A 71,347-nucleotide genomic window follows, 5' to 3' on the forward strand; every position below is an offset into this window, starting at 1 on the left:
TCAAAATCTACCTCAACTCATCTCATCATTACAACTTTCTCAAATTTCTATACAAAATATAATAAACAATTCAACTTTTTCAAATCCCAAAACAACTTTCCCAAATTCTAACACAAAATATAATAACTTTTTCAACTTTTATTATATTATTCACAAACCATTTCAACCCATCTCAACTAATCTCTGAATCCAAACCACTCCTTAACAAACTTCCGAAACATCTAATAACGTGTGATATAAAGCAAGCAAAAATAATATCACTCTCAAATAGTTTACATAATCATGTTGATAATTGTGCAGCGTGAAGGGCACAATTAGTTATTAACATACAAGATATTATCGGTGATGATACATTGAAGTGTAAGTAGAGATTACAGAGTAGAAGAGTACTATTAATTCTTTGGTGGAGTGTTGGCAAACTTCCATTGTAAATGATTCGTGTTTATAAAGCTTCTACCACCAGCTACCTCTTCGATAGGCACAGCATCAGATATCTCTTTTAGAGCTTCTCTTGTAAGTTTCACCTTCAAAGAGCCAATATTGTTATCCAGGTTCTTGATCTTGGTTGTCCCTATAAAAGTTCAAGGCCAATGAATAGTGAGGAAAATGCAGGTAATATTGTCTCAACTTGCTTTGATCTTTTAAAAGGTGATATATGCATTAGTATCACAATTCCTGCAGAAATTGCATTAGAACTCCATGGACCATGAGGAGATTTGGCACGTCGGATAATTCATCCAGCAAAACGGTTCAAAAGTGTTCTGGAATCTGAAGCTACTGTGTGTGTGTGTGTGTGTGTGTGTGTGTACTAAATGAATATGATTGGAAACTTATAGCTTAGTATTGTAATCTATTTGAGAAAGAGAAGAAGGTGAAAGTCATTGGACAGAAACTTATAATCTCTTTCATGCTATTCATTCTTGTAACATTTTCCAACACACTCGACGTAAACGAAATCTAATACCATTAGAACATATAACGATGGGTAGAGAGGAGAGGAACTATGAGGGTATTCCTCTATCACAGGTGAGAATAAAGAAAACTACTAGGGTATAACTGTGAATTAAATTTTCTGTTTACAAAATTGATGAAAAGGGTAATGGAGGAGGACTTGGATTTGAATGGCTTAAGAAAGGAAAAGGAAAAAGACACTAGGAAAGGAAACAGTATTAATAGCATTGGACAGAACTTCAGGCATTTGTTTTTCTCTGTCTCTCTTCTCCCACCAAGTTTGTAAGCAAAACATCAAACCAAGCGAATTTTAGATCAGTTTAACTAATTAGGGCTAAAAGGTGAAAGTCACTTACCAGGTATAGGTACAACATCGTCCCCTTGCTCAAGAACCCATGCTAGTGCTAGCTGGGCAGGAGTGCATTCATGTTTTCTAGCCAGGCTTTCTACTCGAGTATAAATGGTCTTGTTCTTATCCAAATTCTCACCTTGGAACCGAGGATGATTGACCTTAAACCAAAAAGAACTGGATTCAGTTGAGAATTTTTATTATTGATGGTAACATTTTTGCCCAAAGGCAAAAGTCCTGAAATCCTCAAGTAAGAGGGTTCTTCAAATAAAGTGCAGAATATTGGTAAATGAATCATAACAACTTGACGATAAGAAAGAAAAAAACAATGCATTTACATGAAAAGTTGTTTGAGGAAGAAATTCTCTTAAGAAAGAAATGTAACTTAAGAAAAATAAGTAATACCAGATAGAATGATGTGCTTCTAAAGGCAACTGAATGGACATTTTTATATGCATAAATTGTGTGTTCAAATCAACTTTGAAGAGTAAAGCACCGCTGAAAGAAGAATATCATACTTGCAAGAAGAATTATGCTGGCAATTATTATTCATTGAAAATTAAAAAATGGAGGGGAAAAATAGTGGGGAAATCGATACCAAGTTGCTATTTGTGGCCACAGTTTCAACAACTCCCTTGCCAGCGAAAAAACCACGACCAAGAGGACTGTATGGAACTATTCCAATTCCAAGTTCCCTGCATGCACAAAAGTATTGTTCTAATTCTGGATAAGATGATTATAATATATTGAAATACAAAATCTACACAAACACACCTTCAATACAAGCAATAATCTCACATGCACACACACACACACACCCCATCAGAAACCAAAGGATACAGAACACATTTAAAATACAAACAATCTAATGTCCAAATCAGAACTTTAACAGACAATAGCTACTGAACAAGTAAGCAGCGCTAGATGGGATTTCTCATATCAAGAATGGATAAACATGTCGTAAGGAATTCTTCAAAGGTTTCTTTCAAGTGAAAGCACACATGAGACAAACTTTTGTAAATACGTGGGCTATAAATTGATCAAACCTGCAAAGTGGAATTATCTCTTCCTCGAGATCACGAGTCCAGAGAGACCACTCCATTTGTACAGCTGTGATTGGATGGATAGCATGTGCCCTCCTTATTGTGTCTGGGCTGGCTTCAGATAGACCAATATACTTGACTTTTCCCTCTTCTACCAGCTTCTTAAGTTCACCAATCTACAAACCAATAAGATACACCCAATGAGTTTTGCCACCTAATGGATTCAGATAGACCAATATACTTGACGGGTTCAATCTGCAAAACAAAAATTAAGAAGCAAAACCACCCATTACAGAGAAAATTCACGTACGGTTTCTTCTATAGGTACTTTTGTGTCTACCCGGTGCTGATAATACAGATCAATATATTCCACATCAAGGCGCTTCAAGCTCGCCTCACAGCATGAGCGAACATATTCCGGACTACCGTCCACATCCATACCAGAAGATAACAACAGTCTTTTGATGCCAAATTTGGTGGCAATTTGAATTTTCTCTCTTGGCAATTGCTTCAAGGCCTGGAGGATATATAATTTTTTCAGTTGATGTCACAAAGTTGTATTGCGTTCCTCAAATGTTAACAATCAATTTGCTAACAACAGAACAACATAAAAAACCACAAATTTATTCTCCGTTTACTACTAAAAAAATCCAACTTCTTGAGAAACTAAAAGTAAAACTTGGTAATAAACACCTTCCCAAGAAGAATTTCATTAGTATGAGGCCCATAAACGTCGGCTGTATCAAAGAAAGTGATTCCCTTACTGAAAGCATGCTTTATTACTGAGATTCCATCCTCATCAGAGAGAGGAGAATTATAGGCTCCAGTCAGGCCCATACATCCAAACCCCAACTTTGAGACCTGGGAATAAATGAACAAAAGAAATAAGAATTACAAAGAAATGAACAACATTTAGTCAAAATTAATGAATTGGAGTGATAAACAGCACCAAAAAATTATTCCAATAAAGAAAACTATTATTTAGAACCTATTCTGCATCTTGAACATTATGAAAGACTAATATCATGATTTCCAGAACTTGTTAGTGACACAAGGATATATATTTTCACTTAAATCGACTAATAAGTCTTTCCATGATTAGAAGTTATTTCTGCAGGTCCAAACTTATATTGAGGCTTGGTGAAGGAAGAGGTGTTCGTTGATTACAGAATAATAACTACTCTTTTAAAGACCGCAACTCCACATGATCTCCTTTGATCAAATGTATTACGAGACTATTACGACTTACAACTTTACCTCAATAGTTTGACAACCTCAATCTGTTTAGCAAAATTTATATCTATACAAAGTCCATAAACACTACTGCTTTTTCATTCCACTAAAACGTCATGGGGGTTTTGTCACAATGCCAAAGTTTATATAGATTACCTCCTACTAAATCATATCTCTTCCCTGAGGTTGATACAATTAAAAGCACCTATAGAAGCTCGGCCATTGCAGGCTCATGATTTGACCATAATTTCATAAAAATAACAAATGAAAATCCTGATCACTGAAAAGTAACTTGGAAACTCCAAAAATCAGTTTTAATTTTCCTTTATCCTTTCCTTCATTCAAAGATAAGGGATTTCACATTCAAACTCATGGTTAATGAGTAAATTCATGTCTTCCAAAAGATAATGGCTAGGGATATAAAACTATCATCAGAACTAAGCCATTCAATGGACATGCACATTTGTAAATCCCATGGAAGTTTAAATTCAATGTATCATACATTCCATATTTGTTTCATCATTCAGACTAATTCTGTTGAAGAAAATGAATTTTAGTGCTGATGGTATAAGGTCAGCTTTCATATATCAGTGAAGAATAAATATAGATAGAAGCCACTGTTGGGAGCAACCATTTTGCACACATGATGTGGCATCATCTAGACCACACATCTCCCAAGTCTAAAATAAAAAAGTAGAGAACTAAAAATAGCCATGTAGTGAGTGCAAAGTGTGCACTGCTACAGTGGCTTCTCTCTAGCATTACTCTTTTTTTTTTTTTTTTTTTTTTTTTTTTTTTTTTTTTTTTTTTTTTGGAAAAGTAAATTTTGCAGCACATGTTTAAGCTGATTTTGGGACCAGAAAGAAATACATGTTTCCCAACTAGTCTCATCATTTCTTGTGTCATAATGTCATTATCTCACCGTATGGGACTATATGCCACTATTTCAATCGATCAATTTGCAATAGAAAAACAAAACGAAACGAAACAAAGCAGAAAGAAGGATTCACATAGTTTTTCATTTGAAACCATTCATATGCCAGTGTCTACACGCATGCATATAGCATTTTCACAATCACAGACCACCTCAACCAAATAAAAACTTGGGAAGTTTGTCCATCAAAGATCATCTCAACCAAATAAAAATGGTCTAAAAACTATTCAATACTGCCAGTTCCAACAAATCAGGAATTCCAACAATCTAATCACAATCTGATAGCAAAATTGTCATCATTGGTCTACAAAGTTCTCAAAAATTTTTGGGACTTTAGAATCTCAAACTATGCAGATTGGTATTCAAAGAAATGCGACTTGAGCAGATGCAAGTTGAACATGCTTGAAAAATAAAATTGAAACGGGTATGCAAGGAATGAAATTGGGAGTTACCTCAAGGCCTTGATTGCCCAGTTTCACCCTTGGAATTTGGACTTCGTTTCCTTGTGCCATCTTTTTAGAAGTAGTGTTTCTGTACTCAAGATTCGATGTCTCAATGCGTCTCAGACGTGCGTGTATATATATAGAGAGAGCAGGAGAAGCGACAGGAGTGAGAGAGAAGCCACTACTCTTATCTGTCCTTTCTTAGTAATAGTAGGAAGTAGGATGTTTTTGTCCTTTTCGTTATAAATTTATGACTTTACAATAGCTTTGTAATACCGTAATAACTTGAAATATCCTTATCCAACCTCCCCTTCGTCATTGCTTAGGTCATGGTGTGTTTGACTGTCGAAACTCGAAACTCGATTCCTTCTCCCCCGTACCGTTCTTTTACGAGAGAAATAATATTTATGGTTTTAAAATTTATGTACTTTTTATTTTTAAAAAAATTAGATACATATAAAAAATTTATTTTTTAATAATAAAGAAATACGCAAAATTTCAACATCCTAAGATTCTATTTAATATAATTAATAATTTGAGTGCATAAAATATATAATTTATTGTGAAATCACTTCAATTATAAAAAATAATATAAAAAATTTAATATTTTTATATATGGACCAATCAATTATTTTTCTTATCCAGATTCCCTTTCGTCATTGCTTATGTGTCTTTGTTCATATTTTTTTCTCTGGGATCATTGCTTATGCCAGCAGGTGATTAGCACGTGGGGAACCGATACCTCGCGAATCTGTGATCACATAAGTGGCTACCACTTTTCAGCCTCTCTTTTCGTCATCGATTATGTCATTACCATCTTTGCATTTTTTGTTTGTTGTTTAATTTTCTGTTTTGCTTAAAAACAATTAGTAATTTGAAAAAGTGCAGTGAAGTCCTCTTTTGCCAAAACTCAGAAAATGAGTCCGACAATGAGGAAATTACTGAAGAGAAATTTTCAGCTTTTTCAAGGAAAATAAAATCTATAGAAAAATGATTTCATCTCATCTCATTTCAACATTATAATTTTTTTTAATTTTTATATAAAATATAATAAATAATTTATTTTTCAAATTCAATAATAATATTCTAATAATATTTTATTTAATTCATTTAAAATTATTTCATTTCATATTATCACATCTCACTATCTAACCGAGCCCGCATCTTGTGAGAACCAAAGACAAGTTTCATCTTCCAAAATTTCTTTCATCTCTTCGTTAGCTCTTATAATTTTCGTGACAAAAAAAAAACATACACTAAAATTATTTATAGATAATAAAAATAAATAAGTTTCACTAAATTTTATTTTTATATTTTCTAGTGCACTCTATCGTGCTTTTAAAAACTGTAAAAAAAAAAACTCTCATTCTAAATATTTTCTTAATATTAGAAATCGAACCATGATTTTTTTTTTTATAAGTAATAATATTATATATATATATATCAATAGGAACAACCAAGTATACTAGATGTATACAAGAAAAATATCTAGCTCATACAAGAAAGCCCCTAATGACCCAAAAACCCATGAAAACCTACCTAAAATACACAAAGCCCGAATTGGAAAACTATCAATACACCTCTCCGACCCCATCCCCTAGATTCCATGAAAATAATCCTCTACCCGAACATCCCACTATGAGAACGTCTTCACAAAGCCCTCCATTTAGCCTTCCCTCGACTTGAGCTAGCTCCCTTAGTATCATAGTTGATTGTCCAAGAAAGATTCTTTAACTCCTTGTTTTTCTTAAACTTAGATTTGGTTTTAATAGTGTGACTCGCCTCGATTGCAGTGAGTAGTGCTTTAAATTGGTCTTTGTATTCTCCATGTTCTCCATATGAAAGTCTCAGGGTTTGTAGAAACCCATTATCTTTATTCAAAATCTAATCTGCTGTTGAACCTGCTATATCGTTAATTGGAAAAAGAGAAACCAGGGGAATGATATTATCCCTAGCCACATTACCCGACTGCACTCCCGACTCTAAACCTTCCCCCACACAAGGCACCAACGACAATTCTAAACCTTCCCCCACACAAGGCACCAATGACAAATCAATAATTCTCTTCTCGCCAAATGGTTGCTTGACATGTATATGACTGTTTTCCCCTCCATCTGTTACCATTACTGGTTCCTCCCCTTCATCAACATTTTGTGTATATGCTCCACCCCTCGATGATCCTTGTCATGCCACTTTGTCTGACCCTATTGCTTCCTCAAGAGGGGAAGCACTACCATTTGTTACCTGTTTGCATCTTCTAAAAGAGGCTCGATTGTTTTTTCCAAAATACTCGAGACCTTGGAGGGACCCCCGTCTTTAACTACAAATGAACCCTGGACAAAATAAAAGAAAAAATAATTATCTTTTAACTACACTACCCTTACAATGCATGCATGCAGTACAAAAGCCATTAAATTCTAAAATATATTTGTTCTAAAAGTAATGCTAGATATAGTCATAAGTTGTGCAAGTGCTGCGCACCCTTAAAAAATAATTTTCATACTTAGACATTGTTTTAAAAGTAATGTGCGACGCTTGCACATTCCATAACTTTAAATATCATTTCTCTTGTTATAAATAGATTCCCTACTTGATTAATTCACTAAAAGTTATATATTGATATTTAGTTATCATTGCTTTTATTGATAAGGCAATTATTATGTTCTAATGTAAAAACATTATGAAAAGTACGATTATATCTTACAAATGCTTTTTGGTTGCATGTAAAAACTACGCAATAAGTAACTGATGATGTTAAAATATTATTCAAACCACTAACCAGTGATTAGTAGGATCGGTATTCAACTTCTCTTACATGCAAGATAAGAACTATTGAAATTCAATAGCTGGTGAAGATCGGGGAACACTCTCATGATTGAATAAATGTTCTTAGAGATGACTCAAATGAAAAAATAAAATAAAATTAGGGATTTATCAACGAGCAATGTTAGATACAGTTCTAGGAAGTGTAAGTCTCTATTATGAATCCCAATAAGTACTGGGTTGGGCCGATAAATAAAAGTGGTTTAGTGGCCCAGGAGCCTTGATAATGTTAGTTAGAATTGACCTGTGGCCTTAGATCATCTTTTAGTATATGAAAGGGAAGAAGGGTTGTGGTTGAGGATCGAGAACATTATTGTAGAAGGCATTTTCATCTTCTTGGAGGATTTGGGGAACCTCAAATATCCCCAAGGCGTAGCTATTGTAGTATTCATTTTTCTTGTATCTTGTTTACACATTTCAACAAACACTTATCGTGCACTCTATTACTCAACCCACGCATAATCATTTCCATTTCTACACCAGCTCATTACAACATAGAGAATGAAGCTTAAGAAATATTACAGGAATTATTTGGGTTCATTACAATTGGTATCTAGAGTCACCGATTCTTCATGGACGGGGTAAGATTCAACAAACAACACAGTTGATGGAAATTTTTTTGGAGAAATTGCTGAGGGTGACAGAAAGGCTCGATTGAATCCAGCAAAATTATGAGAGGATGCAGCAATCTCTCGGGGAGTGCCGAGACCAAGAAGACTTGGCAGCTACGAATTCAACTGAAGAAACACAAAAATTGAAAGTGAATCAGGGAAATAGAATGAAGGATGAAGATGAAATCGTGAAGGAAGAAACAAAAAGGCAATCCAAGTGAAGGAGATAAGGGCAGTGCCCATGGTATCTATCTCAACACCCATTTTTTCCTATTTCATTTCAACAAACTTTCTTTTGCTTGGCACTCCATATTCAACACAGTCACATATCAGAGACCCCACCATCCCCAAAAATACAAGCCTTAGCTGCTCACCGAACCACCTTATGCCAACTCTAGAAATGAAGGGCGAATGGGTTCGCCCCATTACATACCTAGACTCATAGTTTGTTTGGGCCCTGGTCACTAGCAGCCACAACTTTCTCACCACTCACCACGACGGTAGGTTGTTCCAGTGGGGGTCTACTGGTACTAACACCACAGCACCACCCATCTCCAAAGAATTCGTTCTTGAAGAAAGTGTGCTCTTGTACTACAAAGGGCCACATCTAGTTTGGCATCTTCCATGGAAGCCCATCCAAAATGTAGGCGGCTTCTTGACTCCTCTGGTGCAAGCCTTAAGTGTGGGAGCCTTGAGTGACCAAGGGCAACGCGCCGTCATCCAAAATGTATTCGATTGGGGCCGCAGAATATTGGACAACCATTATACAAATGAAGTTCATCTTGAAGTACTTTTTGTGGCTGTTTACAACCATTACAAAAGGATATATGATGCCTCGTTCAATCAAAAGTCAGGTACAGAACCTGGGAATAAAGGAGCTTGGAAGAATCTTCGTGGTGATCACATTCAGATGGATAAAAATATCCTTTTCATTTGTGGTGGAGCAATTGTTGATTCAAAGAAGACCATTTCAGAAAGAAGTCAAGGTTCTTCCATTGGAATTGGAGCTTCCAACAAGGTATATGAGATTCCTTTTACCTAGTATGCAATCTTTGGTGACGAGAAATGGGAAATTTCTATGGGGTTGCAAGTTTTAGTAAATAAGAATCTTGCTCCTCAGCTATTTGATGTTTTGCCCCTTAATATTATTTTTAGGCCTTTTGATAAAGGAAGGAAAAAAATAATGATGGAGGGAATCCCTACCACCATGAAAAAATGTGAGTTCAGGAACTTATTTACACAATTTGGAGAGATCATTATGGGTACTCCTCAGCAGTTAACTATCATCGTTTCTTGTAACATGTGTGATGAATGGTCTGAGAGAGTATTACAACCAGATAATGTCATGTTCTCAATCTTAATTGTGGTGATAAATGATGACGAAGATCCTTACAAGATGGTTAGTGTTGATATTGATGTTGAAGCAAGATGTGGATTAGAAATGGTTGGAACAATGAATTTTACCCTATATGTTTGCACATTAGCTGGGCAGGTTACATCTAAACGTTTGGGTCTAGGGAAAATGGAACTTGGCCTCGGAATTCATGGTGGACCTGGTGCTGTTATGGCCAACATTCAGCTTGTTGAATGGATGTTTGATGGTTTCAATGATGCTAATGGTGTGGAGGGTCTAATTATACTTGAGTATGGATCTTGGAATCCCTTTGCTGCTAGTGGCCCAGCTTGGTCTACGGTCTTGCTAATTCCAGATGCTGCATTTCATCATCAAATATTACATTGAAGATGGTAGTAACTGAGGTTACAAAATTATCATCTCTAAGTCAAGAAAATGTTCCTGTGTGGCATGATATTTTGAATTCAAGTGACCATATAGGATGGCCCCTCAGCTTATATGTGGCACTTAAAACGAAGTTTTCTTGTGAAGGTTATTGGATTGACTGCCCTATTGCACTCACCGCTCTTAAATTAGTTTTACAATTCTGCTCATTGATAGGAAACATTTTTCTTTCTGAAAATGGCAATATACATGAGAGCAAGCTTGATTTTGGAGATCTTTTCTAGAAGCATCAAATAATATGTAGATACCATCAGAAGGCACATGTGTCATGGACAACACTCAGCACGGCATTTTTGTTCTTTATGATTGGTTTACTAATAGGTTATATCTTATATGGTGTAAGAATTCACATTGTTAAAGTCGAAGATGAATCCCAGGAAACAGAAGAGTTGAAGGTTCGAGCAAAAGCTGCAGATGTTGTGAAATCGCAGTTTCTAGCTACTATTTCTCATGAAATTAGAACCCCCATGAATGGCATCCTAGGAATGCTTGCAATGCTTTTAGATACAGAGCTGAGTTCAACTCAAAGGGATAATGCTCAAACTACACAAGCCTGTGGGAAGGCACTTATAGCATTAATTAATGAGGTTGGCAAGTTAGAGCTGGAAGCAGTCCCATTTGACCTCAGATCAATACTAGATGATGCCCTCTCTTTAATTTCTGAGAAACCTAGACACAAAGACATTGAGCTCATCAAACGTGGACATGTACTTGTATAAGATTTTTTTGGGAGTTGGCTTATACACACGAGTATTGGAGTTGGCCATGGGAATGTGAAGCATCAAAATCTTTGGTCGATCCTCTCACTCACCAAGTTAAGCCTTGCAATTCTGGAAGTGCAAGAATGCTAGTGAAAGGCGAAGTTAACATGTTATACATGTGTTCACAATTTTACCGAGCTTCTGAATTTATAATTGGTGCCATAGAATATACAACCTCACTTTATATAAGTTGTTTATTGAAAAGGAACCTTGAGGACAAGGTTTTTTTAAAGGGGGAAATGTGAGACCCGGGATTTTCGCTTCCATTTGTAACTCTTATAGATATTATTTATCTATTGATTTATTTATTTGGGTTATTGGCTAAGTGTTGGAAGAATTCTTTAGGCCACTTTCTATTTTTGTTGGATTGGATCTTGGAGTTCTAAGTTAAAAAGCCCACAAGAGAAAAATAGAAGAAAATGCCAATATGAATTCGGCCTATTAAGGACTTTGGCTTTGGACAGCCCAAGTTTACCCTCTAGGCAAGGAGATGGCACCACTTGGCTTCAAGAATGGGCTTTTGGTCATTTTTGAAAAATCACTTCTCATTTGGAACTTTGGGAAAAGACAAGGATGCCACTTGTCAAGCATGCATTGGATTTCTAGAAGAAAAAGTGGAACAAGCAAGTGAGGATTCGGTTTCTAGGAGAGTTGGCCAAGTGTCATGCATACAAATGAAAGGTGAAAAGTTTTGTCTTGGGAAATGACAAAATCTTGCTTGAGAAAAGAATGACCTACACGCCTATGAGGATTCTAGAAGAATCTTGTGAAGGGCAAGGCAAGGGCAAAGGGGATTTGTGCATTTTGCCACCCACAATGACCAATCACACAATATCTAAGACATTGGAAGAAGGAAGATCTTCTTGGGAAGAGATGAACTTTTCAGCCACCACACACTTACACACTCCTCACATGCCACATATCTCACATGCACATCTCACATCTAGATACATTGAACTTGGATGTAAAAATGGATGAGAAAAATGGGGGACATAGTTTCAGGAACCCCAATAGACTACACAAGCACAACAAAATTTTTGTGAATTCCCAGGAGTTGTGCACTCCACTTATTCTTAGTGAAGAGTTCCAAGAAGATTTTGCATAAGGAAGACAAATGTGAGATTTTCTAAAGTATTTACATTGGAACACTAAGAGATTTTCGGATCCCTAAGCCACACGCCCACCCAAGTTATTTTCTGACATTTTGTCATTTGTCATTCATGCATAAGTAGAGGAAAAAGTTCTAAAAGGGTGTGGAAAAGACAATGCACAAAAATTACCCTTGTACCCCTTGGGTTTCAGCCACCACATGTCATGTTTTAAGTTCTTGAGAAACATAAGGAAATGGGAGAGCTACCTAGGGAACATGCATAGGGGAACATGCATAGGAAGAAGAAGCTTCTTGCTTAGGGAAAAGTAAGGGACATGCATGTAAAAAAGAAAAAACATAGGAGAAAAGGAAAATATACATGGGAAAAAGGAAAAGACACATGAAAAAATAAAAAGGTGCATGAGGAAAAGGACGCAGGGGGAACACGCACCCATATCCTACATGTATTTTTGCCACTTGGCAAGCATGCACAAGTCTACAAGGTTCAAGCCTAGGGTTAGGATTTATCAAATGACAATTTTGTCATAGAGATTCATTGAATCTGGACAATATGAGGGAGCATGCCCAAGGAGCCTCTTAGGATTTCAAATTTTGACAAGATACTACCCCACATGTCACTCATGCAGAGGATCTTTTGGATTTCCCAAGGAGAGACAATGGAGGGGCATTGACAAATGGTGCCCATGCAAGGAAATTCTTAGATTTCCTATGAAAGTAAAAAGGATTTTGATTTTCCAAGGAGCCAAGCCACTTGGCTAGATTATTCTTTTCAAGAATACTTTTGTGCTCCCTATAGCCAAGCCAAGTGTGCCACTTGTCCCACCTACATCAGAAAAGATGCCACTTATCCCACATGCATCAGAAAATGTGCCACTTGTCCTACATGCATCAGAAAAGGCACCACTTGTCCCACATGCACCAACTATGCCACTTGTACAATATGCAATTGCCAAAAATCTAAGGCCATCCACTTGGCAATAAAGCTGAAGCAAGAAAAAATAGAGTTTGGGCTATTTTTAGTATAAAAACACCCATTCAACTTCTGAGTTGAGGTTTTACACGAAATTCTCACCCTCTTCTCTTCTTTTCCTCTCCATTCATGTACACACCCTAAACTCTAGCTACACCACATTCGAATCAAGAGTCTAACACACTAAAATTGTGAAAATCGAGAGTTGTTGGTTAGAACAATGCAAACCGAGCCTCTCTTCAAGATTTTCGACATATTCTTTGTAAGCAAATAAAAGTTGATAAGTATACACTCAACTTGCTCTTGGTTAATACTCATATATATTTATGTAAATCTTTTCATTGTTATGGTTGTTTTGATTGCTATTTCTTTTTTTACTTGTTTGAATATGCTTATATGATCTTGGAACATGAATACAATATGAATGGTATGATTCGGTTTAAGATAAAAATGACAATAATGCCCTTAGCATGTTTTGGTTATAAGGAGAACATTTTTGTTAATTTGTGATACTTGATGTTTCGAGTATACCATGCCTTGGAAGTTTTGGATCTTACACAAATACCATGATTTTATGTTTTGTTTCATTGATTTGATTACTAAGCAATATGTTTGAAGTTTGAAGCATGTTTAAGTGATGTTTGTTCATATTTTTACACTTATATGTTTCGGCCAAGGCACTTTTTCATAGTTCCAAGTATGTGTTTTGATAGTTCATGTGATCTATGTTATCATGCCATGAATTGAACATGTTATGCTCGGTTATGTCTCATGTCATATACATTTGAGAAAAAGTGTTTTCAAAGAAAATGGTTAAAAGTTTTATCACAATCGCAAGTGCTAGATTGAGAGAATGTCCTAGTAGAACTCTTCTGTCCACTATGGAGTGCTTAATAATAGAGTGGTAATCCCTAGATTGACAAAGTATCATTGACTAGCCTTGAATTGATTCTTTTCAAAGAATACCAAAATGAGGAAGCGCCTAATGCTAGTGGGTGCATAAGACATGTAACCCAACAAAATAAGGTCAAGTTAATATGAATCTCTATTTATGATGCGTTCATCACGGTGCAAAAACAGTTAATGGTGTGTTAACTAACAGGAACACGCTGTGCTAAGGGGAACCTTGTTGTGTCCACCCTCTGAATAAGAATAAGTGCTCATAAGATAAGGATCACTTGATGAAAATCTCATGATAAGATAAGGATCACTTGATAAAAATCTCGTGATATGATAAGGATCACTCGATGCAAATCTTGTAATATGTTTTGATAAAACAAGTTCTGATTAAGATCCACATGAAAAAGAAAGTCAAAGAAGTTTTCTGAAAAAGCTAAAGTCTTTGTTACAAGTCAAGTTTTGGACAAGTGCATAAGTCAAGTTTTGGTCAAGTGCATATGTCAAGTACATGTCCATGCACACATTTCGTGATATACCTCTTGTATGCTTGTGTTGACTATTGTATGTTGCGTATTTACTTGCTGAGATTTTTCGAAATCTCACTGTGGTAGTTTCCACTACCATTCCCAATCTGAAATGGTAGAACCTTTAGCAGGATCAGGAGTAGTGAGTCAGGATGATGATGAAGGTTAAGGATGTGCTCAACTCGAAGAAAGAACGGATTTAGTCATGACCCACTTGAAAACAGCTGAGATTAGAAAGATGCTTTAATAATTTATTTGTTAAGGCCTTTATAGAATACTTGTTATGTTAAGTGTATAAAGAGCTTAATACTCCATTGCTAAAAAGTGTGATTTAAGGCTATGAATGAAGAAGTTGGGATATTAGTTTTATTCTGGTACAACATATAAAAGACTTATTTCGCTCCTATTTTTTACATACTACTAGTATACATAGGTGCATTGCATCTTATCTGTCATGTACGAGGGGTATGTAGTCTTATGTTGCATGTCTTGGCGTTTCAGTCAACGTCCAATCCCAAGCAGGGAGCGCCATAGAAAATTTGTTATGAATCCCAGTAAGTGGGTTAGGTCGATAAATAAAAGTGGTTTAGTGGCCCATGGGCTTAGATAATGTTAGTTAGAATTGACCCGTGGCCTTAGATCATCTTCTAGTGTATGAAAGGGAAGGGGGTCGTGGTTGAGGATTGAGACCATTATTGTAAAAGGCATTTTCATCTTCTTGGAGGAATTGGGGAACCTCGAATATCCCCAAGGCATAGCCATTGTAGTATTCATTTCTTTTGTATCTTGTTTACACATTTCAACAGACACTTCTCGTGCACTTTGTTACTCAACCCACGCATAACCATTTCCATTTCTACACCAGCTCGTTACAACACAGAGAAAGAAGCTTAAGAAATATTACATGAATTAACTGGGTTCATTACAATCTCATATACTCTATTTGAAAAAAAAAAAGTAGAGTTCACTATTAAAAAGTTATTTTTTTCATATGAATCTTAGATTTGCCAACTTTTTAAAAATTAATTGCGTGGAATTTGCACATTTTAAAACTGTAAAAATATTTTTCTGTTATCAATTGTTCATGATTGCCTTTGTTGGCTTGTCCCACTAGTTTGCAATTGAGAATCATGTATACTCAATTGCAATTGCCTCGGTCAACCCCAAGCCCTGGGTTCGGTCTTTTGTCGAATCAATATCTCTTGTTGGGTCCTATGCATGACAAGTTCAATCTTATTGCTAAATGCCTTATAGTTTATTTGTGGTAATGTAACTGGTGAGTTCTTCTACCTTAGAGTAGTTGCATTGGGCTAGACAAAAACTTTGTCAAATTTTACTCAAAAATGATCTTTTCCTATTTTAATTGCTCATTTTTTCAAAAACTCCTATATCTCGTTCCATACTCTTTCTATATTCTATTAAAATAATCTCTCTATTCTTTCTTTATCATTTTTTAACTCATTTCTTTTTACATTTTTAACTACTCGACTTTTTTTTTAATCTTTTTTCTTATGTTTTGAACTATTGATCTCTAGCAAAGATTTGTAAGAAAAATTAATTTTTTTTCAGAGATGATATAGGTTCAAATGTTATCCATTCTTAATAATAAGATTCTTTTTCAAAATCCGCCTTCTCCAAAGTGATAAGATTTCATTGAAAATCAAGATCATCTCAACAGTAACATTTTTGAATAATTCCAATGGTCATATTTTCAAATTTTGTCCTTTCGTAAGGTATTTTGTCATTTTCTAACGGTTAAATTTTCAATGGTAATAATTTTTATCATTTTCCTAACAGTCATATTTTCATACGGTAGTATTTTGGTATATAAATAAGAGCACTTGTTCTTTCATTAACATCCACAGTAACAAATCACAAACTTTCACACTCAGCTTCAGATTCACTAAATGATCCCTCAAGCTACAAAAGGCTTGTGGGAAGACTGATTTACCTCACCATAACCAGACCTGACATCACTTATGCAGTAGGCATACTCAGTCAATTTATGGACAGACCAAGTGAGGTGCACATCCAAGCTGCCCATCGAATTTTGAGATATGTGAAAGGGTGAATAGGGCAAGGTGTACTCTTCTCCTCTCAATGTGATCTACACCTCAAGGCCTTCAGTGGCTCAGATTGGGCAGCCTGCCCAGAAACAAGGAGATCCATAATAGGTTTCTGTGTCTTCATTGGTAATTCCTTGGTTAGCTGGAAATCAAAGAAACAAGCAACTGTCTCACATTCTTCTGCAGAAGTAGAATATCGAGCACTAGCTCACACAAGCTATGAGCTAGTATGGTTAATTTCCTTATTAAAAGATTTTAACATTATGCATATCAAGCCTGCCACCCTATACTGTGATAACCAATCTGCTTTGCACATAACCAAGAACTCAGTTTTCCATGAAAGGACCAAACACATCGAGCTAGATTGTCATTTTGTTAGAGAAAAAGTGTTGGCGGTTATCACTCCTTTACATGTTGCTTCAAGGTTTCAACTTGCAGACATTTTCACTAAGGCACTAAGCACTGCAAATTTCCAGTTTCTATTGTCCAAGATGGGCATCTTAAATATCTATGTCCATCTTGAGGGGGAGTCACAAAACTCGAATGTCCTAAGGTCCATGGAGAAGCAATACAACCTTATTACTGCAACAAAAGGCTACTCTGTCAATACTGCAACAGAGGGATATGCAGCTAACAAGCTGCAAAAGTTGGACCAGCAACCAGCATGATAAAGCAAGAGCAACCTGCAGTATGCTTTTGGTGCCAGAATGTTGCTTTACCGTTGATGTACATTTTGTAGAATTGATTGTATACTAGAAATAGAAACTTAGTTGTCTTTTTCCTCTTTCCTTAATCTTTGTGCCCATATGGTTTGTGCAATATATAAAGGGATAGTGTGTAATGTAGAACATCAATTAATGAAAGGAGTCAAACAGTTTTTGGCCTCAGCTGCTCTCTCGATTTTCTTTCTCATTTTCTCTTCTCTCAAGGTGCAATTCTAACAAACTATGAGGGTATAACTGAGAGACAAATATTTCTGTTTACAAAATTGATGAGAAGGGTAATGGAGGACTTGGATTTGAGCGAACATTTATGTTGAGAAAAAAAAATATATATATATCACTAGGTTCTTTGTGGCTTTTCCAACATTACAGCAGGCATCTGATAGAACTTCAGCTAATTATTTTTCATTGTCACTCTGTTTCCACCACATTTTTTAAGGAAAAAAGATCATACAAAGCGAACTTTAGACCAATTTAAACTCGTCAGGGCTAAAATGTGAAATTCACTCACCAGGTATAGGTACAACATCATCCCCTTGTTCGAGAACCCATGCTATTGCTAGCTGGGCAGGATTGCATTCATGCTTTCTAGCAAGGCTTTCTATTGACCTGGCCTTGTTCTTGTCCAAATTCTCCCCTTGGAACCGAGGATGATGGGCCTTCAAAAAAAAAAAAAAGAGATGGATTCAATTAAGTTTGGGAATATTTTTGCTCAAAGGCAAAAGTGTTGGAATCCTCGAGTACTCTGTATTATAGTATGGTTCTTAAAATAAAACACAAAGCATTGCTAAAAGACATGTAACAACTTACAAAAACAGATGAAAGTGATGCATTTACACAAAAAGTTCTTTTAAGGAAGAGATTCTCTAAGAAAAAGAATCAATAACACGTGGAATCAAGTCCTTCTAAAGGCAACTGAATAGGCAGCAGCGTGCAAATGATACCTTGTACTTAATGTTGTGTCTATGGTCAAAAATGAATAATAAGTATTTTAACAAGGAGCGTGCATTGGGGAAAATTTAGAACTTTTTTATACTCACTCTTTTAGAGTGATTTTCTGCTATTGTAATGAAAGGTGGGATTGTTCATGAGTTTCTATCTTCTTTTCAGTTCACTAGAATGTAATTAGGTATCTCACTTTATATACTTCCTGTCTACTTGAGCATTGCCTAGTTTCATTCTATTCAATAAAGATACTTATTTACTTATAAAAAAAAAAACATTTTTAAAAGCTAATAAATGGATGGGAAAATATTGGTGAAATTTATACCAAGCTGCTATCTGTGGCCAAACTTTCCACGACTCCTTTGCCAGCAAAAAAGCCACGACCAAGAGGACTGTATGGAACTATTCCAATTCCAAGTTCCCTGCATGCACAAAACCATCAAGTCATAATTTTGGATAACATAATTAGTAAATACTTGAGCTATAAATTAAACAAACCTGCAAAGTGGAATTATCTCTTCCTCAGTATCATGTGTCTAGAGAGACCACTCCATTTGTAGAGCTGTGATTGGAGGATAGCATGTGCCCTCCTTATTGTGTTAGGGCTGGCTTCAGATAGACCAATATACTTGACTTTTCTCTCTTCTACCAGTTTCTTAAGTTCACCAATCTACAAACCAATAAGAAGTATCTGATCAGTTTTGCCACCTAAGTCCCATCATAATTAGACTGAAATAATGAATTTCAAGAAAAATCGACCATTTCAGATTGAAAAAAAAAAAAGAAAAAAGATAATTAGCAAAGCCGCCCATTACAGGCCTGCATCTAGCTGAAACACTTACAGTTTCTTCAATAGGTACATTTATGTCTACGCGATGCTGATAATACAGATCAATATAGGCCACATCAAGGCGCTTCAAGCTCGCCTCACAGCATGAGCGAACATAATCTGGACTTCCATTCACAATCATATCAGAAATGACTGCTTTTTCGATGCCAAATTTGGTGGCTATTTGGATTTTCTCTCTTTGCAGTTGTTTCAAGGCCTGAAGGATGGACATAAAGTACTTTGATCAGTTAATGTCAGTAAAGTTTTAATGTGTTCCTCAAATGTTAATCAGTTTGCTAACAACAGAACAACATGAAAAACTGCAAATTTAGTTTCCATCAGTAACAATCACCTTCCCAATCAGAATCTCATTGGCATGAGGCCCATAAGCGTCAGCTGTATCAAAGAAAGTAATTCCCTTACTGAAAGCATACTTTGTTATTGAGATTCCATCCTCATCACAGAGAGGAGAATTGTAGGCTCCAGTCAGGCCCATACATCCAAATCCCAACTTTGAGACCTGGGAATATATAAAATAAAAAATAAAAAATAAAAAAATTAGAATTCCAAGAAGCTAATTACAATCTGAAATCAGACTTTTCCTTATCATCATCATAAAAAGAAAAAGACAGAATTGTCCTCAGTCTACAAAGTTTTCGATTATTGGGATCTTAGAATCTCAAACTATGTAGATTGGCGTTGGGCCGAAACCAATTACCGCATGCCAATAAAATTAACCAAAGCCGAGTTCAAAGTCACTCAACAAAATCACAACGTGGCTCAAGTCAAGTCAACTGGTTAGACGTGGACCGAATCACCTAAATACCGTTATTCCCTGTTTGCACTTTTGCATGCTTTTTATATATTCTATTAATATGATTCGTTACATCATTTTTTTAATATAAAATAATTTATTTAAACAATCACATAAGTAAAGTGTGTAAGAAGTATAATAAAGTAATTTTATAAGTATAACTTAATGATATTCGAAGTATGGATGTCCCCGAGCAAACTGAAATTCAGAAAAAAAATAAAAATAAAAATAAAAAAAAGGGAAAAAAAGAGGAGCGATCCGTTTCTAAAATGAGTAATTATATTTTTCAAGCTAATTAATTCTTGTCATTATAAGTCCTATATCACTTGATATGACATGTTTTAAATGATTATCATTTAAATATTTGATAGAAAAAATCACTTGAAATATAACACATAATTGTGCGTGTCTTAAGAGTATTAAAGCTTAAAGATAAGTAATATCATAACTCTTTGATATGGGCAATCCGGCACACTTATTTGATCAACAGAAATGCTCGGATTTGCCATTAAAAAAAAATGCTGCCGCCATATGCTGGAAAAAAAATTTTGAAATGAGATTATAAATTTGAGAAATGATTGTTGCAGTCATAACTGTGTAAGTATCGTGCAATCATTTTAAAAAAAATAAATAAATACGGGATCTACATAAAAAGAAATTAATTTTTTAATAATAAATTTCACTCATTTTCAAAATGACTGCACAACACTTATGCACTTCATGATTATATGTAACATTATTCTATAAATTGGGAGTGATCTCAAGGCCTTGATTGCCCATTTTCACCCTTGGAATTTGGATCACGTTTCCTTCTGCCATCTTTGTATTACTTGCGTATCTCTCCTCAAGATTTAAGATGTCTCAATGTGTCTTGCACTTATATATATACAGAGAACTTAAGAGGGAGAGAGAGAGAGGGGCGGGGGGGAGTAGGACAAGACACAAATAGAGAGAAGCCGCCAGTGACTCTCATTCATTGACCAATCGATTTATAGCCTTGTTTTTAGCTGCATAATATACATATTAAATGGACCTTATTCCTGTGTAATTATAATAAACAAATAGAACGTGTTAGTTTTGAATATTTTAAACCCAAATATAAAACGATATTAATTTTGAAGGTAGATTTTCTACCATCTCTCACCATTAGCAAGTGCGTACATACATTTTTTTAGTATTTTTAGAACGTGTTACATTAATGGCTTATGTATCACTTTTTAACTGTCTTTTATTTATATTATTAATTAATGAGGCCAATTTAATAGTACCATGTCAACTTAATAATAATAACTTTAATTGCTCATTTTCTTTTTATCTTAATATAAGATTGTGTTTTTTTAAGGATAGAAATTTAAAATAGAGGTTGAAGTACTCGTGACGGGAAATCTCATCTTAATTTTATTTTTTTTGTAAAAGAATTTCAAAAATAAAAATGTTTGGGTTACAAAATATAGGATAAGAATAAATTTAGAAATTGATATAACTTCGTATGATACGATATTTCTTTTTTTAGATTAGATTTCACATTTGACATTAAATCATATTAATTTATAAATTTGTTTTGTATAATCTCTTTATACATCGAAAAATTACCTTTTCAAAATTTATTTTGTTTGGTAACAGTCAAAGAATGAGAGCTCGCCACGCCTAAAATATACTTATCCAACCTCCTCTTCGTCATTGCTTAGGTTATTATTAGTTATTTTGGTTCTTGGTGGATTCTACACAGGTCCAAGTACGACTAGGCAGCGCATTCCAAATTCAAGCGTTATTTTATCTTTTTAGAGGTATGTTATTTAATGTGTATGTAAATATATTGCAAGCTAAACTCCTTACGATCGACTGCTCTTAAAATAGCATTGGATGTTGAATGTCATTAAAATTTGTGTGTTTCTTTCTTAATACCAATTGATTTTAGGTAGATTGACAGCCTAATGGTCTGACAGATAGAGAAAGGAAAGTTAGCACAACCCTTTAGGGTGTTTGGCCTTGAATTGATCTGTATTGACTTGGAAAACATGATTGTCCCTAGCACGGTGGCCGGAAGCCCTGCTAGGTCATCATCGATATAAGCAATGTTTGACAACGATGAAAAACCAGTTCATGTCTCATATCATGTGGGAAATGTGGAGGAAGAAGGGTTGATTGTGGTGACTTTGCCTGAGAAGGAATTGGCTGAGCTATGTGAGGACCAACCTGTCCTGCGTAATGCTACCATGTGGGAAAAGATAATCACTAAATATCTCGTTTGTTTTCGCAGATGAGATGAGATAAATTGATATGAAAGTTGAATAAAATATTATTATAATATATTTTTTTTAATATTATTTTTATTTTGAAATTTGAAAAAATTGAATTGTTTATTTTATTTTGTGTGAAAATTTAGAAAAATTATAATAATTAGATGAGATAAGATAAGTTGTAAAAACAAACAAGGCAGTTTTGGCAATATTTGGCCTAAAATAAAACTTAAAAAAAAAAATAGAAGAAAAAATAGTTCGGCATCGTTTGCATTCAAAATCCACCTCAACTCATCTCATCATTACAACTTTCTCAAATTTCTATACAAAATATAATAAACAATTCAACTTTTTCAAATCCCAAAACAACTTTCCCAAATTCTAACACAAAATATAATAACTTTTTCAACTTTTATTATATTATTCACAAACCATTTCAACCCATCTCAACTAATCTCTGAATCCAAACCACTCCTTAACAAACTTCCGAAACATCTAATAACGTGTGATATAAAGCAAGCAAAAATAATATCACTCTCAAATAGTTTACATAATCATGTTGATAATTGTGCAGCGTGAAGGGCACAATTAGTTATTAACATACAAGATATTATCGGTGATGATACATTGAAGTGTAAGTAGAGATTACAGAGTAGAAGAGTACTATTAATTCTTTGGTGGAGTGTTGGCAAACTTCCATTGTAAATGATTCGTGTTTATAAAGCTTCTACCACCAGCTACCTCTTCGATAGGCACAGCATCAGATATCTCTTTTAGAGCTTCTCTTGTAAGTTTCACCTTCAAAGAGCCAATATTGTTATCCAGGTTCTTGATCTTGGTTGTCCCTATAAAAGTTCAAGGCCAATGAATAGTGAGGAAAATGCAGGTAATATTGTCTCAACTTGCTTTGATCTTTTAAAAGGTGATATATGCATTAGTATCACAATTCCTGCAGAAATTGCATTAGAACTCCATGGACCATGAGGAGATTTGGCACGTCGGATAATTCATCCAGCAAAACGGTTCAAAAGGGTTCTGGAATCTGAAGCTACTGTGTGTGTGTGTATGTGTGTGTGTACTAAATGAATATGATTGGAAACTTATAGCTTAGTATTGTAATCTATTTGAGAAAGAGAAGAAGGTGAAAGTCATTGGACAGAAACTTATAATCTCTTTCATGCTATTCATTCTTGTAACATTTTCCAACACACTCGACGTAAACAAAATCTAATACCATTAGAACATATAACGATGGGTAGAGAGGAGAGGAACTATGAGGGTATTCCTCTATCACAGGTTAGAATAAAGAAAACTACTAGGGTATAACTGTGAATTAAATTTTCTGTTTACAAAATTGATGAAAACGGTAAGGACTTGGATTTGAATGGCTTAAGAAAGGAAAAGGAAAAAGACACTAGGAAAGGAAACAGTATTAATAGCATTGGACAGAACTTCAGGCATTTGTTTTTCGCTGTCTCTCTTCTCCCACCAAGTTTGTAAGCAAAACATCAAACCAAGCGAATTTTAGATCAGTTTAACTAATTAGGGCTAAAAGGTGAAAGTCACTTACCAGGTATAGGTACAACATCGTCCCCTTGCTCAAGAACCCATGCTAGTGCCAGCTGGGCAGGAGTGCATTCATGTTTTCTAGCCAGGCTTTCTACTCGAGTATAAATGGTCTTGTTCTTATCCAAATTCTCACCTTGGAACCGAGGATGATTGACCTTAAACCAAAAAGAACTGGATTCAGTTGAGAATTTTTATTATTGATGGTAACATTTTTGCCCAAAGGCAAAAGTCCTGAAGTCCTCAAGTAAGAGGGTTCTTCAAATAAAGTGCAGAATATTGGTAAATGAATCATAACAACTTGACGATAAGAAAAGAAAAAAACAATGCATTTACATGAAAAGTTGTTTGAGGAAGAAATTCTCTTAAGAAAGAAATGTAACTTAAGAAAAATAAGTAATACCAGATAGAATGATGTGCTTCTAAAGGCAACTGAATGGACATTTTTATATGCATAAATTGTGTGTTCAAATCAACTTTGAAGAGTAAAGCACCGCTGAAAGAAGAATATCATACTTGCAAGAAGAATTATGCTGGCAATTATTATTCATTGAAAATTAAAAAATGGAGGGGAAAAATAGTGGGGAAATCGATACCAAGTTGCTATTTGTGGCCACAGTTTCAACAACTCCCTTGCCAGCGAAAAAACCACGACCAAGAGGACTGTATGGAACTATTCCAATTCCAAGTTCCCTGCATGCACAAAAGTATTGTTCTAATTCTGGATAAGATGATTATAATATATTGAAATACAAAATCTACACAAACACACCTTCAATACAAGCAATAATCTCACATGCACACACACACACACACCCCATCAGAAACCAAAGGATACAGAACACATTTAAAATACAAACAATCTAATGTCCAAATCAGAACTTTAACAGACAATAGCTACTGAACAAGTAAGCAGCGCTAGATGGGATTTCTCATATCAAGAATGGATAAACATGTCGGTAAGGAATTCTTCAAAGGTTTCTTTCAAGTGAAAGCACACATGAGACAAACTTTTGTAAATACGTGGGCTATAAATTGATCAAACCTGCAAAGTGGAATTATCTCTTCCTCGAGATCACGAGTCCAGAGAGACCACTCCATTTGTACAGCTGTGATTGGATGGATAGCATGTGCCCTCCTTATTGTGTCTGGGCTGGCTTCAGATAGACCAATATACTTGACTTTTCCCTCTTCTACCAGCTTCTTAAGTTCACCAATCTACAAACCAATAAGATACACCCAATGAGTTTTGCCACCTAATGGATTCAGATAGACCAATATACTTGACGGGTTCAATCTGCAAAACAAAAATTAAGAAGCAAAACCACCCATTACAGAGAAAATTCACGTACGGTTTCTTCTATAGGTACTTTTGTGTCTACCCGGTGCTGATAATACAGATCAATATATTCCACATCAAGGCGCTTCAAGCTCGCCTCACAGCATGAGCGAACATATTCCGGACTACCGTCCACATCCATACCAGAAGATAACAACAGTCTTTTGATGCCAAATTTGGTGGCAATTTGAATTTTCTCTCTTGGCAATTGCTTCAAGGCCTGGAGGATATATAATTTTTTCAGTTGATGTCACAAAGTTGTATTGCGTTCCTCAAATGTTAACAATCAATTTGCTAACAACAGAACAACATAAAAAACCACAAATTTATTCTCCGTTTACTACTAAAAAAATCCAACTTCTTGAGAAACTAAAAGTAAAACTTGGTAATAAACACCTTCCCAAGAAGAATTTCATTAGTATGAGGCCCATAAACGTCGGCTGTATCAAAGAAAGTGATTCCCTTACTGAAAGCATGCTTTATTACTGAGATTCCATCCTCATCAGAGAGAGGAGAATTATAGGCTCCAGTCAGGCCCATACATCCAAACCCCAACTTTGAGACCTGGGAATAAATGAACAAAAGAAATAAGAATTACAAAGAAATGAACAACATTTAGTCAAAATTAATGAATTGGAGTGATAAACAGCACCAAAAAATTATTCCAATAAAGAAAACTATTATTTAGAACCTATTCTGCATCTTGAACATTATGAAAGACTAATATCATGATTTCCAGAACTTGTTAGTGACAGAAGGATATATATTTTCACTTAAATCGACTAATAAGTCTTTCCATGATTAGAAGTTATTTCTGCAGGTCCAAACTTATATTGAGGCTTGGTGAAGGAAGAGGTGTTCGTTGATTACAGAATAATAACTACTCTTTTAAAGACCGCAACTCCACATGATCTCCTTTGATCAAATGTATTACGAGACTATTACGACTTACAACTTTACCTCAATAGTTTGACAACCTCAATCTGTTTAGCAAAATTTATATCTATACAAAGTCCATAAACACTACTGCTTTTTCATTCCACTAAAACGTCATGGGGGTTTTGTCACAATGCCAAAGTTTATATAGATTACCTCCTACTAAATCATATCTCTTCCCTGAGGTTGATACAATTAAAAGCACCTATAGAAGCTCGGCCATTGCAGGCTCATGATTTGACCATAATTTCATAAAAATAACAAATGAAAATCCTGATCACTGAAAAGTAACTTGGAAACTCCAAAAATCAGTTTTAATTTTCCTTTATCCTTTCCTTCATTCAAAGATAAGGGATTTCACATTCAAACTCATGGTTAATGAGTAAATTCATGTCTTCCAAAAGATAATGGCTAGGGATATAAAACTATCATCAGAACTAAGCCATTCAATGGACATGCACATTTGTAAATCCCATGGAAGTTTAAATTCAATGTATCATACATTCCATATTTGTTTCATCATTCAGACTAATTCTGTTGAAGAAAATGAATTTTAGTGCTGATGGTATAAGGTCAGCTTTCATATATCAGTGAAGAATAAATATAGATAGAAGCCACTGTTGGGAGCAACCATTTTGCACACATGATGTAGCATCATCTAGACCACACATCTCCCAAGTCTAAAATAAAAAAGTAGAGAACTAAAAATAGCCATGTAGTGAGTGCAAAGTGTGCACTGCTACAGTGGCTTCTCTCTAGCATTACTCTTTTTTTTTTTTTTTTTTTTTTTTTTTTTTTTTGGAAAAGTAAATTTTGCAGCACATGTTTAAGCTGATTTTGGGACCAGAAAGAAATACATGTTTCCCAACTAGTCTCATCATTTCTTGTGTCATAATGTCATTATCTCACCGTATGGGACTATATGCCACTATTTCAATCGATCAATTTGCAATAGAAAAACAAAACGAAACGAAACAAAGCAGAAAGAAGGATTCACATAGTTTTTCATTTGAAACCATTCATATGCCAGTGTCTACACGCATGCATATAGCATTTTCACAATCACAGACCACCTCAACCAAATAAAAACTTGGGAAGTTTGTCCATCAAAGATCATCTCAACCAAATAAAAATGGTCTAAAAACTATTCAATACTGCCAGTTCCAACAAATCAGGAATTCCAACAATCTAATCACAATCTGATAGCAAAATTGTCATCATTGGTCTACAAAGTTCTCAAAAATTTTTGGGACTTTAGAATCTCAAACTATGCAGTTTGGTATTCAAAGAAATGCGACTTGAGCAGATGCAAGTTGAACATTCTTGAAAAATAAAATTGAAACGGGTATGCAAGGAATGAAATTGGGAGTTACCTCAAGGCCTTGATTGCCCAGTTTCACCCTTGGAATTTGGACTTCGTTTCCTTGTGCCATCTTTTTAGAAGTGGTGTTTCTGTACTCAAGATTCGATGTCTCAATGCGTCTCAGACGTGCGTGTATATATCTAGAGAGAGCAGGAGAAGCGACAGGAGTGAGAGAGAAGCCACTACTCTTATCTGTCCTTTCTTAGTAATAGTAGGAAGTAGGATGTTTTTGTCCTTTTCGTTATAAATTTATAACTTTACAATAGCTTTGTAATACCGTAATAACTTGAAATATCCTTATCCAACCTCCTCTTCGTCATTGCTTAGGTCATGGTGTGTTTGACTGTCGAAACTCGAAACTCGATTCCTTCTCCCCCGTACCGTTCTTTTACGAGATAAATAATATTTATGATTTTAAAATTTATGTACTTTTTATTTTTAAAAAAATTAGATACATATAAAATATTTATTTTTTAATAATAAAGAAATACGCAAAATTTCAACATCCTAAGATTCTATTTAATATAATTAATAATTTGAGTGCATAAAATATATAATTTATTGTGAAATCATTTCAATTATAAAAAATAATATAAAAAATTTAATATTTTTATATATGGACCAATCAATTTTTTTCTTATCCAGATTCCCTTTCGTCATTGCTTATGTGTCTTTGTTTATATTTTTTTCTCTGGGATCATTGCTTATGCCAGCAGGTGATTAGCACGTGGGGAACCGATACCTCGCGAATCTGTGATCACATAAGTGGCTACCACTTTTCAGCCTCTCTTTTCGTCATCGATTATGTCATTACTATCTTTGCATTTTTTTGTTTGTTGTTTAATTTTCTGTTTTGCTTAAAAACAATTAGTAATTTGAAAAAGTGCAGTGAAGTCCTCTTTTGCCAAAACTCAGAAAATGAGTCCGACAATAAGGAAATTACTGAAGAGAAATTTTCAGCTTTTTCAACGAAAATAAAATCTATAAAAAAATGATTTCATCTCATCTCATCTCATCATTATAATTTTTTTAAATTTTTATATAAAATATAATAAGTAATTCATTTTTCAAATTCAATAATAATATTATAATAATATTTTATTTAATTCATTTAAAATTATCTCATTTCATATTATCTCATCTCACTATCTAAACAAATCCGTACCTTGTGAGAACTAAATACAAGTTTCATCTTCCAAAATTTCTTTCATCTCTTCGTTAGCTCTTATAATTTTCGTGACAAAAAAAGAAAATACACTAAAATTATTTATAGATAATAAAAATAAATAAATTTCACAAAATTTTATTTTTATATTTTCCAGTGCACTCTATCGTGCTTTTAAAAACTGTCAAAAAAAAACTCTCATTCTAAATATTTTCTTAATATTAGAAATCGAACCATGATTTTTTCTTTTATAAGTAATAATATTATATATATATATATATATATCAATAGGAACAACCAAGTATACTAGATGTATACAAGAAAAATACCTAGCTCATACAAGAAAGCCCCTAATGACCCAAAAGCCCATGAAAACCTACCTAAAATACACAAAGCCCGAATTGGAAAACTATCAATACACCTCTCCGACCCCATCCCCTAGATTCCGTGAAAATAATCCTCTACCCGAACATCCCACTATGAGAACGTCTTCACAAAACCCTCCCTTTAACCTTCCCTCGACTTGAGCTAGCTCCCTTAGTATCATAGTTGATTGTCCAAGAAAGATTCTTTAACTCCTTGTTTTTCTTAAACTTAGATTTGGTTTTAATAGTGTGACTCGCCTCGATTGCAGTGAGTAGTGCTTTAAATTGGTCTTCATATTCTCCATGTTCTCCATATGAAAGTCTCAGAGTTTGTAGAAACTCATTATCTTTATTCAAAATCTAATTTGTTGTTGAACCCGTTATATCGTTAATTGGAAGAAGAGAAACCAGGGGAATGATATTATCCCTAGCCACATTACCCGACTGCACTCCCGACTCTAAACCTTCCCCCACACAAGGCACCAACGACAATTCTAAATCTTCCCCCACACAAGGCACCAATGACAAATCAATAATTCTCTTCTCGCCAAATGGTTGCTTGACAGGTATATGATTGTTTTCCCCTCCATCTGTTACCATTACAGGTTCCTCCCCTTCATCAACATTTTGTGTATATGCTCCACCCCTCGATGATCCTTGTCATGCCACTTTGTCTGACCCTATTGCTTCCTCAAGAGGGGAAGCACTACCATTTGTTGCTCTATTTGCATCTTCTAAAAGAGGCTCGACTGTTTCTTCCAAAATACTCGAGACCTTGGAGGGACCCCCGTCTTTAACTACAAATGAACCCTGGACAAAATAAAAGAAAAAATAATTATCTTTTAACTACACTACCCTTACAATGCATGCATGCAGTACAAAAGCCATTAAATTCTAAAATATATTTGTTCTAAAAGTAATGCTAAATATAGTCATAAGTTGTGCAAGTGCTTCGCACCCTTAAAAAATAATTTTCATACTTAGACATTGTTTTAAAAGTAATGTGCGACACTTGCGCACTCCATAACTTTAAATATCATTTCTCTTGTTATAAATAGATTCCCTACTTGATTAATTCACTAAAAGTTATATATTGATATTTAGTTATCATTGCTTTTATTGATAAGGCAATTCTTATGTTCTAATGTAAAAAAATTATGAAAAGTACGATTATATCTTACAAATGCTTTTTGGTTGCATGTAAAAACTACGCAATAAGTAACTGATGATGTTAAAATATTATTCAAACCACTAACCAGTGATTAGTAGGATCGGTATTCAACTTCTCTTACATGCAAGATAAGAACTATTGAAATTCTTTAGCTCGTGAAGATCGGGGAACACTCTCATGATTGAATAAATGTTCTTAGAGATGACTCAAATGAAAAAATAAAATAAAATTAGGGATTTATCAACGAGCAATGTTAGATACAGTTCTAGGAAGTGCAAGTCTCTATTATGAATCCCAATAAGTACTGGGTTGGGCCGATAAATAAAAGTGGTTTAGTGGCCCAGGAGCCTAGATAATGTTAGTTAGAATTGACCTGTGGCCTTAGATCATCTTTTAGTATATGAAAGGGAAGAAGGGTTGTGGTTGAGGATTGAGAACATTATTGTAGAAGGCATTTTCATCTTCTTGGAGGATTTGGGGAACCTCAAATATCCCCAAGGCGTAGCCATTGTAGTATTCATTTTTCTTGTATCTTATTTACACATTTCAACAAACACTTATCGTGCACTCTATTACTCAACCCACGCATAATCATTTCCATTTCTACACCAGCTCGTTACAACATAGAGAATGAAGCTTAAGAAATATTACAGGAATTATTTGGGTTCATTACAATTGGTATCTAGAGTCACCGATTCTTCATGGATGGGGTAAGATTCAACAAACAACACAGTTGATGGAAAATTTTTTGGAGAAATTGCTGAGGGTGACAGAAAGGCTCGATGGAATCCAGCAAAATTACGAGAGGATGCAGCAATCTCTCGGGGAGTGCAGAGACCAAGAAGACTTGGCAGCTACGAATTCAACTGAAGAAACACAAAAATCGAAAGTGAATCAAGGAAATAGAATGAAGGATGAAGATGAAATCGTGAAGGAAGAAACAAAAAGGCAATCCAAGTGAAGGAGATAAGGGCAGTGCCCATGGTATCTGTCTCAACACCCATTTTTTCCTATTTCATTTCAACAACCTTTCTTTTGCTTGGCACTCCATATTTAACACAGTCACATATCAGAGACCCCACCATCCCCAAAAATACAAGCCTTAGCTGCTCACCGAACCACCTTATGCCTACTCTGGAAATGAAGGGCGAATGGGTTCGCCCCATTACATACCTAGACTCGTAGTTTGTTCGGGCCCTGGTCACCAGCAGCCACAACTTTCTCACCATTCACCACGACGGCAGGTTGTTCCAGTGGGGGTCTACTGGTACGAACACCACAGGACCACCCATCTCCAAAGAATTCGTGCTTGAAGAAAGGGTGTTCCTGTACTACAAAGGGCCACATCTAGTTTGGCATCTTCCATGGAAGCCCATCCAAAATGTAGGCGGCTTCTTGACTCCTCTGGTGCAAGCCTTAAGTGTGGGAGCCTTGAGTGACCAAGGGCAACGCGCCGTCATCCAAAATGTATTTGATTGGGGCTGCAGAATATTGGACAACCATTATACAAATGAAGTTCATCTTGAGGTACTTTTTGTGGCTGTTTACAACCATTACAAAAGGATATATGATGCCTCGTTCAATCAAAAGTCAGGTGTAGAACCTGGGAATAAAGGAGCTTGAAAGAATCTTCGTGGTGATCACATTCAGATGGATAAAAATATCCTTTTCATTTGTGGTGGAGCAATTGTTGATTCAAAGACGACCATTTCAGAAAGAAGTCAAGGTTCTTCCATTGGAATTGGAGCTTCCAACAAGGTATATGAGATTCTTTTTACCTAGTATGCAATCTTTGGTGAAGAGAAACGGGAAATTTCTATGGGGTTGCAAGTTTTAGTAAATAATAACCTTGCTCCTCAGCTATTTGATGTTTTGCCCCTTAATATTATTTTTAGGCCTTTTGATAAAGGAAGGAAAAAAATAATGATGGAGGGAATCCCTACCACCATGAAAAAATGTGAGTTCAGGAACTTATTTACACAATTTGGAGAGATCATTATGGGTACTCCTCAGTAGTTAACTGTCATCGTTTCTTGTAACATGTGTGATGAATGGTCTGAGAGAGTATTACAACCAGATAATGTCATGTTCTCAATCTTAATTGTGGTGATAAATGATGATGAAGATCCTTACAAGATGGTTAGTGTTGATATTGATGTTGAAGCAAGATGTGGATTAGAAATGGTTGGAACAATGAATTTTACCCTATATGTTTGCACTTTAGCTGGGCTGGTTACATCTAAACGTTTGGGTCTAGGGAAAATGGAACTTGGCCTCGGAATTCATGGTGGACCTGGTGCTGTTATGGCCAACATTCAGCTTGTTGAATGGATGTTTGATGGTTTCAATGATGCTAATGGTGCGGAGGGTCTAATTATACTTGAGTATGGATCTTAGAATCCCTTTGCTGCTAGTGGCCCAGCTTGGTCTACGGTCTTGCTAATTCCAGATGCTGCATCTCATCATCAAATATTACATTGAAGAGGGTAGTAACTGAGGTTACAAAATTGTCATCTCTAAGTCAAGAAAATGTTCCTGTGTGGCATGATGTTTTGAATTCAAGTGACCATATAGGGTGGCCCCTCAGCTTATATGTGGCACTTAAAACGAAGTTTTCTTGTGAAGGTTATTGGATTGACTGCCCTATTGCACTCACCGCTCTTAAATTAGTTTTACAATTCTGCTCATTGATAGGAAACATTTTTCTTTCTGAAAATGGGAATATACATGAGAGCAAGCTTGATTTTGGAGATCTTTTCTAGAAGCATCAAATGATATGTAGATACCATCAAAAGGCACATGTGTCATGGACAACACTCAGCACGGCATTTTTGTTCTTTATGATTGGTTTACTAATAGGTTATATCTTATATGGTGTAGGAATTCACATTTTTAAAGTCGAAGATGAATCCCAGGAAACAGAAGAGTTGAAGGTTCGAGCAAAAGCTGCAGATGTTGTGAAATCGCAGTTTCTAGCTACTATTTCTCATGAAATTAGAACCCCCATGAATGGCATCCTAGGAATGCTTGCACTGCTTTTAGATACAGAGCTGAGTTCAACTCAAAGGGATAATGCTCAAACTACACAAGCCTGTGGGAAGGCACTTATAGCATTAATTAATGAGGTTGGCAAGTTAGAGCTGGAAGCAGTCCCATTTGACCTCAGATCAATACTAGATGATGCTCTCTCTTTAATTTCTGAGAAACCTAGACACAAAGACATTGAGCTCATCGAACGTGGACATGTACTTGTATAAGATTTTTTTGGGAGTTGGCTTATACACACGAGTATTGGAGTTGGCCATGGGGATGTGAAGCATCAAAATCTTTGGTCGATCCTCTCACTCACCAAGTTAAGCCTTGCAATTCTGGAAGTGCAAGAATGCTAGTGAAAGGCGAAGTTAACATGTTATACATGTGTTCACAATTTTACCGAGCTTCTAAATTTATAATTGGTGCCATAGAATATACAACCTCACTTTATATAAGTTGTTTATTGAAAAGGAACCTTGAGGACAAGGTTTTTTTAAAGGGGGAAATGTGAGACCCCGGATTTTCGCTTCCATTTGTAACTCTTATAGATATTATTTATCTATTGATTTATTTATTTGGGTTATTGGCTAAGTGTTGGAAGAATTCTTTAGGCCACTTTCTATTTTTGTTGGATTGGATCTTGGAGTTCTAAGTTAAAAAGCCCACAAGAGAAAAATAGAAGAAAATGCCCATATGAATTTGGCCTATTAAGGACTTTGGCTTTGGACAGCCCAAGTTTACCCTCTAGGCAAGGAGATGGTGCCACTTGGCTTCAAGAATGGGCTTTTGGTCATTTTTGAAAAATCACTTCTCATTTGGAACTTTGGGAAAAGACAAGGATGACACTTGTCAAGCATGCATTGGATTTCTAGAAGAAAAATTGGAACAAGAAAGTGAGGATTCGGTTTCTAGGAGAGTTGGCCAAGTGTCATGCATACAAATGAAAGGTGAAAAGTTTTGTCTTGGGAAATGACAAAATCTTGCTTGAGAAAAGAATGACCTACACGCCTATGAGGATTCTAGAAGAATCTTGTGAAGGGCAAGGCAAGGGCAAAGGGGATTTGTGCATTTTGCCACCCACAATGACCAATCACACAATATCTAAGACATTGGAAGAAGGAAGATCTTCTTGGGAAGAGATGAACTTTTCAGCCACCACACACTTACAAACTCCTCACATGCCACATATCTCACATGCACACCTCACATCTAGATACATTGAACTTGGATGTAAAAATGGATGAGAAAAATGGGGGACATAGTTTCAAGAACCCCAATAGACTACACAAGCACAATAAGATTTTTGTGAATTCCCAGGAGTTGTGCACTCCACTTGTTCTTAGTGAAGAGTTCCAAGAAGATTTTGCATAAGGAAGACAAATGTGAGATTTTCTAAAGTATTTACATTGAAACACTAAGAGATTTTCGGATCCCTAAGCCACACGCCCACCCAAGTTATTTTCTGACATTTTGTCATTTGTCATTCATGCATAAGTGGAGGAAAAAGTTCTAAAAGGGTGTGGAAAAGACAATGCACAAAAATTACCCTTGTACCCCTAGGGTTTCAGCCACCACATCACCACATGTCATGTTTTGAGTTCTTGAGAAACATAAGGAAATGCGAGAGCTACCTAGGGAACATGCATAGGAAGAAGAAGCTTCTTGCTTAGGGAAAAGTAAGGGACATGCATAGAAAAAAGAAAAAACACAAGAGAAAAGGAAAATATACATGGAAAAAAGAAAAAGACACATGAAAAAATAAAAAGGTGCATGAGGAAAAGGACGCAGGGGGAACACGCACCCATATCCTACATGTATTTTTGCCACTTGGCAAGCATGCACAAGTCTGCAAGGTTCAAGCCTAGGGTTAGGATTTATCAAATGACAATTTTGTCATAGAGATTCATTGAATCTGGACAATATGAGGGAGCATGCCCAAGGAGCCTCTTAGGATTTCAAATTTTGACAAGATACCACGCCACATGTCACTCATGTAGAGGATCTTTTGGATTTCCCAAGGAGAGACAATGGAGGGGCATTGACAAATGGTGCCCATGCAAGGAAATTCTTAGATTTCCTATGAAAGTGAAAAGGATTTTGATTTTCCAAGGAGCCAAGCCACTTGGCTAGATTATTCTTTTCAAGAATACTTTTGTGTTCCCTATAGCCAAGCCAAGTGTGTCACTTGTCCCACCTGCATCAGAAAAGATGCCACTTATCCCACATGCATTAGAAAATGTGCCACTTGTCCTACATGCATCAGAAAAGGCACCACTTGTCCCACATGCACCAACTATGCCACTTGTCCTACATGCATCAGAAAAGGCACCACTTGTCCCACATGCACCAACTATGCCACTTGTACAATATGCAATTGCCAAAAATCTAAGGCCATCCACTTGGCAATAAAGCTGAAGCAAGAAAAAAGAGAGTTTGGGCTATTTTTAGTATAAAAACACCCATTCATCTTCTGAGTTGAGGTTTTACACGAAATTCTCACCCTCTTCTCTTCTTTTCCTCTCCATTCATGTACACACCCTAAACTCTAGCTACACCACATTTGAATCAAGAGTCTAACACACTAAAATGGTGAAAATCGAGAGTTGTTGGTTAGAACAATGCAAACCGAGCCTCTCTTCAAGATTTTCGACATACTCTTTGTAAACAAATAAAAGTCGATAAGTATACACTCAACTTGCTCTTGGTTAATACTCATATATATTTATGTAAATCTTTTCATTGTTATGGTTGTTTTGATTGCTATTTCTTTTTTACTTGTTTGAATATGCTTATATGATCTTGGAACATGAATACAATATGAATGGTATGATTCGGTTTAAGATGAAAATGACAATAATGCCCTTAGCATGTTTTGGTTATAAGGAGAACATTTTTGTTAATTTGTGATACTTGATGTTTCGAGTATACCATGTCTTGGAAGTTTTGGATCTTACACAAATACCATGATTTTATGTTTTGTTTCATTGATTTGATTACTAAGTAATATGTTTGAAGTTTGAAGCATGTTTAAGTGATGTTTGTTCATATTTTTACACTTATATGTTTCAGCCAAGGCACTTTTTCATAGTTCCAAGTATGTGTTTTGATAGCTCATGTGATCTATGTTATCATGCCATGAATTGAACATGTTATGCTCGGTTATGTCTCATGTCATATACATTTGAGAAAAAGTGTTTTAAAAGAAAATGGTTAAAAGTTTTATCACAATCGCAAGTGCTAGATTGAGAGAATGTCCTAGTAGAACTCTTCTGTCCACTATGGAGTACTTAATAATAGAGTGGTAATCCCTGATTGACAAAGTATCATTGACTAGCCTTGAATTAATTCTTTTCCAAGAATACCAAAGTGAGGAAGCGCCTAATGCTAGTGGGTGCATAAGACATGTAACCCAATAAAATAAGGTCAAGTTAATATGAATCTCTATTTATGATGTGTTCATCACGGTGAAAAAACAGTTAATGGTGTGTTAACTAACAGGAACACGCTGTGCTAAGAGGAACCTTGTTGTGTCCACCCTCTGAATAAGAATAAGTGCTCATAAGATAAGGATCACTTGATGAAAATCTCATGATAAGATAAGGATCACTTAATAAAAATCTCGTGATATGATAAGGATCACTCGATGCAAATCTTGTAATATGTTTTGATAAAACAAGTTCTGATTAAGATCAACATGAAAAAGAAAGTCAAAGAAGTTTTCTGAAAAAGCTAAAGTCTTTGTTACAAGTCAAGTTTTGGACAAGTGCATAAGTCAAGTTTTGGTCAAGTGCATATGTCAAGTACATGTCCATGCACACATTTCGTGATATACCTCTTGTATGCTTGTGTTGACTATTGTATGTTGCGTATTTACTTGCTGAGATTTTTCGAAATCTCACTGTGGTAATTTCCACTACCATTCCCAATCTGAAATGGTAGAACCTTTAGCAGGATCAGGAGTAGTGAGTCAGGATGATGATGAAGGTTAAGGGTGTGCTCAACTCGAAGAAAGAACGGATTTAGTCATGACCCCCTCGAAAATAGCTGAGATTAGAAAGATACTTTAATGATTTCTTTCTTAAGGACTTTATAGAATACTTGTTATGTTAAGTGTAAATAAAGAGCTTGATACTCCATTGCTAAGCTAAAAAGTGTGATTTAAGGCTATGAATGAAGAAGTCGGGATATTAGTTTTATTTTGGTACAACATATAAAAGACTTATTTCGCTGCTATTTTTTACATAGTACTAGTATACATAGGTGCATTGCATCTTATCTGTCATGTACGAGGGGTATGTAGTCTTATGTTGCATGTCTTGGCGTTTCAGTCACCGTCCAATCCCAAGCAGGGGGCGCCGTATAAAATTTGTTATGAATCCCAGTAAGTGGGCTAGGTCGATAAATAAAAGTGGTTTAGTGGCCCATGGGCTTAGATAATGTTAGTTAGAATTGACCCGTGGCCTTAGATCATCTTCTAGTGTATGAAAGGGAAGGGGGTCATGGTTGAGGATTGGGAACATTATTGTAAAAGGCATTTTCATCTTCTTGGAGGAATTGGGGAACCTCGAATATCCCAAGGCATAGCCATTGTAGTATTCATTTCTTTTGTATCTTGTTTACACATTTCAACAAACACTTCTCGTGCACTTTGTTACTCAACCCACGCATAACCATTTCCATTTCTACACCAGCTCGTTACAACACAGAGAAAGAAGCTTAAGAAATATTACATGAATTAACTGGGTTCATTACAATCTCATATACTCTATTTGAAAAAAAAAAGTAGAGTTCATTATTAAAAAGTTATTTTTTCATATGAATCTTAGATTTGCCAACTTTTTAAAAATTAATTGCGTGGAATTTGCACATTTTAAAACTGTAAAAATATTTTTCTGTTATCAATTGTTCATGATTGCCTTTGTTGGCTTGTCCCACTAGTTTGCAATTGAGAATCCTGTATACTCAATTGCAATTGCCTCGGTCAACCCCAAGCCCTTGGTTCGGTCTTTTGTCGAATCAATATCTCTTGTTGGGTCCTATGCATGGCAATTTCAATCTTATTGCTAAATGCCTTATAGTTTATTTGTGGTAATGTAACTGGTGAGTTCTTCTACCTTGGAGTAGTTGCATTGGGCTAGACAAATACTTTGTCAAATTTTACTCAAAAATTATCTTTTCCTATTTTAATTGCTCATTTTTTCAAAAACTCCTATATCTCGTTCCATACTCTTTCTATATTCTATTAAAATAATCTCTCTATTCTTTCTTTATCATTTTTTAACTCATTTCTTTTTACATTTTTAACTACTTGACTTTTTTTTTAATCTTTTTTCTTATGTTTTGAACTATTGATCTCTAGCAAAGATTTGTAAGAAAAATTAATTTTTTTTCGGAGATGATATAGGTTCAAATGTTATCCATTCTTAATAATAAGATTCTTTTTCAAAATCCGCATTCTCCAAAGTGATAAGATTTCATTGAAAATCAAGATCATCTCAACAGTAACATTTTTGAATAATTCCAATGGTCATATTTTCAAATTTTGTTCTTTCGTAAGGTATTTTGTCATTTTCTAACGGTTAAATTTTCAATGGTAATAATTTTTATCATTTTCCTAATAGTCATATTTTTAGACGGTAGTATTTTGGTGTATAAATAAGAGCACTTGTTCTTTCATTAACATCCACAGTAACTTTCATTTGAGATCAAGAGAAAATTTTCATTCCAGACTCATTCTTCACTTCGCTCTTTCTATGGCTTATTCTTTCATTCTCAAATTGCTTTTTTACCACTTAGACTCTGATGAAGAGTTGGAGGTAGTTCTCAACGAAGATGGAGGATCAACATCTACTCGTGGTGATCCTCGTTAACATCAAAGTACACTAGGCGCCATCATATACATGAATAGGAACGGCTTTTTCGCAACTATTTTGCATAATCATTGGTATATCCCTCTAATATATTTCGAATGAGGTTTCGTATGGGCTGTTCTCTTTTTCTTCATATTCAATATGAGATAAAAGTTTACAAGTCTTACTTTATACAAAGAAGATATAATACTAGAAGACTCGGTTTATTTTTCCTGTAAAATATAATTATTGCACTTAGAATGCTTGCATATGGAGTAACTGTCAATTTCATAGATGAATATATAAAGATTGGAGAAAGCACCACAATGGAGAACTTGTATAAATTTGTGAAAGCGGTCATTTATATTTTTTCTATTGAATGTTGGAGGTCTTCAAATACTAGTGATATTGCTCAATTGCTCTTAGTTGGTGAACAATGTGGATTCCAAAAGATGCTAGGGAGCATTGTTTGCATGCACTAAAAGTGAAAAAATTGTCTGGCTGCGTGAAAATGTGTGTATCGTGCTATTTTTCTCATCTGCATTCTACAACCTTCTAAAACAATTTGCTTGAACGATTTTTTTAACTATACAAATATCTGAATTCCAACATTACAAACTATGTCCTCAAGTCCAACGATTCGAGAAAAAAAATAGTTTTTTTACAAAGATCAATAACAATTGTCACAGAAGATAAATACATACATATTAATTGTCACAAATCTTCACTAATTATCTAAATTACGTTTTTCCATAATCTCCATCTGATGTTAATGGAAATATGCTCATTGTATTTCAGGTAAGGTAATGACATCCAACAACATAATTCACTCATCTCTTTCTAACCACTCCCTTTTGGCGTTCTCCTTAACTTTAAGTCGACAATGTCCTCAATTGGCCTAGAGTCCTTTCATTTGGCTTTCTCCTCTTTACTTCTCACTAGCCTCTCTAACTCAACAACATCATTTTCTATGACATTGTCCCCCTTAGCTTCATTTAGTGATCAAAGTCGGGGATCTTCTCTTTACTTGGTCCTTGGAGCAACGCTCAACTCATTTTGGTTGGTCTTTCAACAAATGCTAACAAAAATAGAAATTGGGTCTTCTCGAGTGATTGGTACATAATCTTCGTTTTTTCAAACTTGCAAAATAGAAACAAACACAAAAAAATATTAGTGTGTATTTAATAGTCCAAAAGCATAAAAAGGATGTATAGACAATAGCATAAAAAGCTAGAAGAACTTTATACCTTGTCTTACTTGATCAAGCAACTTTGATTTAACACTTCCACTTGGGCAAGCTTTACACATAATTTATTGGTTATTTTTTGAATCGTCGACCACCAATGTATAAATGACCCAATTGTACGATCGATTGTAGGTTGCTTATAAACATTGAAATATAAGAGAATTTTCTCCCAAAGTTAGGTATGCTTTTTATTAGTTCCTTGTATTGCATCTAAACTAGTATTTAACCATGTCCAAACAAGTAGTTTATCTTCCTATTGAGTGAAGTTCACACCCATATGTGACTTCTTAGTGTTGAGAACCTCAACTTGGGGTTAGGGTGGAGAGTATTCCACCAATGCTGGGTTATGCTGAGTTTGACACAAGGATGAGTGGTCAATGTTAGGGTCCCCATTGTAGAGGTTTATGAAGAACATATTTTCATGTTCTTGTGAATCCATCTCTATAAATCATAAACAATGAAGTAATTTATACATGTAAAATCAGTCTCAATATCCAAATTATGAACCCCCCATGTTCTCCTGAAACGCTCTCGACTCTCTGTCTCTCTCGGCTCTCTATCTTCATCTCTCGTCTCTAACTCTGTCTCACCCTCTTTTCTTTGTCTCCCATGTTGTCGTCGCAAAAGGCTTTTATGAGTTGCAAAAGTAAATGGTGGTTCTAGATGGTGGTGTGCTTGGAACACTCATTTATGACTTGTTTAAAGATAAATGCATGACTGAAAGTAAATGAAACAAATATTTATGTGGTTTAGTACTGTGGCATACGTCCACTGATCTTGGGTGTAAATTTAAATCAACTATAAAGAAAGATTGATACAAGCTCTTAGTTCGGAATAAGCTCGCTACAATTACTCCCATAAAGTTCTCTCTAGTCAAGATAATCTTAGAACTCTTTGATTCTTTTTTCCCTCTAGAAGTCGATCCTCGCTCCTTATGGAAGCCAATCTGGAACCCCCTCTCTACTGCTGCCTCTCCCTCTTTTAAGTCCCTCCTATTGCTTTATGTCCCTTCCTAACCTTATATACAATCAACACCTCATCTTTGTCAAAACCTCTCAACCTTCCCCTTCCATTCTTGCATAGTGGACTTTAATCTTCCACAAGTCTTCGGCAGTCTAGTTTGGATCTTGAACTACTCTCAATTCATCTCAACTCATCATTACAATTTTTTCAAATTTCAACACAAAATATAATAAACAATTCAACTTTTTCAAATCTCAAAATAATAATAATATTAAAAAATAATATTCCAACAATATTTTATCATCTCAACACAACTCAACTCAACTCACTTCAACATCCAAACACACATAATATCATCATCATTAATGTTATTATTATAACTATAAAAGGTGGGTTAAGTTGCTTTAAGAGGAATCGCAAGAAACTTGTAGTAGACTGGAACCGAAAGAAGGTTTGTATGAGTTGCAAAAGTAATTCATGCTAGTAATATGGTAGGACAATGCTAGGGATCCCCTGGGAGCTCCGCTCCTTTTTTTTTTACATCATTTTTTAACACTTTTAAATATTTTTTAAAAAGAAGAAAATTTACAATATTATTAAACAACACTTTCTTAATAAAAAAAACTAAAAAAAAAAAAAATTAGTACGGGAGCTCCAGCAAGATCCCCGGTGATATCTCTATCATTTTCCAATATGATATGGTGCTATCATTTTGAATTATGCTACTTACAATTCAGTATATAAATATAAACTTACGGTAAGATCTAGTATGATTATATAAAAGTCAAAATATTAATATTTTTGTATGCTAGTTGATATTACATGTTTCCATATTTTATGCTACATTTTGATAAATAGCGGATTATATAAGTGAGTTTTGTACAAATCATTACTCATGTCAAGCACTACATGACGTATATCCACCTACGACAAAGAAAAAAAGCATTTTATAATTAATAAACAAAAGAATATTAAAAAAAAAACAAGTAAAATAAAAGACAAAGGAGGACCGTTGTGTTTTAAAGGGTAGTTGATCTGCCATCCCTCACTATTGGGAGATGTCAGGGACCGTTTTGTTTTGTCTTTTTTTTTAAAAAAACTATTATACTAAAAGGTTTTATCATCTAGTTTTTTAATATTAAAATAAAGAAAAATTCTACTCTCAAGTCAAATATATAGAACATATCTTAAATATATACTTACATGACATAATTTAATTTAAAGAATAAATTTTAAATTTTAAATCATTAAAATAAAATCTTAATATTTAAACAATACGGATGATGATGTTCTCTACACACACCACCGACTTGAGAATAAAATAAATGACTTATTTTTTTTAATTCGAGTTGAAAACCTGTTGGTACTGGCGTGGAATAAGAGACAGATAAAGAGAGGTTCTGCTAATGACATTGACGGAGAGAGTGAAATACGAGTAATTTGATCAATCTTGAAAGTTTACAGAGCACAAGGATCGAACTTAAACAATCCCAAAGACCAACCAGCAAAAATACGCGGCTTTTATATATCCTTGACTTGATTAACCAAATAGGCAGCATTGGCATTAAACTGGGAAAACATTGCAAGAACAAATATCTCACCTTTTAATTTGGCGCCATTGAGCAGAAAGGTTAACCAGATTTCACAGTGTTTCTATGAAATTGACAAACATATTATTCAATGTTAGTGTCTGGAATGTTGAGAATATTTCAGAGTTCAAAGTCCAAATGCATCATCGTTTTGCAAAGCCAATACTTCTCTTTGGTCATCTTTAACAAAACCCCATGCTGGAGTGCTCTTTAGTAGCTGGGCAGCACAATCTTCCAGCATGAATTTCACAAGAAACTCACACCTTATATCACTTAAAATTGTTCTTAAGCTACACTGCTGCATTTTGGTGGCGTATTTGCAAATTTCCACGAACAGCGAATGAAATTATCAGTTATTCTGTCACCTGCCACCTCGTTTATGGGTATTGCATCTGAAATCTCCTTCAAATCTTCTCCTTTGAGCTCCACTCTCAAGCAACCAATATTGTCGTTCAGATTTTTAATCTTCGTTGTTCCTAAGGAAAGCGTAGGCGAGAGGTTAGAAAAGTATTTCAGCTATAATGAATTCATATTATAAGTTGAAGATAAGATCAAACTAATTAGTGCTGGTTATATTACATACTCTATTTACTTGGGACAGTTGCTGTAATCTTAAGACCAAAGGAAGAGAAATAAAAGCAGACACCAGTAAAAAAAACTCAGAAATTGTAAATTCAAGTATATTCAACGACTTTGGAATAATATAAGAACCATGAAAAGACCATAAAGGCATGATTTATGATAGAATAACAACCATACTCTTAGTTCGTAATTTAAAACCCCAGAATGTGATTTTTAACGGGACCACCTCAGCTCAGCTCAGCTCAACTTAGTGTTAATCTCAATTAAAACACAGGGTAGACTATAGATCCTCATCAACAAATTGAGATTGGCCACATTAATTTTTATCTAACGCTATATCCTATCTAAAATCGTACTTTCTGCTCCTACCTAGTTAAAATTTTCCTTTTCATTATTTTTACCAAAGTTATTCAGCCCATCCCTACCACTTTTTGCCCCCACAATTTGAATCGAATCACTCTTTTCCACCAGTACATTCACTCAATTCATTAACATATTGGTTATTAACAGCCTAACAATTTCTATTATTGATATACATGGTCTTACCACAGTCAAACAGAATCTCCATTTTTAACAAGATAGTTTATCTATGGTCACACGATGTACATCTCTATTTCATCTAACCTCGATTCTATTTTATGAAACAGATATCCTTTTCAATCTCTCCATCCTTATCAAGTATGGATTTATGATATTGAAAATACTCACTCTCTGGTATCATTTGACCATCAAATTTTACTATTATTCCATTCATGTTTCTGCTTTTATAGAACTAGCAATGTATATACTCTGTGGTCACCCTAGTTGCCCCTGAACCCTTAGATTTTTTTGATCGGTAAATAAATTTTTATTGATCAAAAGAGAGACAAAAAATGCCCAAGTATACGGGACATATACATGAGCAAGTTTATGTCTAGTTTAGAGATACAAGAAAATAATGAAAAGTCCTGCCATGAAAATCAATTTCAATCAACCAATGGAGTATAGTATTGAAAAACAAAATTCTAAGCTCTTCCATTTATCTCTCTTGATCTTCAAAGCATCTTGTGTTTCGCTCCCTCCAAATGCACCACCATAGACATATAGGTAGCATCTTCCATATGGATGCAATTTGAGAGTTGCCCCTAATACCTCTCCATGCGGCTAGAAAATCACATACCCTTCCCGGCATCGCCCACGCTAATCCCACTCGTGCTAAGACATCGGTCCACAAGGACATAGCAATCTCACAATGTAGTAATAGATGGTCAGCGGACTCACCACTCTTCTTACACATGTAACACCAATTCATAGCTATAATGCCACGTTTCCATAGGTTATCTATAGTAAGAATCTTTCCCAAAGTGGCTGTCCATACAAAAAAAGCTGCCTTTAGAGGTGCCTTTGTCTTCCAAATGCTCTTCCAAGGGAACGGGGCTGTGTTGTACATGTTCAAGGAATGATAGTAAGAGCGGGCCGTAAAAACTCCCTTCTTAGGGGGTCGCCATTATATCTTATCTTCACCTTCCCCCAACACTCGAATGGAGGTACACAAGGTCAAAAAGGTTGAAAAGTCATCCATCTCCCAATCTTGGGCTTCTCTATGGAAAGTGAGGTTCCATTGGGAAAGGCCATCGGAAAAGATGAGTAAATCTGCTATCGATGCTTCCTTCCTTCTTGCTAGCTATAAACTTGTGGAAAGACATCCTTGAGTGCCCGATCGCCGCACCATAAATCATGCCAAAATTTTATCTTCACTCCGTTTCCGACTTTGAAGCTAATATGTGTTGCATAAATGTCCCACCCCCTTCTAATATGTTTCCAAAGCCCAACTCCATGGGGTCCGCTCACCTCATTAGAACACCACCCTCCCCAAGATTCCCCATGCTTCAAAGCAATGACGGTTCGCCACAAGGCCTCCTGTTCTTGGTGATATCTCCATAACCATTTGCCAAGCAAGGCTTGGTTGAAAGACTTCAAATTCCATATACCCAAGCCTCCTTCTTTGATAGGGGAGCAAATTGTAGCCCATTTTACCAAGTGAAATTTAAACTCATCCTTGATCCCTCCCCACAGGAAATCACATTGAAGTTTCTCCATGCGATGAGCCACTGAACCCTTAGATTAGAAACACTCCTTCCCAAATTTTGATATTAAGTCCCACTATAGTTGCATCGACTACCATAAGATCATCTGTAAAAGTGCACACCAAGGGACATCATCTTCAATCGATCTAGTAAGCTCATCCATAACCAATGCGAGGAGATACAGAGTTAATGCTGGTCCTCGATTTAAACTTATGTAGTAGGAAACTCGCCTACGATCCTCCTTTTATTTTAACATATAGCTCTGTCTTACATATCTTTGATGACATTAATATACTTTAAAGAACCTTTTATTTTCCACAATTAGCCCTCTAGACATTTATCATATGCTTTCTCTAAGTCCATAAAAGCATATTAGATCTTTCCTCAATTTTCTATATTTTCTCCATTATACGCCTATGTCAGAAATTAGCTTACAACGATAGAACATTTTGGCAAACAGACTTTCTAACGTTCCAGATTTCATGTTTTAACCTAGAATCTCTCTAGCTCATTGTTTCATGGTGTGAATTAATAAGTTTAATCTCACTATAATATGTATGGACCGGTTTTGGATATCTTCTTCATTCTTGGTAATGGTATTAAAGTGCTTTTGCTCTCATCAGGCATTTTTTGGATCTTACTGAAATTATTAATCAAGCATATGTCAGAAAGATCTTACACCTACATCATCTTATCAGGCATATGTCAGAAAGATCTACACCTACATCACCAAAGAGCTTTCAAACTTCAGTAGGAATTCCATCTGACCTGAAGCTTTTCCAATTTTCATCCTCAAACCATCTTTTACATTGACAATCCTGATTCTTTGTGCAAACATGAAACTCCCCATCCTCAACAGAGAAACTAAGTTCGTCCCAAATTCCTTGCATGAGTTCAATTAAAAAGCTTTATTGGAACCTTCCATCTCTCTTTAATCTCTTCTTCCTATACTAAAACCTTTTGATGCTCTTCATTCATGCACCTGACCTAACACAAGTCAAGCCTCTTGTTTTCATTTTTCTTGTTTTAGATCTATAAATATCCTTCCCTCCATTCTTTGTTCCCAAGTCCTTATTAATTTGTCATGAGCCATAATTACAGCCATCGAATTGCCCTTTCAACAGGGATATATGGAGAAAAAAATATACATGTCAGAAATTAGCTTACTTGAGTTTTGTTATCAATAACTTGAGGTACTCTCACCAGATTTTTTAATCTATAGAAAAAGGAGCACGAGCAATGCATAATTTGATTGTACCTTACAATATTTGCATATAACTTTGTACTATTCTGATGAGATGGGAAAGAAAAACTGGAGTCCATTTTATCAAGAAGTTGCAAGTCAGTTTTTTATTTTTATTTATTATGATTATTATTTTTATGATAAGTACAAGTCTGAAAATTGATACATTCGAGTTTTCAACTTTTCTAAACCAGAGGATGAACAAAAATATGTCAAATGTCATGGTCATCTCATACTGATTTTTACTAGTAAAACAGACAAATGCAAATCACCATATGCTGCCAGCAAACATCACAAGTATGCAGAGTACCTTTTTTTTTTTTTGGTCCAAGATGGTGATGGAGATAGAGTAGCAGCAGGTACAGCATTTCATAATGACTTCATTGTGATAGTGGATTCTTGATAGACAACTAGTAAGTGGTGAAACTTCCATTGCTTTGTTTTCATCAAATTATTTTTCTTCTTCCCATAAAGGGGCTAAAAATGTTCAAGACATGAAATTGTGGTTGGAAAAGAGTCACTCACCAGGGATAGGAACCACATCATCTCCTTGATGATTAATCCATGCAAGTGCAAGTTGTGCAGGTGTGCATCCATGCTTTTCAGCCAACTTTTCTACTCTAGAATAGAAGTTCTTGTTTTGGTGAAAGTTCTCTCCTTGAAATCTAGGGTTTGAGTTCTGATAAAATGAAAGGCTAGGCATCATTCCACGTTTGATCTCATAATCAGCTAGAGAAAAGTTATGATCTGAGAGATCCAAATGAATTTGCTTATATATCATATGTACATGGAAAAGGCAAGACAAGTATCCGCTACGTACAAGAAAACTGTTTGCAGGCACACTTTCAATGACAGCCTTGCCGCCAAAAAATCCACGACCAAGAGGACTGTAAGGTACTATCCCAATTCCAAGCTCCCTGTAGATATTGGAAATACCAAAAGGATACTTTTCTAGCCATCATATGGAGCTCAAACAAATTAAAACAAAAATGCAAATAGAAAGGCAAGGGGAGTACAACATTTCAGCCTAGAAGATAAAGCACAACTAGACTGAAACGTTGAGTTATTTACTAGGCTGAAATGTTGTAGTTCCCTTGCCTTTCTATTTGTTTTGGTGAACTGGAAAAGTGGGGAGGATGGCCAGGGCTAAGACATCAGAGTGTATACTGATGTACGCTATCATACATCCATGTACATTTCATTGATGCAAGAACCATGTTACAGCATTGAATGTTTCATATATATATATATATATTTATAAGATAGCATTGAATGTTTTATAATATATTTAGAAGATCACAACTTTTGTCTCAAGTAGCTGAAAAGTTTACTGGTATAAGAACGTGATGGAAGCAGGTAAATTGAAAATTTTTTGTTTCAGGGGGATTATCATGACCACAATTTTTACAAACATTGTAAACAAAGGTTTCATAAAACTATTAATACAAAATGATGTTACCTGCAAAGTGGAATTATTTCATCCTCAATTTCGCGAGTCCAGAGAGACCACTCCATTTGAACAGCAGTGATGGGGTAAACTGCATGTGCCCTCTTTATTGTGTCTGTGCTAGCTTCAGAGAGTCCAATATACTTTATCTTTCCCTCTTCCACCAACTTTTTAAGTTCCCCCATCTACCCATCAAAAATAAATTAGCATCACTTTAGTTTTGACATTATAACTTTAAATATCCAAAGAACCTAGCAGCACTACTATAATAAGAGTTGAGAGGAAGATATATGACTAAAGAGTAATGCTACTATACCCCTAATTTTACCACTCAATTTGCCCCCTTGACGTGGCACCACAATGTGGTGCCATGTGGCTTATTAAAAATTTTAAAAAATATATATATTCAAAACAAAATGGTGCCTAAAAACACAAAAAGATGAAGACTAAGACCCTAGATTCCCTCTACCCTTCTATGATTGTGTTGTTAATTTTTTAAATAAGCCACGTGGCACCACATTGCCACATCAAGGGGCAAAGTGAGTGGTTTAACTTAGGGGCATAGTAGTATATCTCATGACTAAAATTGATGGCAAATGCAGAATGCATTTTCAAAAAGGGGAAGGAAGTTTTCTAACTCTTACAGTGTCCTCTATAGGTACTGATGTATCAATCCGGTGCTGATAGTAGAGATCAATGTATTCCACACCAAGGCGCTTCAGACTACCCTCACAACAGGAGCGGACATACTCAGGGGTACCATTTACTATAACATCACTAGATTTCATTCCGACAATACCAAATTTTGTGGCCAACTGAATCTTTTCTCGAGGCAACTGCTTCAATGCCTGAAAAGATGTAATTTCACACTTATTAAAAATGTAATTTTGTGAAACGCTCAGCTGTTGAGCAACTACAGAAGTCACCAACAATCACTGCATGTTATGGTTAAGTGTCTAGTCGCATAGTTTCTGTTTCCATTATAAATAGAGAAAAAACAGTTTTTAAGTGAGAGTATAGGTTGAATTGATCATCTTATACATTACACTTTTCTTTCCCAATTTTTACAAATAAAAATTTACCTTTCTTTTTTTTTTTTTTATTGGCACCGGGTGTCCGAGAACAAAGTCCCGACTAATTCCAAGGGTACACAGGCCCTCGATAAGGAGTTTTCCGCAAGTGCACCTCAGGTAATTCAAGGGAGAGTTTCCCCAGTCTGATGGCCCTTAGAAATTGTTTGCATCCAAGAGGATTCGAACCTTAAACTTGGAAGGAATATACTGCCAAGAACAAGGCCTTTACCACTTGAGCAAACCCCTAGGGGTTAAAAGTTTGGCTTTCTTATATTCTGTTGCACCACAAAAACACAGCTTAAAAGCCCCAGATGCTAAAACAATTAGAAGGGGCACAACTGCAAGAACTCTCATGTTTTGCTGTCACCATCATGGTAGTAAGTTTTATTTCTGAGCAGAAGATACTTAGATAAACTTGATTTACCCTATATGAAATCAAGCCTAAATGGATAAATCTCAATCTATGTTCCTTGGATTTTATATTTATACGAAACCTAGCATAATGAAAATGTCTGTGGCAAAAGCTTCAGTAGGAAGTGATGATTTTTTCCAAGTTTCCAAAAATATATACTTAAGGTGTCAATTAATATGGAGAATTATGCATGCAAAATAGTTCTTCAGAACTCCATCACCATTGTTCCATATTTTTCATGCACAGGAGACTGATCTATTTAGATAACAACTTAGAGATTCTTCCAAAGGGTAAGACAATAGCATCCTTCTTACAGTTTGGGAGACTGATTTCTTACAAATGAGCAAACTTCTGATTCCTTGATACTAGAGAAACAAGATATTAAATCCACAACTATGAGACACTTCATATTCATTCATTTCTTTTTCCATTTTATTTGTCAAAAAGAGAAAAAGCTTATACATTATCCTGCTTTCTTACTCGGTTATCGTTTCTACAAAGAGTTGCATAAATAAATGAGAAAAGGAATCTGTGTTGGAGCTAGCAAGATTGAATATGAATAACCCTGTAAAATATCATTTGCAGGTGCATTTACCTTTCCCACCAAAACTTCATTAGCATTTGCTCCATACACGTCAGCCGTATCAAAGAATGTGATTCCTTTAGTGAATGCATGCATGATGATTGATATGCCAACCTCTTCGGGGACAGGATCATTGTAGATTCCGGAAAGCCCCATACAGCCAAACCCCAGTTTTGAAACCTGGAAGGCAAATTAGAATGCAACTTAAAAAGTATATTAATAACAAAAGCATCTTTCTTTTGGGAAGGGAATCCCGCAAAACCATTTCTAAATTCTTTCTCCACATTCCAAAGGGGAAAATGCGAAAAGGGAAAAAGGCTTGAATTATGGGACACAATCAAGGCCTCTGATAATTTTTTTTTTTTTTCAAGAGGAATTCTAAATGAAATTGATATCATTTTCATTGAGGCAAAAATAAGTAATTTTTTTTCATTAAGGCAAAAATAAGTAATAACAGAATCACAAGAAGCATTTAACATTACCACAGGTTGTAGAATAGATCAGCACCGACGATGCAGCAGAATAATGTATCACCCTATCATCTTAAATGCATATATGGCTTTCACCTTATAGAGAACCCGTTTTTAATTAATTTTTTATCCTTTGATTAGTTGTCTAGTTAAAACACTTCTGATTTCCTGTGTACTTGGGCATTGCCTAGTTTCATTCTATTCAATAAAGATTCTTATTTACTTATGGAAAAAAAAAAAAAAAAAAAAAACACTTCTGAATCCCCCGCCCCCCTTGTATTACAAAAAAAAAAAAGGACAAAAAAAAAATTGAACTTTTTTATCTATCAATTCAAAGGATGTAGCCCACTTGCATATAAACCATAGATATGCATAAAAAGGAGATAAATTGCTTATCTGTTTTTCCTTTCAAGCTCTACATAAGAAAATAGGTAGACACGAAAGATCCTGCACTTGAACAATACATAAACTACATGGTAGAGAACATGAACAGAATATATATAATCTGGAAACTTGGAATTTCTTGATGCCATTACTGGGGGAAGTCAAGCATTGAGCTAGGTTTTACCTGAATTTCATGTTTCTTCAGTTGTACTCCACGAGGTTGGACAACTATCACTTACTTTTGAGCCATTTTTTATTTTCGATAAAAAGGCTTAACAAAAGACTACGAAAAACAAATCAAATTAACAAACAAAATGCTGCGCTTATATTTCGATTTCCCATATTGAAAATGAAGAGTAAAATCAACAAATTGAAAGGGTTTTTACCTCAAATCCCTGACTCCCAAGCTTCACTCTCGGAATCTGAACACTCCGCTCTTCAGCCATCCTCTTTTTGTTTTCCACTTATTCTCTAAACTTGGGTACCAGGAGGAAACTTTTCTTATAGGGTGAAGTAGGGTTCCTCAGAAAACAGTGAAAAAGGTTGTATGTGTGGTTCAGGTTTTATAAACAGTTTGAAACAATTTCCTGTTGTTCATATTTCCATTGGAATTATATCTTCCACTCAGGGTGAATGACTTCACCAAACAAGTAAGACTTTGCTTCACAGCGCAGCCATCTACCACTATTGTGAAGATCGTCCATCGTACTCCTACCCTCCAAACCTATTTTGTCTTGACTGACCGATCAAATCGCAGCTGACCTAACCAAACAGCCACCAAAAATGTTTCTAGTATTTTACAGTTGTTTTTGTGACATTCCGGCTAGACCAAATTATCCACCCAGTCACCTGTTTTCCTTCTTAGCTAGAGATTGCGAAATATAAAGGGACCGATGGTTGTAGCGATGAAATACATCAATAGTATATATATATATTTTTTGAAATATTAAGAAAACAACAGAAATGTGCATTGGTGCAACCCTTCGTAGAAGGAGCCGGCAGGATATGCACAAAACTGACAAAATACATACATTGAATAACCAAAGGTCCAAAAGAGTTGGAACTTTCTTTTTCTAATTTTTTTTATGTGTGCACGCACAAATCTGTAGATAATAATATAATACTTCTCGATTATTATTCAATAGTTTCAAGTTCATGAACTCAATCTTTCAAATAAATTAAGAATTTAATGATGTCAAGGTAATACTCGAGCCGAGCCGAGCCAATCTTGCCGAGCTCAAAATCGAGCTCGTCCCACAAACGAGTTCGAGCTCAAATTGTTTATTTTTTTAATTTTTTGAATAAAATTTAATAATCAATAAATTAGATAAATAAAAAAATAAAAAATATAATATTGAATTTGTATAACTAACGAGTATAACCTCTATTGAATTATAAAATTTAAAAAAAAATTATAAATAATTAATATCTAACAAGTTGATATTTATCCATAATAACAACATATTATATGCCTACATATATTATTAATACATACACATAATATGATAGCGTATATCTATTTTATATATAGTTCTTACATACAAGTATATAAAATTATTAAATCTTATCGATTAATTATTGTACAAATTATAAAATATAGTTATGAAGTATATTCAATATATAGACATAAGTAATTAGGTTACATATTATATATTTAATTATAAAAGTGCTATGCTTATATTATTAGCTAATACATATATATATATGTATATATATAGGTGTATGTATATATTTATCAATATATGAATGAAGTTTAATCGAGTCGAGCTAACGAGTCGACTTGAGCATAAACGAGCGGACCTTCACAAGGCTTAGCCGAGTCGAGTTAAGTTTTGTCGGGTATGTATCATTTACTAATTGAGCGGTTATTTGTTTTCACGAGCAAACTTTAGTATCAAGCAGGCTATCGAATAGACTGATTCATTTACAATCCTATCTACAAGTATTGTGGCACAGATAGAGAAGATAGCATGCATGCCTTGCACTACTGCCCACTCGTCAAACATGTACAATTTTAGGCTTTAAGCTTGATTCAGTCTCAATTTTTGTTCAGGAAAACACTACGTTGTCGTGACCAAGCACTCTTTTTATTTTTGATTAGTCATGAGTCTCGTTTATACGTTCTAAATCTTGAATCTTTGCTTTTAAATTTAGTGAATGATTTTTAAATCAAGTCGAGTATTTTAAAATCTTCCAAATATTTTTAAAGTTAAAAATTATTTTAATAGGAGTATTTTAGTGTTATTGGACCAAACCTAATTTTAAAGTAAGCCAAGTACTTCCCAAGGATTTAGTTATTGGATTCTGAACTGGGTTCTAATCCCTCTTTTGTATGGAAGGCGATATTGGAAGCCAAAAAGCATATGGCATTGGGGTGTAGATGGAGAGTGGGCACTAGTAAGTCAATTAATATATGGAGGGATTATTGGATTCCTGGTTACACAAGACTAGCTAATAGTATGAGAGAAGAGGAGATCACCAATAGCAATGCAATTGTGGATAGTTTAATTGACCCTCATACCAAGTGGTGGGATGTTGAGAAAGTGAGAACAGTGTTACCTGCAGCAGCAGCTAATGAGGTGTTGAAACTGATTCCTAGCCCTAATATACCAGATGATAAATTAATTTGGGCCCCTGAAAGCAGTAGAAATTTTAGTGTGAAAAGTGTATACAAGTTGTTCAGAGAATCCAAAAAGATCAACATGGAAGGTGAGTACTTGAAGACTATGTCCCTGCAGAAATTGTGGAGAAGTATATGGACTATGCAACTCCCCAACAATATTGAGATATTTTCTTGGAAAGCTTGTAAAGAGAGCCTACCTACCAAGCATAATGTGAGCAGGAGACATGTATTGAATGAAGAGATGTGTTAGTTCTGTGGATCTGAGGTAAAGGATGTGGCCTATGCCCTTTGGTACTGCCTGACCCTCCAAGAATGTTGGGACAAGTATCTGCCTATTGTAAGACCAGTGGGCTGTTACAAATAGTATGGTGATATTGCACGCCACCTAAGTGGGATGGGGAGCAGGGGAGAAGTTGAAGTATTCTTTCTGATATATTGGAGCTGTTGGTTCAGAAGAAATCTATTGACTTTTAAGAACAAGTGCTTACATCATGAACAAGCAATTGGGAATGCTCTGGTTGTGCAAAAGGCTTTTAAAGAGACTAAAGGGAAGCCACTAAAATTGGTGAGACACCACTGCTGTTGGGATCATCCGTCTCTAGGGGTGTAAAATTAAATGTTGATGGAGCCATGTTTCCAACACATCATAGTGCAGGTGTTGGAGCAATTCTTAGAGATTGCTAGGGTGAGGTACTTATGACAGCTAGTAAGAAAGAGCAGGAAGTCAGTTATGCAACAGGGATCGAGATGCTAGCTATCCCCAGGGGTCTTCAGCTGAGTGTCCACTTGGGGATCAACAATCTGATCATTGAAAGTGACTCTCTGATCATGGTGAATGAGTTGCAACAGGCTGAGCCTTCTATGTCTATGTTAGGCAATGTCATAAAGGATACCAAGGAGTTGATGGCATGACTTCGAAGTTATGAAGTTAGACATGTGGGAAGGATGTGTAATGCAGCCGCGCATAGGCTTGCTAGATTTGCTTGGAATGTCAATGACATTAGCTTGTGGTGGAGATCTTTTCCTGATTTAATTTCTCAAGTAAGCCTCTTTAATTTTCGAGCTCCGAAAATAATATAGTTTTAGAAAACATTTTATTTAAATGATGTTAATTCTTTATGAATATTATTTAATATTCATTATTTTATCTTATCTTAAAAATTCTACTTATTTAGATGATTTTATTTCTCCCAAGAAATATTTATTAAAAGTTATCATTTTATTTTATAATGAAAAATATTACTTTGAGATCAAGAAAAACAAGTTGGATTTTAAATTTAGTCCAATTTCAATTTCAATTTCTATCATAATTTGTTTACCTTTTTCCTTAATTTCCTTTTCATGATTTATTCTCACCTTTAGATTAAAAATTCAAAACCACATGTTGGGCTAGGATCAATTACCCTCCCTTCTCTCGCACCGACCATCGCTAGCAGCCACGAAGCCGCCGTAAACGACAGACACCACAAAGCTCATGCACAACCAACCACCCTCCACGTAGCCACAATCGAACATAGCCCAACGTCTCTCTCTCTTCGTCTCTGTTTCAGTCTCTGTTTCTCTCCCTTGGCTGCCATCACTATGCCAACTTATGCCACCTAGCCACCACCAACCATGACTGCCTCACTCTCTGATCCTCTCTCTCTCTCTCTCTCTCTCTAAGCATTTGCCTCTTGATCCCACGGTTTTGTTACTGTTCGTCGCTCACTGCCGCAGCTCAGCCCACATCATCTCGGCCCAGCTCTGCCCTTCCATCCACCCCATGTTGGTGTCTCCCTCAACAGACCCACTCTCTCTCTCTCTCTCTCTCTCTCTCTCTCTCTCTCCACTGAAGCTCACTCCCTTTTTGTCACCATCCTCCATACCATGGCACCGTGTGCCACTGGAAGCTCCTTCGACTCCCTCTCTCACTTTTTCCCTTCCGTTGAACGCCTTCTTTTCCCCTCTCTACTCTCTCATCTCTTGGCCATAGCCTTGCAATCTTCCAACACCACCACAATCTCCACCACCACAAGTTGCTGTGAAGAACCGGCAATGATGCCTCATGCCTCCAAGCCCCACCATCTCCTTCACCCTTCTCCAAACACCGTAACCCTTCTCCAAATTGCCCCTGCTCAACCGTGAGCCACCACCTCCTCCCTGAGCAAGCGTTCTCAGGTTATTGTTCACGATAGGGCTGAGCAAAAATCTGGAAACCCTATTCTGATTTTGACTCCGCTTTGGCTCTGCTTTGACTCCAACACTAACTTGTTGGAGTTAGAGGTGGAGTTGGACCGACTCCGACTTCACTCCGATCTGACTCCGACTCCAACTTTGCCATCCAATTCCAATATTGTACATGTGCAAAATATATTTTATATAACTATAATATATTTGGTTAGTTAAATTCAATAATATAATGGTAAGCAGTATGAGTTAATTATTATAAAATAATATACTTATACTATAACATAAATAGACTAAATTGAATAATAATAGTTTAATATATATAAAAAATGAACATCATAATACTAATGTATAATAATACTAATATACTAACATGTAATACTAAGTCTAGTATATAATTAAGCTAGAAATAAGTTAGATACTATTATAATAACGTGTAATACTATGTTATAATAAGTTAATAATATGTAATTAAACACTATTGTACAAGTATGTAATAGGAATAAGTTAGACACTAGTTTAGTACAAGTATAATACTAATGTATGATAACACTAGTATAATAATATGTTAAGTCTAGTATATAATTAAGTTAGACATAAGTTAGACACTACTATAATAACATGTAATTAAACATTATAGTAAAAGTCTATAAGATGAATAAGTTAAACACTAGTATAGTACAAGTATAATGAGTTAATAAAATGTAATAATAATGTATAATAACACTAGGATAATAAATTATATTTAAACACTATAGTACAAGTCGATTTAAATAGTAATTGTTAATAAACAATACTAACAATTAAATTGAGTGAGAAAAAAATTATAAAAACTATAAATAGAGTAATCAATACTAACAAACTATAGTATGATAACATATAATTAGACACTAGTGAATTAATATTTACTAATAATCAATACTAACAATTTTAAAAACCATAAATTAAAAAACTTAGGGCTAAAACAAAAATTAAGATTAAAATTAAATTTAGGGTTTAAAAAAACTGGGTTTAGAGAAAAAAAAACCCAAAATAGAAGAAAAACTGGGTTTAATAGCCCAAAACTGGTGCAGCCCAGCCCATAAGGCGCTACAAACCCAAGCAAAATGGTGTCATTTTTATAGGAAAAACAACGCCATTTTGACTACATTGATTACGTTTCTACCCAACCCCACCCCCGTGCAACCTCACTCTCATTTTCATCTTACTCAGATTCTCTTAACCCTAGGTCCTAACTCAGCCTGTCACCTTTCTTTGTCTTCTCCCATCGTTGATCGGATCAACTCTCCCTCGCCATCTGACTCGCTCTCACTCTCTCACTTGCTCACTCACTCTCAAAGATCTACGGTTTTATTTAGGATATCAAGACAAACCGTCGGAGCAACCAACACCATCGAGCATAGTCTATCGAATAATGGAGCATGCAAATATGGAACGAGAGCAACCAACACCCTCTGCCTCTCGATCTATGTCAATTTTTTTGGGTTTAATTTTTTGGTTTTAATCTGAGTTTACATATGCATTTTGGTTTATTTTTTGGGTGATTTCGGTGATTAGGTGGTTGTGATTTGTGATTGGGTAGTTGCTGGTTGTGAGTGGGTGGTTGTGAATCTTGTGATCTTAGATTTGTGATTGGGTGGTTGTGGATCCGGCTCCACTCCAATTTGAACTCCGACTTGTTGGAGCGGAGTTAGAGCGAAGTCTACAGTGGTCAGAGTCGGAGTCGGGGTCATAGTCAGAGTCAGAGTCGAAGTCGGTATTAGGGCATACCGACTCCGATTGAATTGGTGCTCAGCCCTAGTTCACAATCCCAAAAATTTGAAATGGCTATACATACACAAATAAATAAGTTAGACATCGAATAATAGGAAAAATATAAATCCAAATTAACTTATTAAGGGAAATCGAGATTGCATATTATTAAGCGACGACGATGGGCGACATTGAGCTATTGATGATGGGACGCGTGAGAGAGAGAGACGGTGTCGGGGCGAGGTGATCATCGGTGGACAACCGGACCAAGCCCTTAAAATCTAGAGCGAGAGAAGTTTGGGAGATGAGGGAGAGAGATGGGACATGTGAGAGGTCTAAGAAATGAGCGAGAGAGATAAGGGACTTGGGTTAGATTTTCTGTACTAACCCAAAACGACACCATTTGATTTGTTAAACCAAGCGACATAGTTTGTAATTTTTCTAATGCATATTAATAAAATGATGCCATTTAAGTTACTGAAGTTAAACAGTCTCGTTTTATATAAGAATATGTGACGACCCTAGATTCCGCTTGGGATTTGGCAGATTCTGAAGCGTCGGGACATGCAACAAAATGTTTCTTGCCCCATTCATGACAGATAAAGATGTAATGCACCCATCATGCATCTAACAATATACAATATTCGCAGCGGATAATTTTTTTCTTGAGGAATACTATGCACCAGATATAACATATCCCAAATTAATATAAGCATACTTATATAAACATATAATAAATGACGTTCAAAAGTTACAGTACTTGTCCAAAATGTCTGTAACTTCATTAGTATTGGTGATGGTGCTCCTCATGTAATAAAACTGACAAAATAAGAACTAGGCTAGCCTAAGGAAAAGCTCGTTCAACTTGGCCAGGATAGCCATAATTTTATCCAAAAACTGGAGCATTGACATAATGAGCTCCTCGTGGTTGCGTTGTGGTCTATCTACCTCGTTTAGATGATCCTCTATGTGTCCTCCTAATCCTGACACATGGTCCACCATTCGAGATGAATGGTAGTTGAGACTACCATGTGAATTACAAATCTTAGCAAGTTAATAACTTAAACTAGAAATTTATAGATGCATGCATAACAGTAAAAGAAATGAATGTTGACATGAATATGAATAAACGTGACATGACGTGACAATTAGCATGACATGTGCAGACATAACCTATAAACGACATGAACTGAAATGACTGACATGAACTGAACTGACGTGAAATAAACACGACATGAACTGAAATTGAATTGAACTTCAAATTGAACTTGAAATCTTGTTCCCATAAATAAACTGGTTAATTAAACATGACATGTGCATCATTGAAAATATGTGACTAAATATGGACGTGACATGACTTAACTCAACTTAACTTAACATGAACGAGAACGAACATGAATTGAACGTGAACTAAAAATACTTGACATGAGCTGAACTGACATGAAAGTCAAATGCCCTGATAATTAGAATGATTTTGCTAGTTGTTTTGTTAGAAATAGGTGAACAATCAGAAGGATTCTACCTAATATATTTTATAAGAGATACTCAGATAATCAGAATGACTACGTCATGAGTATTTTAGTGGAGATGCCCTAACAATCAGAATGATTATGTCAAAAGTACCTAGTAATAACTTGAATCAAAATATTCTGACAATTAGTATGATTATGCCATGAGTATTTTAGTAAAAGTACTCTAACAATTAGAATGATTACTCCAGGAGTACCTAGTAATAACTTTAATGAAAACACTCTAACAATTAGAATGGTTATGCTATGAGCATTTTAGTGGAGATATCCTAGCAATCAGAATGATTACATCAGGATTACCTAATAATAACTTGAATGAAAATACTCTGACAATCAAAATGATTATGCCATGAGCATTTTAGTAGAGGTACTCTTACAATCAAAATGATTATGCCAGAAGTACCTTACGTGAATTATCAATGGAGATACGTAGACAATCATAGTGATTACACCATGAGTATCCCATGCACGATTGACGAGGAAAATATTATTTTTCATGACAACTGTACACATGGGACAATGACGTGTTATGAAATGATATGACAAATGATATAGCTTAACATGATGTGACATGTACATGTGACTAAATAACATGGCATAATATGGCTTGCAATAATTAAGCATGACATGCCATGACATAACGTGTAATAGATAAGTATGTACTTGGAATGAAATCATGGCATGGCATAACATAACATGTATATAAGTATAACAAATATGAATGATAGTTCCTTACCACCATACGTACATAAGTATCCTGAAGGTAAGTCAGAAGCCAACTTACAGTGATTGAAGCGCAACGTAAACTAGCGCAAAATAATGTGACCTGAAAGGATATATTTCTCTAAGGGTTAGAAACTCCTCATTAAGAACTTAAAAATATAAAATTACTGACACAAAGTAAAATGACCATTTTACTCCTCTACTTGTGAAGAAATGACCTTTTTGCCCATTGCTTAAGGATTTTGCATCTTAATTCTAAAACTTACCAAAATTTACATTTCTCATATTCAAGTTAAAAAAATGATCTAAGCATTAAATCTAAGATTACATGGCAAAAATTGCATTATAACACAAAACAAACTGTGAGCCTCAAGTTTATGTACTAACTGGACTATAACATGCATAAAAATTCATTTCCTCAAGATCAAAATCATTAATCTCCAAAAGTGACTTCCTAACATATAGAGCAAAGTCCTAAGATCAACACATGTGAATATCAAGACCATAGGATCGTGCTTCCATAACAAAAGATCAACACTTACTCAAAATATAAACTATTTTTATACCTCCAATTTCCAACTTCCAAAAATCATGCAAAAATTTTAGTAGATACTCTTAACATCCAACAAATCTAAATCCAAATTGTATGTTAACATGTTAACTCTAAACCATAAAAATATTAGACTTAGTAAGACCTTTGCATGTTTAACAAACTTCTCACTAATCCAACCTCTATGAAAAATTACACAAAATACACCAATGGAAGCTAGACTCAAATAGGAACCACTTATATTAAGGTAGTTTTGTGATAATCTACTTACAAAAGCTTTAAACAAATCGAGCAAGAACAACGAGGAAAATTGCCTAAAGGCTCTCTCTAGAAGAAGGATTGTGAATGCAAATTTTGAAGTGTGAGAGGCAATGGATGAAACACCTGAGCCCAACAATAAGCCGCTTTCTAATTTTTTTTTTAAGTGGGCTCTACCCAATCACCCCAGGAGCCACGCCCATTTTTTTATTTTATTTTATTTTATTTTATTTTTATTATTAAACTGAGAAATCCAACGGCTGTTGTTTTTAGAAACTCCCCACCTTGTTCATGTCTCTTCCAGTTAGTCTGAAGCATGCACATCTCTTTCCTCTCATCCTTTCTAGGGTTTTCCTTACTCCCTATATATTTACACGTTAACCTCAGATTTTCGCACGGCCCTCAATCCCATGTATATATATCGAACATCCTCAACCCTATACTCGGTTGCCGCCACACCACCTCTAGGTACTTTCAGTCTCAAGCTCCTCTCGGGTTTTCCTTGTTGCCGTAAGCAACGGTAGTTCCTCCACAAGCTACCAGCTTTCGTTGCAGCCATGCATCACCGAGAGCCATCACCTCGCAGTCGCAGCAACAAACTGTTGCATTGGGAACGTTCACCATTCGGGCAACCTCAGCAACCTCGAGCAGCACACACGCACGGCCAACAACGAATCAAGACCTCCACATAGTTGCTGCCCGGTTCATCCACCCCACGAAAACCTCTGTCTAGACCCCACCACCATGCCCAGCCACACGAAGCCGCGGCCCAACGCCTCTCGTAGCCTCTGTTGCAAGCCACGAAACTCCCCCGTTTTAGACAATCGAAACAGAGCAGTCATGGCAGAACCAGCCCACTGCCCTTAAGCCACCGCCCGTGCCGGTTGCCTCAGCCCCTAAGGATGACACTTCCACCGCTCCCAGCCACTTCGTCGTTGCTTTATCGTTACCCACACGGTGAGTACCTCTCACGTTGCTCTTTTTATTTTTTATTTCCTCTCGTGCACTCACCCTCCGTTCTCTCGCATTTCTCTCTCTCTCTCTCATGCCCCCCGTAGGCAGCTTCACCGCCGCACGCCTGCTCTCCAGTCGTGCCACCACGGTATTCCAGCCCAGCCGTCACTCGGCCCCTAACTTCTCCTGGTGTAAGTCCCTGCCACCGCTACACTTCTATTATTCATATGTTTTTGTTTTTGTTCATCGCTAGTTTTTCTCATAAGGTGTGTGTATATATATACGTATATATATGTAAATTTTTTAACCTAATAGTTGGAGTACTATTACCAGTTTACCCTTAGTGTATTTTCCAGAGTTCTATTTTCAGATGAATGGTCTTTTTGGGTTATGTTTAAATGGGTTATGTTTTTAATAAATGGTCTTGGTTTAATTTTACTTAAGAAAATACATGATTTTTATCATGATAATAATAAAGATTTGTAATATGGTATTAGTACTTTTATATTTTTTTAATATATATCTAGAAGTACAATGTAGTGCAAGACTTTTATTTTGAATTCTTTAAAGAGAGACTAATTAAGTCTATTTTAATTAAATGTTATTTTTGCTTTGTCTACCTTAATAGATTTTTGATATAATTATGTTGCCCAATTTTATAATTTGATCTCATTAGTAAATAAGTTAGATTTTGTGTTTTGTTCAGATTGATTATTGGGACATTGATGAATTTAGAAAATGTGAATATATTTTAGGATTACGTGAAGTGAGGTTTTTGAAGAAATAAAATAGGTCATTTTAACATCTTAGGCTTAAATATTGAAATATGTATTTGATTGGAAATTTATAAAAATTGTGTTATTATGTTATAGGTGGCGATTAATTATTGTTCGACATTTTTGAGTAAAATTCTGAAAAAGCTAAGAAGTCTAGTTAAGCGGGGTTCCTATGGTAGACTTTGCATTAAAATAAAATGAGTTGAGGTTGATTTTGAAAAATATACATATTTGGTTATGAAAAGAAATTTGAACTACCTCAGTTATTTGTTCTGCATTACTTATGAGATTTTGTTTAAGAAGAAAATATTTTCTGTCATGACTAGTGTAGACATGAGCTTATTTTTGACATTCTGTTTCTGAACTTTGAAAAAGAGAGTGAATATAAAATTTTGTGCATAAATTATGTTTTGTGATATGATTTTGTTTTGGTCTGAAGATTTTCTGTACTCTGATATGATCTGATGTGATTTCTGAAAACTTCTGGCATAACATTCTGTTTCTGATTCTGTTCCATTTTGACCTTACCATGGGTGTAAAATTGTAGCCTCTGTTTGGGTTGGTACCAACTTTTCTGTTTCTAGTGCACTCACTTTGGAAACAAAGTGGTTTTCTGCGTGGTTTTTCCTATGTGCACACTTGGGGCTCCGAGAATGAATAAGGGGAAGATTCATATTATGTTTCTGTTCGGTTAGCTACTGGGGTTTGCACAACCCTACCACGGGGGGTTGAACATGGTATTTGTTCTGATTTGATAAGAGAAGATGTGATGTTTCAGTTTATGTTATGCTAAAGGGATTTTGATTATGAATATTTTTGAACTTTCGCTCTGATATTTTTTATAACATGTTCTGAAGCTGTATTTTGAAAATAAATACTCTGATTCTGCATTCTGAAAGAAAATATTTTGTTCTATATTCTGAACTCTGTAAATACTCATGTTTATACACTAGTATATGTCCTATGCTTACTGAGTTGTTGATAACCCACCCCTTATCTCCATATATTTTTCAGATAATTTTGATGGTTCAGCTGGAGAACAAGAGTAGGAAGTTTTAGCAAGGTATGATGATTGTAGTGGAATAAGTGCCTAAGGGTATAAGGGCTTATTTGAGAGTCGTAGTTAGTAAACTGATTTATTTTTCTGGTATTTTCATTAGAAAAGTTAAGGATATTTTCGAATTTTTGGAGAATTTCTAATTTATGTTATTGAGAATTTCTTTGTTGTCCCCATGGAGGAATTTAGATATTTGGATTGATTAAATGGATTAATATTTATGGAATTTTCTGGATTTTATAGTTGTGTTATTTAAGTTGATATTAGGTATTAAGAGCTAATTCTCCGGATCTCTGGGAACGGGGCGTTACAATGTAGGGCTAACATGGGTAGCTGAATGACTTCTGGATGGGAGGTTGGTAGCCAAAGATGGGGGGACAAAGGGCTACATAGCTACTATTGGTAGCAGAAATTTTCTGGCTGAGTGGATGGCTATGATCTTGTAGTCTTTACGTCTTCCATCATAGGACTCTTGAGGCCTGAAATGTGTGGTGGTTTCAGCCATTTTCTAGGCCGTGGGAGGGGGAAGAAACTTCCTCAAGAAGCCACCCTTGGTGGTGGCTTTCGGTGGGCCTAAGATTCGCCTTACTGATGGGTTCAATTTTGAGGGTTCATGGGCTTCACTTTGAGGTTTTGATTGGGTTCAAGCCCAAATTCAAATTTCCTTGGCCCAATGTGATTACCAAAGTATAAAATAATAAATAAGGGTGTGATGAAATCAATTTGAATGGTTAATAACATGTAGAAGTGATTTAATCAAGTGATTAAATGCTATACTAAAACCGACCAATACTTAGGGTTTGGGGTAACCATTTGGGGTTTGGGGAAACTTTTTAGGGTTTTGGTTTTCACTGAGGTTTTGGAATTTCAATTGGATCTCAAATATTTGTGATTTCACTAGAGTTGAAACCCTCTTTGGTTTGACACAAAAATGAATGGTTGGATGGAATAGTGTTTAGTTTAGGTGGCATGATCATCTGCTTGATTTTGCTTAATTTTCCTTTATTTCCTTCACCTTTCCATCTCATGGTTTCTCTTGGTGCCAAGTGTCCTATACTATTAATCAATTGTGGCTATGATCTTGTCATGTGTCCAAATAAAACTTCTCTAGACTAACTTGGACAATCCACACTGTGATTTGAAAACAACTGGACTGAGTGCTAACATTGGTGTTACTATTCACTCCAAAAATGACAAAAATAACTTTGCTCCATAAAATTCTAAATAATCCTATGAAACTAGGAGTGCAATTTATTTCAAGAATTTCGAATCCTAAGCACCTTGAGTAAATCAAAACATGTTTTCAAACAACTATCATCCGAAAAACAAAAAATCGTTTTATTGCATCGCAAAATCCTAAATATTTATCTGAGACTAATGTCACTAACCGTTTCTCAATCATATACTCCTAAGTACCTCAAATAAATAAAATTGTGTTTCTGTCACCAAAGTGAGTGAGAAATTGACTAAGCTGACGGACTAAAACCTACGTGACTGCACGATTCATGAGACATTTTCGAGATTTTGACAACATTCCTAAAGCCTAAAAAAGTTCATCCCTTGAATTTCTGATGGGCTGTTACATAATAACATAAAAAATATAAATACATGTAATCAATCAATCTTCAAACTGGAACCGAACCAACTGACGTTAGTTTCCATCACTTTGAAACGTTGATTGACCAGTTCTACACTTGTTTCGGCCGATTCTGAAATCCAATGGTTACTATTCACTCCTACTTTTTTATTTAATTAACAAATAGCAAACGACACCAGCCTATGCATTTGATGCTTCCCAGCCTTTTTTTTATTTTCATAAAATTTTATTTAAAAAATTCTATTTATAAGTCAGTGTGTAAAAGTTAAGACACATTCTTCACACAAATGATGTGTCATCTTCAAAAAATACAATTTAAAATTCAAAAGTTCAAACTTCTCTTGCAATCTAATCCTTGCCATATCAACAGTACTATAGAGAGCGTGTCATCAAATTGACAAATAGAAGATTCTACTAAATGGAAAGATAAAATATTTTCTATTAATGGCTGTTATACAAATACTAAATGGATCTATTATTTTAAGAAGTATGTTTGATTCTAACGTGTAAAAAGAATTTGTTTAATAAATATTAATTAATCATAAAACACAATTAAGGTGACATATTAAATATCATTAAAATCATTGACATAATCATTAATTTTTAATTATATGATATATTTGATTGGTTGAGAGTAGAATTTTTGTGTACTCAAAAACCTACATTAATTATCACTCATGAAATCTCCATTGAGATTGAGCATAAATTTCTGCATCCAAACTGCGGAAAAGATTGGCATGAGCATTGTGACAGTGAACTAAATTCTAGGATTACAAATGATTATTAATCAAAGTATAAGATTAAAGAAAAACACCCTCATTTGTCCCAAATGAGCATTATGACAGTGAACTAGATCCAAACTGCGTTAGACCCATTTTACATCTTCTTACACTATGGCGCTACAATTTCCTTTCACTCAAATCATTGCATCCACAAACCAGTTTCATAGCAGCCTACCTAGCAATGCCTGATCTGCAACATGCTTCCCCGTGAATTGGGCAAAACACCGATGGATCTACATACATCGATCCATACATACACACACATATGTATATACTAGTAAGGGCTTAACATGCGAAACACGTTTGCCTGGTAGGAATAACAACACCAATTGATTAAAAAAAGTGTTTATTACATACAACACAAAGCTATTGATATTAAAGCTATAACATCTTAGAACATAGCAAATAATATTGTGTATAATTCTTTCAATTCTATTGGGATATAGCTTTGATGAAATACTTATGTGTTCACCATAGATTAAATAAAGTATAATTACATGCGACACATAATTGTATCTCATTGAAGTACCTGTTAGTTCACAATTAATAAGAAAATTCAAATAGTGTGCAAGACTAATTTGTAAATTGCCTAACATACATGAACACAAAACCCAACACAAGTAGGCAACTATTCAAATGCATCAACATACCTTCCCAAGGTGTTTGCTGGGTCCGTTTCACATATGAAAGGCTACCTACCTTCTGTTATATTTGTGGCATATTGGGCCACAGTCATAAAGATTGTGAAGAGAGGATGAAAACTAGTGAAATACAGAAGGAAGAGGATTATCCATATGGGCCATGGTTGCGAGCAGGGACCTCCTCTGTAAACTACCGAAACCACCAGGCCGAGCAAAGCAAAAAGGTTCCTGTTCCGCCACCTTGTTCAAGTTCCAAAGGTAATGGAGCAAATCCAGCAAAAACAAGTGTAATCTCATATCCTACTATCCTGGGCAGTGTAGGCGGGAGTGTGATTCAAGGCACTGTGGCACACGAAGTCCACTCTACTAAGGCCACAAGTATTGACCTCCATGATGGATTAATGAGGGGAAAAGAGGCCTTACCTCATACGACAACTAGACTAGATGGGGGAATGGAAAACTTGCAGGAGGAATAGTCAAGAAGGGAGGAGGCTATCACGGGTAAACAAACAAACACTCTGATTGATATTGACTCTAACAGGATTTTGAAAGATGAGGCCCTTCCAAAATCAGCTTTGGTCCATTAAGAAGGTTCCCTTTCTATGTCTGGTGGTGGATTTAAATTAGTAGACCTAGTTGATCCAACTTCTCGGAACAAATGTGGGAGACTAAGGAGGAAATGGACTCGTGAATGTCCACCTTCTCTTGGAAGCCCAATAATAACTCCTATGCTACAAGATACTAAAGAAAAGAGAAAGGCCATATCATTGACCTTGTCTGAAACGAAGCGTTTGAAAAATGAGGGAACACAAGGAATTACAGTTGAGCTTGGTGAAAGAAGAATGGTGGAGGCTGCTAAGTAGCCCCGCCGCAAATAATGAAACTCATTAGTTGGAACTCCTGTGGGCTTGGGAACCCACGGGGAGTTCGAGCTCTTCATGATCTCATCATGAGGGAAGTCCCCACGGTTGTGTTTCTACTTGAAACAAAGTTGGCTGCTACAACTATGGAAAGAATTCGAATAAGGGTGGGTTTTGAGGGCTATTTTGTTGTACTGAGTGAAGGGAGGAGTGGAGGTTTGGCTCTCATGTGGAAGAATGAGATTAGCTTGAGTATCAAGAGCTACTCAATCTTTCATATTGATGCAAAGCTAGAGGACCCGAGTAAAGGAATTCAGTGGAAATTTACAGGATTATATGGACATCCAAAAACTGAAAGAAGAGGAGAGTCTTGGGATTTAATTCGACGTTTAAGGGAACCTCAAGATAGCCCATGGTTGGTCTGTGGTGATTTCAAAGAGGTGCTGAGCAACTATGAAAAGTTGGGTGGAAGACCAAGGCAAGAGAGGTTGATGCATGCCTTTAGAGATGCTCTTGATGACTGTCATCTGCTAGACTTGGGGTTTCAAGGTACAAAATACAAGTGGTCTAGTAGGAGACAAAATCAATAGGTGATAAGTGAAAGCCTTGACCATTTTGTTGCTAATATGAAATGGCAGGAATGTTTTCCACAAGCTTGAGTATTCCATTGCTCTATTGCATATTCTAATCATCTACCGATATCACTTTCTCTAAGTGATGGACTAGCTAGAAGCATAACTAAGCTATTTAGGTTCGAGGCCATGTGGATAGAAGATGATGAGTGTGAAGAAGTTATTTCACGACATTGGCAAGAAGTTGCTTGAGGCAATAATTTAATGGCCATATCCCAAAAGATCAAGGTTTGTAGCAGAGGTCTAGAAGTCCGGAATGAGAAGAAATTTGGCAAAGTGCATCAGAATCTGAGGAGTGCATGAGCTACTCTTCATAGAATGCAAATGATAGATCCTAGGCAAGTCACAAAAGAGGAATTGGCAACAGTAAGGAATAATGTGCAAGTTTGGCTAGAAATGGAGGAAATTCTTTGGCACCAAAGAGCTAAAGTTTTGTGGCTTAAGGGGGGGGTGATATGAACACAAAATTTTTCCATCATAAGGCTTCACAAAGGAAGAAAAAGAACTTTATTAATGGACTAAAGGATGAGCAGGGTATATGGAGATTTGTGGAGGAGAGAGACCAGCTTATTGTAAGCTTTTTCCAGACTTTGTTTCATTCTGATATTAGTAACAATAATTGTGATTTTTTTGGAAGGATTAAGTGGTTGGGTGTCTGAAGAAATGAATGATGAGGTCAAGACAACTTTGGATCAAATGGCTCCAACGAAATCTCCTGGACCTGATGGAATGGCGCCTGTCTTCTTTCAACAATATTGGCATATTGTGGGTGATGAGGTAACAAATGGAGTGTTGTCCTCCCTAAGAACTGGTACTCTTCCTTTCTCTCTTAATCATACTTTCATAGCTCTGATTCCAAAGCAAAATAAGCCTGAGAAAATTTCTGAGTTTAGGCCTATTATTTTGTGCAATGTTCTGTATAAATTAGTGGCTAAAGTTCTTGCAAATAGGGTTAAGAGTGTACTTGATGTAATTATCTCAAAAACTCAATGTGCTTTTGTACTGGGAATGATCATTACTGATAATATTCTAGTGGCATATGAGGTGATGCATTTTTTGAGGAATAAGAGACAAGGCAAGAATGGATCTACGCCCATTAAGTTGGATATTAGCAAAGCCTATGACCGTGTTGAATGTCCATATTTACAAGTGGTTATGGAGGCAATGGGTTTTAATGCTCGATGGATCCATCTCATTATGATGTGTGTCAAAACTGTTTCATTTTCAATTTTGGTTAATGGTATGCCAAAAGGTCCATTTGTTCCATCTAGAGGCTTGAGACAAGGTGACCCTCTTTCACCTTTCTTATTCTTACTATGTACTGAAGGTTTGATCTCATTGATCAAACATGTCGAGAGAAGAGAGGAAATTTCAGTTGTGAAGATTTGTAGAGGTGCTCCCAAGATCTCTCATTTACTTTTTGCAGATGATAGCCTTTTATTTTATAAAGCAAATATGCAAGAAAATCAGAAAATTCAATCAATTCTCAACTTTTATGAAGCATCTTCTGGTCAAGTGATTAACAGAAGCAAAACAGGTCTTGTGTTCAGTTCAAATTTGCAACCACCACTTAATGATGCAATTATGGACTTTTGGAGAGTAGAACAAAGTTAGGAGTATGAAACGTATTAGGACTCCCATATTTTGTTGGGAGGTCAAAGACAAGATCCTTTTCTGAAATAAAGCATTGAGTGTGGAGGAAGCTACAAGGATGGAAAGAAAAGGTACTCTCAGCTTGGGGAAAGGAAGTGTTGATTAAAGTTGTAGCCCAAGCTATTCCTACCTATTCCATGAGCTGTTTTAAGCTTCCATCTTCTTTGTGTCATGATCTTGAACAAATGATGGCAAAATTCTGGTGGGGGCAGAAAAATGAAGAGAAGAAAATTCATTGGATGAGTTGAAGATGTGTGAAACAAAAAAGGAAGGTGGAATGGGATTCAAGGATTTGAGGATCTTTAATGATGCTCTTTTGGCCAAGTAGGGATGACACATAATGTCAAATATAGACTCGTTGCTACACAGTTTGTTTAAGGCAAAATATTTTCCAAAGAACCACTTTCTAGATGCTGGGTTGGGAAATAATCCTTCCTTCATTAGGAGATGAATTTGGGGCACAATTTCAAAGCTGAAGGAAGAGTAGATGGAGAATAGGTTCGGGGAACATAGTGAAAGTATGGACTGATGTATGGGTACCAGGTTTTAAAAGGATTGCTGATATGAACTCTGTGTCTGTTATAGGTGCAGAAGAAGCCACTGTGAATTCATTATTTCTCCTTGGACAAACAGGTTGGGATGTTAACAAAATTACAACCATGTTTCCTCCTGCAGTGGCAATACAGATCATGAAGATTTTGCTTAGTCAAGGAAATTCAGATGTGACTTGCTAGACGCTTGAAGCTCTTGGTACATTCACAGTCAAGAGTGGCTATAGTTTGTTTAGATCAGTAAATATGGTGACACAAAATGGTGAAGCATCAAATGCTGCTCTTATAAGGAAATTATGGAAGTCTATCTGGAATATGAAACTCCCTTAAAAAATAAGAGTGTTTGCATGGAAGGCTGTTAAAGGAGTTTTACCTACTAAGCATAATCTTTGGAAGAAACATGTAAATATTGTAGAAAATTGTACTTTCTGTAATGATAGTAGAGAAGATATTTTGCATGTACTACTCTCCTGCCCATCAATAAGAGAAGTTTGGATTAGAAACTTCCCAAAGTAGTTACAGGTTGATGACTTCAGCTCCTTTATTGATGCTGCTCTGAAACTGCAACTCTATAACTGTGTTGAGTTGCTAGAGCTGTTCTTTTAATATGCTGGAGCTATTGGTATAGAAGAAACATGAAGATTTTTGAGGAAAAAGATGTTCATGCTAAAGATATATTGGGAAGTGCCTTGGCAATGCAAAAAGGGTTTCGTGAATTGAGGAACAAACCTCTATCTGTAATTAGGCAGCACTGCAGATAGGAAGTGCCATCACCTGGCACTTTCAAATTGAATGTAGATGGAGCTTTCTCTCAAGATGGATCTGTGGCAGGTATAGGCGTTGTATTGAGAGATTCAAAGGGTGAAGTTATAATGGCAGCAACGATAAGAGAAAGGGTAAGTCTAAATGTTCTTGAGCTTGAAGGTCTTGCAGTCCTTAGGGGGCTATAGTTGTGTCTTCATCTTGGCATCTATCATTTGTCAATTGAATCAGATTATCTCTTGGTTGTAAATGAGTTTAATCAAAATGGACAGTCTATGGCCACCATGGGGAACATGGTTAGTGAAGTCAGGAAGTTAATGCATCGTTTTCAAACATGTGTTCTAAAACATGCAAATAGAAGCTGCAATACAGTAGCTCGTACTCTTGCCAAGCTCGGTTTGAGTGTTTCGAAAATTAGTTTATGGTGGGGTTCTTACCTGGTTGTAATTGCTAATTTTCTTTGGATTGATTTTTCTTTGTAATCTGTTTTATTATATGAATGAAGAATTGGTTTTCCTATAAAAAAAAAAAAAAGTAAGCATTATTCAATTTTTTTTTAACCTTTTGCC

General features: G+C 35.6%; 3 protein-coding genes and 1 pseudogene across 3 annotated transcripts; all 4 read right to left on the reverse strand.

The window, feature by feature from the left end:
* Nucleotides 1-238: 238 nt before the first annotated feature.
* LOC121260754 (probable aldo-keto reductase 1) lies at nucleotides 239-5,153 on the reverse strand. Its single transcript, XM_041162759.1, has 7 exons — nucleotides 4,963-5,153; nucleotides 3,037-3,204; nucleotides 2,654-2,860; nucleotides 2,347-2,519; nucleotides 1,899-1,995; nucleotides 1,308-1,461; nucleotides 239-571 (listed from the first exon to the last, which is right to left on the reverse strand). The coding sequence occupies exons 1-7, from the start codon at nucleotides 5,020-5,022 to the stop codon at nucleotides 393-395; spliced, it is 1,038 nt and encodes a 345-aa protein (XP_041018693.1). The 5' UTR covers nucleotides 5,023-5,153; the 3' UTR covers nucleotides 239-392.
* A 12,589-nt stretch (nucleotides 5,154-17,742) lies between these two features.
* LOC121260655 lies at nucleotides 17,743-20,646 on the reverse strand (annotated as a pseudogene).
* A 1,933-nt stretch (nucleotides 20,647-22,579) lies between these two features.
* On the reverse strand, nucleotides 22,580-27,429 carry LOC121260907 (probable aldo-keto reductase 1). The gene is made up of 7 exons (XM_041162984.1): nucleotides 27,282-27,429; nucleotides 25,369-25,536; nucleotides 24,986-25,192; nucleotides 24,679-24,851; nucleotides 24,230-24,326; nucleotides 23,638-23,791; nucleotides 22,580-22,912 (listed from the first exon to the last, which is right to left on the reverse strand). The coding sequence occupies exons 1-7, from the start codon at nucleotides 27,339-27,341 to the stop codon at nucleotides 22,734-22,736; spliced, it is 1,038 nt and encodes a 345-aa protein (XP_041018918.1). The 5' UTR covers nucleotides 27,342-27,429; the 3' UTR covers nucleotides 22,580-22,733.
* Nucleotides 27,430-42,713: 15,284 nt separating this feature from the next.
* LOC121260089 (probable aldo-keto reductase 1) lies at nucleotides 42,714-51,785 on the reverse strand. The gene is made up of 7 exons (XM_041161942.1): nucleotides 51,299-51,785; nucleotides 50,071-50,238; nucleotides 48,635-48,838; nucleotides 48,003-48,175; nucleotides 47,364-47,460; nucleotides 47,069-47,222; nucleotides 42,714-43,128 (listed from the first exon to the last, which is right to left on the reverse strand). Exons 1-7 carry the CDS (start codon nucleotides 51,356-51,358, stop codon nucleotides 42,938-42,940), a joined length of 1,047 nt encoding a protein of 348 aa, XP_041017876.1. The 5' UTR covers nucleotides 51,359-51,785; the 3' UTR covers nucleotides 42,714-42,937.
* Between the last annotated feature and the right edge of the window lie 19,562 nt (nucleotides 51,786-71,347).

Source organism: Juglans microcarpa x Juglans regia, chromosome 4D (genome assembly GCF_004785595.1).
Source record: "Juglans microcarpa x Juglans regia isolate MS1-56 chromosome 4D, Jm3101_v1.0, whole genome shotgun sequence".
Taxonomy (NCBI): domain Eukaryota; kingdom Viridiplantae; phylum Streptophyta; class Magnoliopsida; order Fagales; family Juglandaceae; genus Juglans; species Juglans microcarpa x Juglans regia.

What these genes read in the sequence shown, in the direction of transcription:
- LOC121260754 (XM_041162759.1), bottom strand. Translation starts at nt 5,022, where the DNA reads ATGGCACAAGGAAACGAAGTCCAAATTCCAAGGGTGAAACTGGGCAAT. An exon ending in AAGTACCTATAGAAGAAACC is followed by an intron (nt 2,520 to 2,653) that starts GTACGTGAATTT and finishes ATTGGTTTGTAG; the next exon opens with ATTGGTGAACTTAAGAAGCT. An exon ending in CGATGTTGTACCTATACCTG is followed by an intron (nt 572 to 1,307) that starts GTAAGTGACTTT and finishes GAACTTTTATAG; the next exon opens with GGACAACCAAGATCAAGAAC.
- LOC121260907 (XM_041162984.1), bottom strand. Translation starts at nt 27,341, where the DNA reads ATGGCACAAGGAAACGAAGTCCAAATTCCAAGGGTGAAACTGGGCAAT. An exon ending in ATGAAATTCTTCTTGGGAAG is followed by an intron (nt 25,193 to 25,368) that starts GTGTTTATTACC and finishes TATATCCTCCAG; the next exon opens with GCCTTGAAGCAATTGCCAAG. An exon ending in AAGTACCTATAGAAGAAACC is followed by an intron (nt 24,852 to 24,985) that starts GTACGTGAATTT and finishes ATTGGTTTGTAG; the next exon opens with ATTGGTGAACTTAAGAAGCT.
- LOC121260089 (XM_041161942.1), bottom strand. Translation starts at nt 51,358, where the DNA reads ATGGCTGAAGAGCGGAGTGTTCAGATTCCGAGAGTGAAGCTTGGGAGT. An exon ending in ATGAAGTTTTGGTGGGAAAG is followed by an intron (nt 48,839 to 50,070) that starts GTAAATGCACCT and finishes ACATCTTTTCAG; the next exon opens with GCATTGAAGCAGTTGCCTCG. An exon ending in TGATGTGGTTCCTATCCCTG is followed by an intron (nt 43,129 to 47,068) that starts GTGAGTGACTCT and finishes CGCTTTCCTTAG; the next exon opens with GAACAACGAAGATTAAAAAT.